General features: G+C 42.9%; 1 protein-coding gene across 1 annotated transcript; it reads right to left on the reverse strand.

Moving 5' to 3' along the window:
• Nucleotides 1–10,590: 10,590 nt before the first annotated feature.
• PI15 (peptidase inhibitor 15) lies at nucleotides 10,591–44,394 on the reverse strand. The gene is made up of 6 exons (XM_006270616.3): nucleotides 44,199–44,394; nucleotides 43,365–43,700; nucleotides 19,329–19,447; nucleotides 18,843–18,975; nucleotides 18,592–18,707; nucleotides 10,591–16,820 (listed from the first exon to the last, which is right to left on the reverse strand). Exons 2-6 carry the CDS (start codon nucleotides 43,635–43,637, stop codon nucleotides 16,685–16,687), a joined length of 777 nt encoding a protein of 258 aa, XP_006270678.1. The 5' UTR covers nucleotides 43,638–43,700; nucleotides 44,199–44,394; the 3' UTR covers nucleotides 10,591–16,684.
• Between the last annotated feature and the right edge of the window lie 27,695 nt (nucleotides 44,395–72,089).

Genomic DNA, 72,089 nt, shown 5'->3' on the forward strand with positions numbered 1-72,089 from the left:
GACTGCCATTTCAGTTATGTTTGGCACTTGAAGTGTTTCATTGGAAAATACAACAAATTTTTGATAGTATAGACCACACTGAGATTTGCATACATGATGTGTTGATCTGGGAAAATAAAACTAGAAGAGCATGACCAGAAGTTCCAATAAGCTTTGAAAAGAATCAGAGCTTTTGGCTAAAGATAAATGTAAATTCTATATTGGAAATAGCACACCTGGGAGGGATGATAATACAGTAAGATGTACAGGTAGATCACAGTGATGTTGACACCATCACCAACATGTCTGCCTTACTGACAGAGAGGAGATACAATGATTCCTTGTAATGACAGACTTTTCAGGAACATTTCTGGCTAATTTAGCTGCCTTCACTAGCAGCTTGAGAGCTGGTACAAAGGTGTGCAATCAACAGAGGATGCAAATGTAAATTCAAGCTTGAGAAGTAGTTGGGCTGCAATCCTGATGGACCATGAGAATAAGTACACATCTAAAAAAATCCATAGGCACCTTCAAAAGGGCATTACCTCAGTCCTCTCACAACAGTATGGCTACAACTGGAGACCGAAGGCTTATGCATCACAGGTGTTGATAAAAACTGCGGACTAGTATACTCAACTGGAGGAGAACTTGGATTTGGTCCACAGGTGCAAAAAATCCATGCCTTTATTTATGTAAGACCTATGTAAGTTGAAACTGATCATAAATCACTTATTGCCACAGACTAAAAGGGACTGGCAAACACCTCTCTTGCAAAAAGAGAGATTATTTTTTCAGCTACATTTGTATATTTTGTGAAATGAATACAATCCTGGGATTGCTTTGGTGGCTGTAAACATATTCTCCAGAGCTTTTGACAAAGCTACAGTGCTCTAAAACCCAGATCTAATTTGAATCTGATTAAACAAACAAGACACTTGTTCAATCACAGATTAAATAGGGACTGTGATTACCAGAACTACTGTTTAGGAGGATCACCTGGTGAAAGTAGCTAAGAACTTAGCATGGAATGTCTGGGACAGCATGGTATCAGTTTTATTATTGCCATAAGAGGAAGCTGTGAGGACCAGATGAGATTTTAGATTTTTATCTAAATAGACTAGCCAATTGCCCATCAAGAATGACAGGGCAGGAAGAGGGGGCAGGGATGGAGGGCTGCCACCTAACACCCCATGCTGCCACTGTTCTGCCTCTTGCAGGGAGTTCTGCCTCTTGCAGTCCCACCCCCTGTCCAGTCCTCAGCATGACTTGGGAATCATGGCAGCACTCCCCAGAACATTCTGATTGGCTGTTTCCATCAGCCAATCCAAGCACGAATAAAGCATTACAGAAAAACAGGCAGACAGACAGACTTTTATAATATTAGAATGATGGCTAAGGTATTCCAGATAATATATATTCCAAAGAATACAAGAATGTGAGAAACAGGTGCATCCTGCAGATCAATATCTGGCTACGCAAATGGTGTCACTGGCAGGGCTTTGGCTTCTTTGACCAATGGATGTTGTTCTAAGAAGGAGGAATGCTAGGAAGAGATGGATCCACATGGTGAAGAGAGGAAAGAGCATCTTCGTAGACAGGCTCCCTTACCTAGTGAGGAGGACTTTAAACTAGGTTTTCAGGGTGATAGAGTCCAAAGCCCTGAGGTAAATGGGGAAGCAGGAGACCTAGAGGAAGAGCAAGCAGGAGGGAGCAATAGGGAAGGTGTTCTCATACTTCCTGAGAAATCAGGGCAATCTACTAGTTACCTCAAGTGTCCGTACGTGAATGCACGGAGCCTGGGAAACAAGCAAGAAGAATTGGAAGTCCTTGCACAGTCACAGAACTATGACATGATTGGAATAACAGAGACTTGGCAGGACAGCTTGCTTGACTGGACCACAGTCATGGATGGGTACAAACTGTTCAGGATAGACAGGCAGGGGAGAAGAGGAGGAAGAGTTGCACTTTTACATAAAGAGCCATATGACTGCTTACAAATCCAGTATGAAACTGGAGATAGGCCTGTTGAAAGTTTCTGGGTTAAGATTAGAAGGGAAGGCAACAAGGGTGATGTTGTGATGGGGGTCTGCTATAGACCACCAGACCAGGAGGAAATGGTAGGTGAGGCTTTCTTCAAGCAGCTAGCAGAAGTTTTCTGGTCACAACCCCTGGTTCTCATGGGGGACTTCAGTCACCCTGACATCTGCCGAGAGGGCAATATAGTAGATTCATAGATTCATAGATGTTAGGGTCGGAAGGGACCTCAATAGATCATCGGGCCCGACCCCCTGCATAAGCAGGAAAGAGTCCTGGGTCTAGATGACCCCAGTTAGATGCTCATCTAACCTCCTCTTGAAGACCCCCAGGGTAGGGGAGAGCACCACCTCCCTTGGGAGCCCGTTCCAGACCTTGGCCACTCGAACTGTGAAGAAGTTCCTCCTAATGTCCAAACTAAATCTGCTCTCTTCTAGCTTGTGGCCATTATTTCTTGTAACCCCCGGGGGCGCCTTGGTGAATAAAAACTCACCAATTCCCTTCTGTGCCCCCCTGATGAACTTATAGGCAGCCACAAGGTCGCCTCTCAACCTTCTCTTGCGGAGGCTGAAAAGGTCCAATTTCTCTAGTCTCTCCTCATAGGGCTTGGTCTGCAGGCCCTTGACCATACGAGTGGCCCTTCTCTGGACCCTCTCCAGGTTATCCACATCCCTCTTGAATTGCGGTGCCCAGAATTGCACGCAGTACTCCAACTGCGGTCTAACCAGCGCCCAATAGAGGGGAAGTATCACCTCCTTGGACCTATTTGTCATGCATCTGCTGATGCACGATAAAGTGCCATTGGCTTTTTTGATGGCTTCGTCACACTGCCGACTCATGTTCATCTTGGAGTCCACTAGGACTCCAAGATCCCTTTCCACTTCCATGCCACCCAGCAGGTCATTTCCTAGGCTGTAGGTGTGCTGGACATTCTTCCTCCCTAGGTGCAGCACTTTGCATTTCTCCTTGTTGAACTGCATTCTGTTGGTTTCTGCCCACTTGTCCAACCTGTCCAGATCTGCTTGCAGCTGTTCCCTGCCCTCCAGCGTGTCCACATCTCCCCATAGCTTTGTGTCATCTGCAAACTTGGACAGAGTACATTTCACTCCCTTGTCCAAGTCACTGATGAAGACATTAAAGAGTATCGGTCCAAGGACCGAGCCCTGCGGGACCCCACTGCCCACATCCTTCCAGGTCGAAACCGATCCATCCACCACAACTGTCTGGGTGCGACCCTCCAGCCAATTCGCCACCCACCAGACTGTGTAGTCATCCAAGTCAAAGCCTCTTAACTTGTTCACCAGTATGGGGTGGGATACCGTATCGAAGGCCTTCCTGAAGTCTAAGTATACGACATCCACCCCTCCTCCTGTGTCCAGGCGTTTCGTAACCTGGTCATAAAAAGAAACTAGATTGGTCAGGCACAACCTGCCTGCCACAAACCCGTGCTGATTTCCCCTCAGCATAATTTGTCCTGCCGGGCTCTCACAAATGTGAGCCTTGATAATTTTTTCAAAGACTTTGCCAAGGATGGAGGTGAGACTGACAGGTCTATAGTTGCCCGGGTCCTCCTTCCTCCCCTTTTTGAAAATGGGGACCACGTTGGCCCTTTTCCAGTCCTCCGGGACTTGGCCCATGCGCCACGAGCGTTCAAATATTCCCGCCAGTGGCTCTGCAATGATGTCGGCCAGTGCCTTCAGCACCCTCAGATGGAGCTCATCCGGGCCTGCCGACTTAAAGGCATCCAGTTCTTCCAAGTGACTCTGCACCATTTCAGGGTCTACGCATGGAAGTCTGGCACCTTGCTGCTGCCTCTCTACAACCCCAGTGAGAGACTTGTCGTGCCCCTCGCTTAGGAACACTGATGCAAAGAACTCATTGAGGAGTTCAGCCTTGTCCCCCCTGTCCGTCACCAATTGTTTCTGCCCATTTAGCAGGGGTCCTATTCCTCCCTGGGCCTTCCTTTTACTCCCTATATATCTAAAAAACAATTTCTTGTTGTCTTTTACTTGGGTTGCCATCCTCAGCTCCATGGTAGCTTTGGCCCGTCTAACTGCCTCCCTACAAGCACGAGCAGAGGAGGTATATTCATCTTTGGTGATCTCTCCCTGTTTCCACTTTTTATGTGCTCCCCTTTTGTCCCTTAGGCTGCTCTGGATTTCTCTGGTCAGCCATGGAAGCCTCCTGGCCCCTTTCCCTCTTTTGCCTCACTCGGGGATCGTCTTGCTTTGTGCCCGAAGGATCGTTTCCTTAAGGCACAGCCACCCTTCTTGGGCTTCCATCTCTTCAAATCTCCTACTCTGCAGTGTGTCCTTGACTAATAGCCTGAGTTCATTGAAATCAGCTTTCCTAAAGTCTAGCACTTTCACCCTACTAGTTACCTTACCCACTCGCCGTCTTATGGTGAATTCTATTATTAGGTGATCACTGTCCCCCAGATGGCTACCGATCTGGAGGTCCGCTACCATGTCATCTCCCGTTGCCAATACCAGATCCAGTATGGCATTCCCCCTAGTGGGACCGTGTACCTCCTGAGTCAGGTGGAGGTCCTGTACACAGGTTAGAAACCTGCGTGAGCGATGGGACCTTGCTGTCTGTGACTCCCAGCAGATGTCCGGGTAGTTTAGGTCCCCCATGACTACCGCCTCTTTAGCTTTTATGGTCTCCAAGATTTGCCTCAGGAGCCCCGAATCTCTTTCTTCCCCTTGATGTGGGGTTCTGTAGCAGACCCCTACCACCAAATCCCTTTCTCCTTGCCCCCCATGTAGCCTAACCCACAATCCTTCTACTTCCTCACCCTTGGATTCCGTCTTGATGAGGGTTGATGTATATTGCTCACTGACATAGAGTGCAACCCCTCCCACTTTCTTCCCTACCCTGTCCTTAGTGCGCAGGTAATCTAGGAAGTTTTTGGAGAGTGTTAGGGACAACTTCCTGGTGCATGTGTTGCAGAGGCCAACTAGGGGCCATGTTCTTCTTGACCTGCTGCTTATGAACAGGGAAGAATTGGTGGGGAATGTAGTAGTGGGTGGCAACTTGGGCAGCGGTAACTATGAGATGATTGAGCTCAGGATACTGAGAAAAGGAAGGCTGGAAAGCAGCAGAGTAACAACCTTGGACTTTAGAAAAGCAGGCATCAACTTTCTTAGGGAACTCATGAGCACAATCCCCTGGGAAGCCGGTCTGAGGGGGAGAGCAGTCCAGGACAGCTGGCTATGCTTTAAAGAAGCCTTACTGAGAGTACAGGAACAAGCAATCCTAATGCACAGGAAAACTAGCAAGTATGGAAGAAGCCCAGCTTGGCTTAGCAGGGAACTCTTCAGTAAACCAAGTCACAAAAAGAAAGCTTATAAGTGGACTTTTGGACAAATAAATAGGGAGAAGTATAAGAGTATTCATTGGGCATGTGGGGATGAAGCCCAGAAGGCCAAAGCACAACTGGAATTACAGCTAGCAAGGGACATGAAGGGTTTCTACAAGTTTGTCAATAGCAAGAGAAGGATCAGGGAAAATGTAGGTCCCTTGCTGAATGGGGGAGGCAACCTAGTGACAGAGGATGCAGAAAAGGCTGAAGTGCTCAATGTCCTTTTTGCCTCAGTCTTCATCGGCAAGGTCAGCTCCCAGACTACTGCACCAGACAGCACAGGTTGCCGAGGAGGTGAGCAGCCAACAGTGGTGAAAAAACAGGTTAGGGACTATTTACAAAAGCTGGACAAGTCCATGGGGTCAGATGGGATGCACCTGAGGGTGCTGAGGGAGTTGGCTGATGAGATTACAGAGCCACAGGGCATCATCTTTGAAAACTCATGGCAATCAGGAGATGTCCCGGATGACTGGAAATGGGTGCCCATATTTAAAAAAGAGAAAAAGGAGGATTCAGGGAACTACAGACCAGTCAACCTCACCTCAGTCCCTGGAAAAATTATGGAGCAGATCCTCAAGAATCCATTTCTAAGCAGTTGGAGAAGAAGGTGATTAGGAACAGTCAGCATGGATTCACCAAGGGCAAGTCATGCCTGACCAACCTAATTGCCTTCTATGATGAGGTGACTGGCTCTGAGGATGTGGAGAGACCACTGGATGTGAAATACCTGGATTTAGCAAGGCTTTTGATACGGACTCCCACAACATTCTCACAGGCAAGATAAGGAAGTATGGGCTGGATGAAACAACTGTAAGAAAAGAACATGTATAGAAAACTGGCTGGAGCATTGGGGTCAGAGGATAGTAATCAATAGCTTGATGTCTGGTTGGCAGCCAGAAACAACTCGGGTGCCCCACAGGTTGGCCTGGGGCTGGTTTTGTTCAATGCCAACAACCTGGAAGATGGCATAGAGTGTGCCGTCATGACACCAAGCAGGGGGGAGTACTAGATATGCTGGAAGGTAGGACTAGGATTCAGAGTAACCTACAGAAATTGGAGGATTGGACCAAAAGAAATCTCATGAGGCTCAACAAGGACAAGTGCAAAGTCCTGTACTTAAGACAGAACAATCCCATGTATCAGTACAGGATGTAGCCTGACTGGCTGGGCAGCAGCTCTGCAGAAAAGGACCTAGGGGTTAAAGCTGACAATAAGCTGAATATGAGCCAACAGTGTGCCCTTGTTGCCAAGAAGGCTAACAGCATACTGGGGTGCATTGGTAGGAGATCAAGGGAAGTGATTATTTCCCTCTATTGGGAAGGCCACATCTGGAGTGCTATGTTTAGTTCCCCCCCCCCCCCCCTCCTACCCCACAGAAAGGATGCAGACAAATTGAAGAGACTCCAGTGGAAAGCAATGAAAGTGGTGAGGGGGCTAGGGCACATGACTTATGAGGAAAGACTTAGGGAACTGGGCTGATTTAGTCTATAAAAGAGGAGACTGAGAGGGGATTTAATGACAGCCTTCAACTATCAGCAGGGGGGGTTTGAAAGAGGATGGAGATAGACATTTCTCATTCGTGGCAGATGACAGAATAGGGAGCAATGGTTTCAAGCTTCAGCAAGGGAAATTAGGTTAGATATTAGGAAGATTTTTTTTTTTTACTAGGAGTGTAGTAAAACACCGGAACAGGTTACCCAGAGAGGTGGTGGAAGCTCCATCCTTGGAGGTTTTCAAGACCCGGCTAGACAAAGCTTTGGCTGGGATGACCTAATTGGGGATGGTCCTGCTTTGAGAAGGGGGTTGGACTAGATGCTCCTCAGGTCCCTTCCAACCCTAATTTTCTCTGATTCTATGAGGAATTGAAAAATCTAAGAGAAGAGGCAAAGGTGTTTTCTGCTGGTCTCATATGAGCAAATAAGGTAAACCTTAATATGATTTAACCCACAGGAACAGCATCATTCTATGAAAATGATGCTGTGCAATTCTATGAAGGGTTCAAATATCACTTAGCTGTCCTGGGTTTGTCACCCTGGTGGACATACTACAACAAAATAAGGGAAACCTCTACTTTCCAGAAGGAAGAAACAGAAAGGATCCTAATCACCTTGTTTTGCCTGAGACAGTTTCAGACAGGCTTTAGAGAATGGAGGCCCAAAAGTCTCAGAACAAATAGACTTGTTGCCTCCTAATAGCACTTGTGAACCTTCACAAATACAAGTGGCAGTATAGGGCACCATAAAGAAGAGACTAATTGAACTACTAGAGACTTTCAGGTGGAATTCTATTTCCATTTGTGCATATAAGTGACAATTTTCTAACCATCTACTTGGCTGTATTAGCCCCATCTGCCTAGCTGTATTAGACACATTTTCCCTGGGAACACACCCACACATGCACCTGTTGGGAGCAAATTTGCTCCCAATGGGAGAAGTTCAGGGCAGGGCTACTCCTGCCCTGCTCTGCCCCCTTATGGCAGGTAGAGAAACTCTAGGTTTCCCTGGATGCCAGCCCCAGGCTGGAAGGGGCTACCAGAATCAGGCCTGGACTCCAGAGAGTGGCGGGGAGCTTTCCCACTGCTTTCCCCACAGCCGTGTCTCAGGCAGCTGCCTGCTGCTTAACCCCTGCTCCAAGATCACAGCTGGGGCTAGGACAGTCTCCCCTGGCCTGGTAGCTCCCTGATCCTGGGGCTTGAGATTGGAACCAACCTTGGCTCCATCTCACAGTCAGGGCCAGCAGCTGCCTGCTGCTGGGGAAGGGGACAATGTCCCAGCCCCAGCTCCAATTTGCCTCAATCAGGGGCTGGGAAATAGGCAGCTTCCTGGGGTAGAGGACAGCTGTCCTTCCCTCTGCTGCCTGGGCTGACTGGGAGCAACTTGCTCCCAGTCAGCTATGTAATCGTGCACTACTATGCATTAGCTAATTTGTAGTATATCTACTACCTGTAAAAACAGGTGGTAGAACACCACACGTTAGCCTATTTTAATGTGCTGTTCATTGCTGTGCTCGGTTACATAGCGATGCTTTACTGTGCAGTAGACCAGTCTACTGAGCAGTTAAGCATCTCAGGTAGACACACTCACTTATACAAGAAGTTTGTTTTTGTCCATACATATAGCCCTCTCTTGGAAATCCAAGAGGCCAGCCTCAAAAGAACACCAGAGACAGCTCTGTGTAATGTCTCACTGCTAAGTGGTGGTTTGAGCACTGTGTTAGGAGTCAGACAGATGCAGGTTAAATCACACTCTGGATGAGAGAAGCCTAAAATCTGTCTCCAGTTTTCTTGGAAAGTATCTTAAACACTCAGCTATTACTGCTGAACCATAGGAAGGCCATCCTCCTCTTCTATCAAGCTGGCTAGTCATGCATTTTTAGCCACTTACATTTTCAGGCCTTAGATGACAGTATGCATCCACAAGGGGAGCACACAAGTAACTGCATATGTGCTTAGCCAACAAATAGACTACTAAGGATCCTCTGTCTACAGACACACACACACACATATGAATCTACACTACCAGAGAAACAGCATTTCTACCTAAGCTTAAGTGGCAGCCATGGCACTTACATAACCAAAACAGACACTATTTAGACACACAAAAGGAAACAGAATTCCACCCTTAGGCTGCAGACAGACAATAAGCCACTGTTCTAACTTATGGCACTTTACATAAAATGTCATGAGTTTGAACCCTAACCTTTATGCAACCAACATTTGCTTGTGGGTCAGGGAGGGGGCTGGAGCCATCCTGCACCAGCCCTGGCCAGCAAGTGGGGGCATTCCAGTAGCCTCCAAGGAAGCTGCCAAACCACCTCTCTCCCCAGCCCTGTCTCCCCCTCCCCCAGCTCTGAGCCTGCCAGCATGAGAGGGAGGGAGAAGAGGAGGGAGTCCCAGTTGCTGAATGGCCAGAGCTGAGGGAGAGATGGGGAGGGGGGGATGGAGACCCGCCCCCCCACCTCACAAGACCCCTCAGCTACCCCTGCTCAGGTATTGGGGGTAGCTGTGTTATGACATGGCTTTAGAGCCCTTTCAGGGACCAGATTGCACAAAAATTGTCACTTTTGTCTGAGCCCTTAGTTACTAAGTTGGTTTTAAGTATTTGTAGGTATGTGCTATGTTAAAGTTATGTTTGTTTAAATGTAATTCAGTTTGGCTCTAAACACACATTGCAGTACTGGGGACTATGTATTATGGCATACTCAAAAAAAGAAATCTGCTCTTTCTTTTGTTCCTCCCCTATCTCTCTGGCCTCTTGCCTGATGTTCAGTAACTCTTAATATCTCCTCAGAATTTTCTCTCTGGTAAAAAATATTTTGGAGAGTTTCCCTAAATTTGAAATACAAAATATTTGAATATGAAGGATTAATGACTTCTAAAAATTATGTTGTGTCATCTTTAAGTTGAAGAATAATATTGACATGGTTTGGGCTGTTTCTTTTTTGTGTGATAAGAACTGGAAATTAGGTTTGATTAAAATCTGAATTTTTATATGACAACTTACATTTTTATAAATATTTTGAAGCCTCTTTTTTCTGTTATTCTTTATGTTTGTTTTCCTACGCTATTCCTCCTTTCCCAAAACCCCATGTTTTTGCTCCTTTATTTCATCCTTGTTTCTCTCAAAGGCCAAATTCCCTTTCACCTCCAGTGAGCCCTTGTAAGTTCCCTTTTCTGACCCTAGCATAGTCTTTTCTGATTCTTAATATTTTTTCTTATCTTACTTCTGTTTTTCTCCAAATGGGTTGCAGCATGTCTGGTTAGAACTTAAAGGTTATATTAGGCAAATTATTAAGTAGGACAGGGCTCTCAAACTACAATAACAAGGACCACATAAAAACATAGGTAGACACGGTACTTTCAGATTTGCTCTGGATGGTTACTGTCCTCAAATTTTTAGGAGCTTCACTTCCCCTGGTCAGAGGCACACAAGAAAATGTTGTCACCTGCTGTTTTTAAGGCAGGCCATGAGCTCAGAACTATGAAAAATCGCAGCTCTCCCAGTAGAGAATGCTCAGTTTGTTGAAACCAAAAGATAACAGGAGGTATGTAAACACTTTTAAATCATATTAAAATTTGGGTTCAGTTATTTTTTACTAGTTCCCTTAAAACTTGCCTTTTAATTTTATTTTTGGCCCAAATAGATTTTTTAATATTTTAATTAGGCATGACAGGGGCAGGTGCAAAAGTAACAAAAATGCCTCAGAAGAACATCAACTGTAAATACTATTCATTTTATTTAAATGCATGAATATTACACATTAATTCAAAATAATCTACATTTCTTTTTATTTTCATAAGTTTGGGAGTTGAAACAGAAATACTGATTTATGTCTCAGTTATAGCATATATATAGATAGCATCATATCACAACATGGAAAATGTTATTCACTATTATTTTTGTGTCAAGCAATGAACATTCATGTCAGGGAAAAAAATAATTCATTAAGAATACAAAAGCCAAAAAAATTATGAAAATGAGTGAGAAATGGGTAATTTTACTATATAAATACTTTAAAAACTTTTCAGGTTTGATTTTAATCAGAATGATATATTCTGTTTTAGTTATGAATCTTAACGTTGTCTAATCCTCAAAACATTGTCATACTATGTTAAAAAAAAAGAAAAGCAAATGTACAAGCATTTAGCAACCATAAACTATCCAAAAGTTTAATTCTTAAATGAATCCCAGCATTTAAGCACCCTTTAATTAGATATGACCTTATATGAAACAGAGATTTACCTCTTCAGAGCAATACAATATTGCCACTAAATCCCAGTATTAGTACCCTAAACATTGTATCAAAAATAGTTCCTGCCTTGTGTGATGTTATTTCTGCAGTGCTTTTTCAAAGGAGAGCTCAGCACACAGATGCCATTACTGTTTTGGAAGCAGGCTGACAGTTACCTGGAGTTTAACCCATTCTGTAAACCATCTGGTTCAAAAAGTGAAATCCAGAATAACATGATCAGATGATAATTTGAAGAACTTCTTCTTTGCTAGTCAATAAACCATGTCTTGAGAAAAACTCAGCAACAAAAAAATAAGCAGCAAGATGGCCTTCAAATTATTATTACTATTGTTAGTAGTAGTAGTAAGCTAAAATGTCATAATTATAATTAGAAGAAACCAGACTGAGGAGGTCATGTTTCTAGTATGTGAATTCTGAGGGAAAACTCTATCCAAAAATAGGGATTTACAGCGTCTGTGGTTTTAGGACCAATTAATACAGCCAAAATGCAGGAATTTATATACTGCACAGTGTACAAAAACCTATTGTTAAAAAAGATAAGTAGTTCACAAGCTACCTTCAGATTTAATAAAGGAAAGCAATAGTTATGTCTTTAAAGTCTATCAGTAACTCAGGGAAAGTTTAGCCACAAGACATGGGCATTTGCAAAGATCTTCTTCCTCCCAATGATATAATTATTACTGTTGCATGTGTTTAAGGGCTTTCCAGTGGCTCCTTTTCCTCTTTTGAGTGTTACAGAAACTGAGTTCTACAGGAAATCAAGCCTAAATAGATTTGTTTTTTCAACCACAAGAGGGCATCCATGCACACAACCTCATGTACACACATTCTATGCTATATATTCTTTAATACAAGGATGTCAAACTTGCAGGTCCTGCAGGCCTGATGAATGGCGCAGGGTTGGTCTATGTGTTGGAAGAATGGTGCAGAGCCAGTCCATGTGCCAGACTGGGCCCAGAGACCAGACTTGTATGCTGGATCCAAAGCAGACGGCCAGTCTGGTACAGGCATCATATGCAGCATTTGCCCTGGACTGGCTGTGGCCAACACATGCAACACACACTCCAAATTGGCCATAGGCACTGCATGCAGCATGTGCCTTGGCCTAGCTGGAGACACTGCATGTAGCATATGCCCCAGGCCACCCCCACATGCCACATGCAGTTTGCACCTGTCCCAGCTCTTTCATGCAAAGCACATGCCTGTCCTAGCCCAACATGGGAAGCACTGTGGGCCAAATGATAGGGCTCCATTGGCAAAGTCTGGCCCATGAGTCATATCTTTAGCATCCCTGCTTCAGTATAAGACCCCAGCTATGGTATTTATCAATTCTGCTGTATACCTGTTCTCTTTTAGATTCCTGAGTCCCCAATGTTGCTGAAAGGACAAAAATCTAATTCTACCTTCTGTTACCTTTACAGGCATCAGTTTTTTTCCTTCATCCTCTCTTTCCAGAGGGTTTGGTCCTAGACCTTTTGAAATTAGTGGCAAATATCTCAATGGTATCAATGAGGGCTGATTCAACTCCCTTTGGATTCAATGAGAATTGAACTTGATCCCAAGAGAAGGGCATATATACAGTCTTACAGGCTGAATTAAACAAAATGCAATTTAAAGTTTTTGCATTAGTTCATTCCTGAGAAGGTCATTAAAGTGTGTTCAACAGCAATCTAAATTACTGAATGTCTTATTCTCTCTTTGATCTTGACACAGGAGTTTAATCACTAATAATAGGGTTCTTTAAGTGTATTAAGGGAGACTGACTTTTTGAGATTAGGAATAAGTTTTCCTGATGCATAAAAGACGTTTTAAAGCTGAAGTCATCTATGTACATGTCTTTAAAAGAAGAATTTGAACAAGTGCTGTATTGACTTCCTTGTGGATACTTTATTTACTTCGAAAAAGATCATAATCCTTAGATTATATTCAGTAATATCAGAAATAAACCTCATCCTCTGCAAAAATATGAATAGCACCAGAATTTATAGATTAGCACCAAAAAGACAGCCATTACTATCCATTTGATTAGACATCTGACTGGCAGTTATTATGGTATAAAAGGCTGCATTAGCTTGCATCAGGACATATTTTTACTTCTATAACTCTCATAGTATCTTTTATTTGAATCACAGCTATTCTTCATCTTATTTTAGCATTTGACCAATTCTACAAATATTTGTTTTAAATTTAAAATAGAACAAGATTTTGTGTTCAGAGGAATATATTTCCAACAGCCAATTTGTTGCTAAGCAGCACATACCTTTTCTGCTATGAAGGAAGAGTGGGTCTGGATTTTTAAGTCCAAAAAAGGAAGTTGTGGGGTTTTGCTCCTTCTCTTCCTCAGTTTGCAAACCCAAGGACTTATTATTATATTATAGTAGATACCTTGGGTCTCCCTGACATTTCTGGTACTTTAGCTCCTGCACTATTTTGTGTCAGATAATAAATCAAGCAGCACTGACACAGACCATCAAAGGAGAAGTTGTCTGGCATTGTTGTTATTCAACCCAAGAGAGAGTTGATGATTTTATTTATAGGGATTCAAATAAATAATATAGAAATATTTATAGTCCACAGCACTATTATAATAAATGGAATGGTAAATGGTATTTCGTTAATCAAATGTCTGATTAGGAGTAACCCCTATTGATGCTGGTATACTCAGAAGCTGCTCTTATGAAATAGCTTATACTCAGATTATTTCCTGCTGCTCTCCATTACAGTGTGATTATAATAGATACAATGATCCCTAGCACCATGACTGGGTGTTGTGAAAAATCTGTACATCTGTGTGATAGTTGCAAATTTTCCTGTATCCACAGAAAACAAAATATTCCACACAATCAACTTATTTCTACCAACTTAAAAAATGAACAGATACAATTAGATATATACCCGTTATAATAATTTCAGTTGAATTACAGATGTATAAATTAATTTATAATTTCTAGTCTGGTTTGGAAAGTGTCCTACACAATGTACAAGTTGCAAGTTACAAAGTGCATCATTATTATTAAATGTCAACCCTAATACTATAGGCTCTACAGCTTAATCTGAACATTTGTTAAATGTATACTCTGCCTAATTATATTTTCTTCAATTGCAAAATAAAGAAAATGTAAAGATGCAGTCCTTATCCTTCCCCCTTTCCTTCTCCAACGAGACCCATCATAGGATACAAATTGCCCTTTGCATCTGATCTTTTACTCTTTTGTTAAAAATGTTCTTTGGGTGACAGTGCATGGTCTACTTGACAGTTAAATCTCATCAAAATCTTTTAAATGTGTGTATAAGTGGTAGATAAAATTTGTGTTAACTCTCTGGATAGGGGAGAATTTCATACTATTTAAGTTTTCTGACAAGTAAGGATTGACTGACTCCAAGCCCTTTATTTAGTCAGGAAAATCCATACAATTATAATTGTTACTAGTATTAAAACAGGAGCATTAACCTAAGTGCAGAATTTAAGCTCAGAAATTTATCAATGGTTCAGGATTATATACCTCTCAAAGTACTGTCTTTTCAGACAAAGAAATGTTGCTTCCAGAAATGTTTGAAGAGCTACAGTACAATTAAGGACCTCATCGAAGTACATGTCAAATGATAGGTATCCAGAGAGCCAACATTTTTATGCTGTCCAGTACAGAACTCATGCTATCAATATTATTGACATGTTTGGCAAAAGGGTTGATTACATATATATATAATTCCCTTTTTTCAAGTTTAGAAAAAATTACTTGTTATCATCCCCTCTATTATGATGGCAGACTCCCTTGATCATTCTTGGGAAGATGGCCTTATTGCTTTAAAAATGCATGTATACAATACCAGTGAAGTTGTACCACTCTAATTGTAGTACTGACTCTAGCTACATCAAGTTCAAAAAGTTTAAAGCTTTGTGGTCAGCCATACTAGGCACAAATGGGAACATGGAAAATTGGAAAGAAGTAATTGTGCTCTCTGTCACGTGTGGATTAAATTCTACATTGTAGTATTCTGTACATCCCTTAGTCAGTTCAATTACGGTTGCACATGTTGGTATACTAACAAACAAGAGTTTGAAATCTAACTATATAATTCAGGAAAATCTATCTGTTCAGTGTCCTAGTTTAAGCTGTAGCCATTAATTCTCCATACCTTTCTACTAAACACCCATTCTGGAGGGGGGTGAGTACATTTTTTTTCAAGAAATAGCCCTGCTCCATTGTGTAAAGCACACTGTCAACTGCTATACAAATTATCAGTTTTTTCAAATGCTGTTAAAAGATTTTCTCTTTCCCATTTTTAAGTTCTATAATCAATTTGATCAATGACAACTCTTTTGGGAAATGTTTTGATTAAAACTTAGGCCAGATCTATCTTTGAAATATTTATCAATATAACTATTTCAGTTAGTGGAAGAGTTTTTTTAAAAATCAGAATAGTTACACTGATAAAAACATGGATGTCATTTACTTACATACAGGTGTCTTGTAACAATACAGTCATTTTCCTTCCCATATGGAAATTGATATGCTTGTATAAAACATCTTTATACTAATATAGTTATGTTCACCTGTGGGGAGGTGAACTGGTTACAGTGCTAAAATACTGGTAATTTTTTCTACTGTAGAAAAGGCTCTAATTAGATTGGTGAATACTTTCCGCCCCACGGTATATTGTAGTGGTGCAAAGGCCAACATAGCTCCCTATTCTTTACTTCTCTCTGTTCACACAGGCATTATTGATGATAGCAGCAGCCGTGCGCTGAACTCTTGAAAAATAATTTAAATTAATCACTGTTGTGCATGAGGTAGCTAAAATAGGGCTGAAACTTGCAGTTTCTCCTGCATGTGTGTATACTCCTTCTCAGACTATCATCAAATGTGTACATGTAAGCACAGGTACAAAATAGAGTACCGCTTCCAAGACAAGGACAATGCATGGTGTTGTACAACACACTACAGCAGTGATTTTCAAATCTTTTGCATTTGCATACCCCTAAAACATTTTGAATGAAGGTGAGGAACCCTTTGAACTATAAGTATGGCTGTTCACATACTTTTGATAATCATAGTCTTCTTTTGCGGACCTCTTAGACATAGTCTGTGGACCCTCAGAGGTCCACAGACCTTAGCCTGAAAACCACTGCACTACAGTCATGGCTGTTTTGCTTTTTAAAACATCGATTTAGATTCCAATGACACTATGCTGTCTATATCTATAATTTTAAAGGAAGTCAGGTTTTAGACTTAAGTTGACAGTGCCCTTTTAAATGTGCTTTTAATAGAAAATAGAATACATTCCTTAGGAAACTACCCTGTCCTAAGATGAACATAAGCTTATCCTTCTCTACATGGCAATCATCTGAACTGGAGAACATTTGGCTATAAATTCAAAGGGCTAAAATAAATGTATTCTGTACTTTGAAAAGTAATTTAACAAAAGCATACAAAAAGAAAACCAAGGTATTATTACAGTATCTTTATATATATATTTATAATATGTGCAAAAATCAATATACAAGCTTTTGTTATTCAGCCATATTATTTTAAAGTAATGTAAACTGATGCTAGCTTATTTAAACCAATATAAGTAATTTGATGTAACTCCCGGGAAACAAAGATTGTCAGTACAAGATCCTCCATAGCTAGGTGGGCAAGCAGAACATGGGACTCCTACTTTATATGGGGCTTCTCCAATCCAGTTGCCCCTGAAAATAAAAAGTAAGAACATTTTTTAGTAATCTGAGAAACAATTATATATCCAAAATAAGTGCAAAATAAATTTGGGGGTTATGTTTCCCATAGGGTACTTATAAAATATATCCATACTCAGTTTGGAATAACTTTTGCAGGCTTCCCCTCTAATCAAAGGAAAACAACCAAAACACTTTTTTCAGTAAGGAACTGGGGCACAAACATGGTTTCAAAGTTTTCTTAGACTGTTAAAATGCTTTAGTTCAATGGCTACATACATATTTTTTAAAGTTAGTAAGTTATATCTTACTGGAGAGTTCAGCCAGTTGGGAGTCATTAGGTTGAGGCTGAACCCAGGATGATTTGCTCAAGGGAAATGGAAAGATAAAAGATTATTCACAACAGCATTATAGAAAAAGTACTGGAAGTGGAAGATTACTTGAAAGTTGCATGAAAGAATGAAAGCAAGATTCTACTGGAGGAGGGCCCAGGCATCATTATTTGTAGGCCCCAGGTGTTCTGTGGCCATGGGCGACTGGTGCCTCCTGATACTGGGGGGGCACCAGCAGCCAATAGCCAACCAGGGGGGTGGATCACCCAGTGGCCCATCGCTGCTGCTGGTGGAAGTGCCGGCAGCAAAACAGGAAGTGCTGGCAGCAAGCCCAGAACTGCCACTGGTGCTTCTCTTGGTGCCCCCATAATCTCAGGGGTTGTACTGGCTATCACCCCCCACTCCCTGGCCTGTGAGGCCCAATCTCAGGGGGGGCACGTGCCCCCCCATGCCCTCCATATGCATTGTCTATGCCTGTGACCTTTCCCACTTTCCAAATGAGAGTATACCACAAACCATATTATTGACTAGACTGGATCCCCCTCAACTCCTTCTCTTGAAGCAGGCCTAGTGGGCAGTTAGAAATGTATGATTCATGGAGAGCAAGCAACAGGGAGCCTATAGCTCAATGAAATGGGCATACCTCTGAGAATTCAAAGTTATAGGTTTCAGTTCCTGCATCTAGGGTTATTTCTGGGTTTTATCCAATGACTGTCTACTGTAAAAATATATGAATGGTCTCAGTAGTAGGGACTGGAGCTAAGGTATATCCCCTCCCAGAAGAGCAACATAACAGGATCCTTGTTTCCCCAAAATAAAAGAGGTTTCTTCAATAAGTTTGTTTTTTTACCCAATTCACCTGTTAAAGTTTATACAATCTTTATGACCACAGATAAAAAATCCTTTTCTTTTTCATAAGGCAGCTGGGACAACAAAATTATTCAAACTCACTCACTCACATATTCTTCCCTACTTGTGGATCTGTGCCATTGAAAGTTTATGGAAAACATGCACAACTCATTATTATTTGTTTCTTACACAGCACCAGGGGTGCTGCCAAAAATTCCAGTCTTTCTCCTCCAGAGCTAAAGGTCTGGTCTACAATAAGACAGCTTGCATAAAGTGAAGACTGATATGAGCAGAGAGACTGCAGGATTGGATGCTAAATTAGATATAGCATAGCAAGGGGAGAAAAGGGCATGTGGAGTGGGGGGGAGTTATGAAAACGGTAAATAGTACAGTATGAAATATAATAATATGTTTTTGTTCCAAATAAATAGTAATGTTTCCATTTTTGTTTGCGTGCATTTATGATCAATAGTGCTAATTGAGGGAATAAACCCCGCAAAAACCCATGAATGAAGGTCAGCTTGAAAAGAAGTTAAAATCCCTACAACATGAACCTAATGTACAGAAAGTATGAAAGTAAACAGAATAAAAATAAAGGAACTTACTTTGGGGCATAGTTGCATACCAAGTAAACAGCTCGTTGCCAAACTGATCCCCAGACATTCATATTGTGGCATGTATGGATCGCGCAGCCTATACGATTGGAAGTGGCCCAAACCATCTGAATAAATAATCATTATTGGTAAAGTCCAAATTGAAAAGAAATATATATATATAAGAGAGAGAGCTATAAATGCAACATAGAAAAGTCCATCTTTGAACTGTTGATTGGTAAAGAGAATGGAATTCATATAACCTGTGTATAGTGTGTGCACATGGGTCCATAGCATCTCAGAGGGCACCTAGGGTTGCAGTCCTGAGGATATGGGAAAGCATAGTCCTTCACTTCATCATACCATGGCTTTACCAGCTGAAGAATGGACCGATACCTAGATTTATTTAAAGGCAGAAGAGGGGAAATACATTTTAGAACTTTATACACTAGAACATTCTGTCATACATCCATGGGATGTGTTATGGTCTATTTAAGAACAACTTTTCTTTTGAGACTTGAAATGCTGGGTTAGAGTTAATGATGACCAGTTATTCATTTGCATATTTCTAAGTAGAATTCGTTTTTTGAGTTTTTTTGGGGGGGAGGGGTTTAATTACAAGCTAGTCTAGTGGTTGTTATCATGCTAGCTGAAAGGTTCACATATGCGTGGATTCATTGTAATTTACACCAGCTGAGGTGTCCAACTTGTACACAGGTGCACAAAAATTCTACAAGACAGTTGCCTACCTTCCAGTTCTTACAGACAAGTTTTGACCCAAGAATCTCAATAAGTAGGAAGGTCCATGGTCCCAAATGCATGTAGCAGCCCAAGCCTCTGCCGATTTGGCAAGAGTTTCATCCCAAACCTGGCAAAATAAAAAGTCTTTAGCAAAAGCAATAAAAATTACAGTATGGTGCAAGAGAGTAAGAGGCAGGTACCATAAGATATGATCATGTAAATAAACCATATCAGATTCATAGCTCAGTATCTGAAGAGGACTTTTAAAATACATTAATCAAAACTTCAGTTCTCATGAACTAATCCTCTATTCTGTGCTTTATAAAAACCAAAATCCAGTCAGAGGCCTCCCTTACCTACAGGAACACAGATCTAGCACACACACACCTTATGAGATCTTTCATAGGACCAGATCAGATAAACAAGGTCTGCTAGTTTAGGTGATTCCATGTATGTAGACCTCCCAAGTCACAAATGGACCCTTTGGGTCCTGGCCCTCTATGGATTTGTATGGGGCTAAAGATAAGAAAGGATTGGCTAGGAGCTATGGTCAGCCTTGTATTTGTTGGAATGAAGGTTAAGGGGATACATATTCAGCTGGAGAACGTGCAAGGGAATGATATTGCAGCCATAGCCATAGCCAGTCATTTTAGTGCCCAGTGCAAGTTATGCAGATTACCCCCCTACATGCTACTATGTAATTACTTCCATTTCAAGTAATTACACCCTGACCCCATGTGATGGCACCCCCCATGCAATAGCACCCAGTGCCAGTTCACCACTGACACTGCCCTTGCTATGGTACTGAATTTAGCCTTGGATGATTTCACATCCTCTTTGAAAACTGCTACATCCAGCAAAGGGATTCCTGGATGCATCTCTGGCCCAGGGGAGCACATGCTTTTGAGACTATATTGTCAGCAAAGGGTATATAGCACAAGCAATGAGTCAGAGTGGAGGCACTGATCCTCTTCAAGCTCCACCAGCCAGGATCTATTTGAGTATAAGCTCCCATAAATCATTCTGCATGGGAGCCACCCCTCTGAAATAATAGGAAAACAAATTAATAAAGAGATCTTTCAGAGACTGCCTATCCCTAAGTCCCCTTTCAGGAGTTCTGTTATAGGTATACAAATTGCAGCATATCATTCTTTTTTACTAAAGACATTTGAACAATGGGGGAACATTTTTCCTTATGAGTTAACCAGTTATCTTAACTAAACCTGAACACAGGTTTAGTTACAACACAGTTGTAACCAAATACACTTATTTCCAGAACAAACACTTATGAAGTCATTAACAGAGGAATGTCTCAGCCAAATAAATAGAAGCAATGAACGATCTCTTACAAAAGAATACATGTTGATGCTAATGCTCCAGCCATGGACTATCTTCCTATTGACATGGAATATGCATGTTTAAACCTCTAAACCTCAACCTACAAAGCAAGCCTCTAAAACTTGCTGAGTTTACAATCTAGTGTGTCCAAAGCTGCAGAATGATAAGTAGTGGGAATCAGAAAATCAAAGGCTATTGTTCTAGCTCATATCCCTGACTCCATGGGACAGGTAAGACAAAGTTGCCTGTGTAAAACATGAAATCTGTTTGAGTTTATGAAACCACTATATCACTGAATGTCTTTCCATATATTGGATTACAAATATAAGGAAGCCTATGTCTGTATCCCCTCACAGAGATGAAGGAGGGAGATGTGACTGGGATAATTAAGCCTTTAACTTGAATAGTCTCTTTAACTGAAACTTCTGTAGAGCCAAGATGGCTGCAGCCGAATGTGAACAAACTTTCCCAAAGTAGCCTGCAGGAGGTGGGAATGGAGCAATGGAAAATCCACCAAAAAATGGAAGAAGCAAAGATAAAAGGTGTTAACAGTTGCTGTTAAAAAAAAACTCAGTGAGTCAGTGTTCCTCACTGAGCTGAGGAATCTTTTGACAGCTAGATCTGAACAAGCTAAGGAAAGCTGAGTAGAGAAATCAGGGATAAGTCCAATAAGGTACCCAAAGATTGGAAAAGGGCCAATGTGGTCCCCATTTACAAGAAGGGGAGAAAGGAGGACCCTGGCAATTATAGGCCAGTCAGTCTTACCTCAGTCCTTGGGAAGACCTTTGAGAAAATTATCAAGGAGCACATCTGCAAGGTCCCAGCAGAGGAGGTAACGCTCAGGGGCAATAAACATGGGTTCATTGAGGGCAGGTCCTGCCTGACTAACCTGGTTTCTTTTTATGATCAGGTCACTAAGTCCCTGGATGAGGGTGTCAGGGTGGATGTCATCTTCCTGGGCTTTAACAAGGCCTTTGACACTGTTTCCCACCACATTCTCTTAAAAAAAAACTTAGTGACTGCTGCACTGATGCCTACACAGTCAGATGGGTGGCAAATTGGCTAGATGGTCACACCCAGAGAGTGATGATGGATGGGTCGTTTTCAACCTGGAGGGATGTGGACAGTGGAGTCCCCCAGGGCTTGGTCCTGGGGCTTGTACGGTTCAACATCTTTATCAGTGATCTGGATACAGGTATGGAATGCACGCTGTCCAAATTTACTGATGACACCAAGTTGTGGGGCGAGGTGGGCACGCTGGAGGGGAGGGACAGAATCCAGCTAGATCTAGACAAATTACAGAGTTGGGTGGATGAGAATAGAATGGAATTCAATGCAGACAAGTGCAAAGTACTGCATCTAGGGAGACGAAACCAGCAACATACCTATAGGCTGGGGAACACTCTTCTTGTCATCATAGTGGCAGAAAGGGATCTTGGAGTCATTGTTGACTCCAGGATAAACATGAGCCGCCAACGCGAGAAAGTGGTCAGTCAGGCTAACCGCACCTTGTCGTGCATCTACAGATGCATCACAAGCAGGTCCAGGAAGGTGATCCTTCCCCTCTATGTGTCATTGGTCAGGTCACAGTTGGAGTACTGCATCCAGTTCTGGGCGCCGCACTTCAAGAGGGATGTGGCTAGCATTGAGAGGGTCCAGAGGAGGGCCACTCACATGGTCAAGGGGCAGCAGGGCAGGCCCTATGAAGAGAGGCTAAAGGGCCTGAGCCTATTCAGCCTCCACAAGAGAAGGCTGAGAGGGGATCTGGTGGCCATTTAAAAACTCACCAGAAGAGACCAGTTAGAATTGGGGGAGGCTCTGTTCCCTGGGGCTTCACCCAGGGTTATTAGGAATAATGGCCAAAAATTGTTAGAGAGAAAGTTCAAGCTGGACATCAGGAGACATTACTTTACAGTTAGGGATGCCAGGCTCTGGAATGGGCTCCCAAGTGAGGTGGTACTCTCTCCTACCTTGGGGGTCTTCAAGAGGAGGCTGGACAGATATTTGGATGGGGTGATATGATCCCAGCACCTGTTCCTGTCCGAGGCAGTGGGTCGGACCTGATGATCTGTTTAGGTCCCTTCCGACCCTAAGCACTACAATACTATGAAGTCCATGACCAGGAAGACAAGACCCAGCCAGCAGAGTGGGGTCCAGAAGAAGGGAGCTGCAACACCTCAAGGCACTGACCACAACTCAAAGATCACTCAAGAACATGAGAACTGAGGAGGAGGAAACTGTATACATAGATTCCTATTTTGTCATGATATACATATCTCTTGTGATTGGATTCCACCTCATATTACTGATTTAATAATTCTACTGCAAAACCTGTGGTTAAAGGGTTAAATTGTAACTTGCTACCACCAGAGTTGGAACTTGGGAGATTCTCCTTAAGATATTATAGAGACTTATGGTCAGCAATTCCCTAGAAGTGTACATGAGAGGCCAGAGCCAGGAACTGTGCCTGGAGCCTGCTCAGACCCAGGGGACCTTAGAAGCATGTGGTCCAAATACAGCTGCCTGGTGATTATCCATTAGGACTAGCTCAGCCAGAATTGTGACACCCCATAAACACTCTTCCTTGCTGAGATTAATCATGCCTCTGGCATGAATACTCTCTGCCAGAAGGTTGTGTGCCCACTTGAAGCAAGCCTGGCAAGGGGCCCACAATAATCTCCATGTGCAACATATTTGCACAAATAGCACTGAGCTTCTCATTTTGACCCAACATGATTTTAATAATAAAATTACCTTGCCTATACAAAACACATAATATTTAAAACAGTGTAGTCTATACTATTAAAAGGGCTGCACATAGTGTCACTTTTTGTTTTACTAATAGTGGTTGTTTAAACTTTTGCACTTGAACAGTGAAAGCAAGCCTAAACCATTTCTTGTTTCTGTTCCCTTTCACTTTCTTATTCTCAAGTATCAGAACAATGCTGCTATGTTGGGGCTGTGAAAGCAGTAGGGAAATATTGAAATCCAAATTATTGGATGCACAGGCATGGCTTTAATACATAATGGCTAGGGACACAAGTTACACATAAACTGATTTAAGTGATGAGAAACTGGTTTAAACCTGTAACAGAACAGAAGTTCAGTGCACATAAACCAGTTTCAAAACAGCTGAAACTGGGTTAACATAAACCTGGCTGAATGTAGTATCAGACTTAACTAATTTAGGTCAAACTTGTTTATGAAACTTCTGTTTCAAACCCCTTCCTGGTTCAGGTTAAATCAGAGTCTCCCAGCATCCCAGGATGCTTTACAACCCTGGGCTGGGCTGTGCTGCCTGCTCCAGGGAGCAGGGCTGGCCCCGCCCCTCTGCTCTCTAGCCAAAGCAGTGAGGGCTGGTTCACTGGCCAGCTCACCACCACCCACCCCAAGCAGACCCCCGCAGAGGTCTGAGGCTAGTAAGGGTAGCTCAGTGTGCTGGCCTTGTCTCCTTCTCTTCATTCTGCTGGCTGTGAATGTGGACTACAAATCCCGGAGGTACCTGGAAGCAGGAAGAAGAAGTGATGAGAAACCATGCAAAGTCCTGGTACTGTGATTCTGTCCTGCAAATTCCAGAGACCTCAGCAGCAGCAGAAGAGGAAGCAAACACACAGCCAAGCTTCAGAGAAAGGACTATTCTTGTTCAAGCTTTTATGATTTTAATGCCACTACCTTTTTCCCCCCCACCACCTCCGCAGCCTGGCAGCCCCTCCTCCTTCCACCCAGGCAGATCACAGACTGGGGCCAGGCCATGCTCCCTCTGCTCCAGCAGGGAGGGGGGGAAAGTCTTGGAGGGCTTCTCTCCTTCCTTCCCTTTGGCAGTGGCTGACAGGCATGTTCTAGCACCCCTAGCTTCTGGCTTGAGCCACTGCAGGCATATTGCTGCATTTCCTGAATCGAAAGTGAATGTCTGTTCATGTGTTTCTCAGTTTCTCCCCCAAAAACCCAAATGATGTAATAATAGAGATCAAGGATTAAATTAGGGTGAATATAGTTCCTCATGCTCCTCAAACATTGGGAGACTGCTGCCTCCAGAATGCTCTCCCTCCACATAAGCTGGTGCTTGAAGACCCATCAGGCAAATGAACTGAAATTGGAAGCATCAGGAGACACTGGCTTCCGGTTGCCGAGTTATTGGAGATCACAGACTCTGTGTTTCCCCCACCCCCCATCCCCCCCGCTGACTAGGTAGAGCAGCAGCCCTTGATGGGAGTAGCAGTTTCCCACCAAGAAGCCTTCTCACTAATGGAAGATTTGTCTCCTTTCCAGTTCGCAGGCCCACTAAGAGCTTAAGACCAGCTCTTGATCTTTTCCAGAAACAGGAAAGATAAGTAATATTCACTAAAATAGACAGACACATTGATGAATTCTCTTATAAAGACCTAACATCTTCCAAAACATAGGAGGTTATATCAGTAGTTTATATGTCTCTGAGGAAGAATGATCCCGAAACTGTATTTTTATTTGTTTATCACTCTCTCTCTCAGTACAGAGTCTCCATTCTGGTCACATCCAAGTTCTGATGCTATAAGAATGGGGAGGAAGGGGAAAAATATTCAGGTTGAGTAAATAAAATGACTAAAGGCATGGAGGTACAGTTTCCTTATTAGGAGAGGTGAAAAGAACAGGATTAATTAGCAAGACAAGTAAGAGTAAGGGATCGTGCAAAATAATGAACAGTGTGATAACGAATTTCGCTTTATTATTAAACATGCAAAGGGAATTCAATAATACTAAAAGAATAGATTGAAATAGTGGTCTGGATAATACCTGATCTATGGCATAGTACTTATGACACTGTGAGGGGAAGTCAGTGAGGGCAGCCACAAAAAGACAAATAATCAGACAAAGGAACAATAGGTGGAACACTTAGTAAAATGGTCTTGGTGATGAATGACTATGTCATGAAAATACACTTTCAAATAAATACTATGCGCCCAGATCTTCAGATCAATTTACAATGGTTGATAATCTTGCCCTAGATGTTTGTACCTTACCATTAATGGTTAGCCAGCCTCTAGTAGGCATCACAGTGGAATCAAGGGCTGGAAGAGATGTCAAGATGTCATCTGCTCAGTGGTTTTCAAACTTCCTAAAGTTACAGATCCCTTTCATAGTACTATTTCTGGCACTGAACCTCTACCCCTATCCTGTGAACTGCTGTGGATCCAGGTAACTTGGCCCGGCAATGGTGGCACTCTTACCCCAATCTCTTTGCAGAGCCCTTGATGACCAATCACAGAACCCCAAAATCCACATTCTTATCTAAACCATCCCATAAGAACGAAAGTTATTCTTTAGAAAGGATTTGCATAATGAGCGGATAATAGCCTTGTGAGACAGCTTAGGGAAGTTTCAATGTGTTACAAGAAGTACATACTAACTGAGCTTCAGGAGTGAAATTCTAACCTTTCATAGGTCAATGAAAGTACTCAAAAGCTTGCCTATGTTTGTCCCTACCATTCACTTGGTCCAATAAAAGATATCACTCAAGATAATTCTTTCTTCCCACATTTGCTGAACCATCACAGGAACAGTGTCACCTCAACACTAAAAAAGGATATTTTGCCTTTGATATCAGTAATGCCATGATTTTTCCTCTATGGTTAGCAAGAAAACATTAACCCCTATAATTTCCATGAAGTACAACATCAGAGAAAAGAGTATAAAATATTTGTCAATTATAATTTGTAAGTGAACTGAGTCAGCGTCTGTAGATGACTTGGCTGCAGCTACACTGTCAATGTGTTTTCACTATTGTTGATCAAACTGTTTCTTTGTTTTCTCAGGTTCTGCTATCTCTTTGTATCTGTCTGCTGTTCACTGCCTTATACTTACATTGTAAACTCTCTGGGGCCAAAGCTTGCCTTTTTGTTCTCTGGGTGTGTCTGATGTCTATAGTGCTTAGAACAGTAGGGTCCTGGGCCATGGGCAATCTTTCTTATTACAAGAATATTATATTTATATTTATGGAACATTTAAATATGGTGGCCTCGCATACCTAATTTATCTGTGTGCAGGTGAGTCTTCTGTAGGACAATAATCTACACCTGGAAACAACTAAATATTAAGGATTGTAACTCACCTGTTTATATGTATATGGAAATACATTAAAGAAATATATCTGAAACAATATTTACCAATTTAATTAGAGCTCTCTGTAATCTGAGATTACCCATAATCACTGCTTTTATAAAATCTCATGCAAGTTTGCTAAAGGACTCCTAAATTTTACTATACCACAATTTCAAGATCTATTTATTTTCTAGTAATTTCCCAAGAGAAAATGGAAGCCTTTTAAAAGGAACAAAATTACTTCTGTTTTATTTATGAAGTAAAATACCTAATATTCTTAAATGGGCTATTGCCCTTGGCAACAGCTACATATAACAGGTTGAACATGCAAGCTTTTGCTAAGGACATCTGTAAATGATGAATGTGCCATGGTATGGTTAAATTTTACTGACTAAAACAAAACAGGTATTAAAATCAACATTGTTACTACTTTGAGCATACTGTTGGGATAGATGAAACATTAAGGACTCAAATTTTATTGGCAGGCAGAGACAATATACTATTTGCACTCTGTACATCCATTAAAGCAGTTTTCTTTTGCATTCATTGCATGCCTACTGTATGAGTATTCACCTGTAATAGAATGAATGTCATTTTTCTTCAGATTTTCTCTTTTAGAGGAATACCTCTTGATTTACCTGCATATCATGCTACAGCCTCATGTGAACCCAGTTTGAAATGACACACATTGTACAACTACCAGTGGACTAAGCATTTAAGCATTCTTCTAGCGCAGGATATGACATAAACATGGGAATAGCAATGCTCTCATTGACTGCAATACAGAGTAGGATTTTTCTCAGAATGTTATATCACCATGGTAAAATGGGGCCAAGCAGAGTTAACAAGGCTTTCCTTACAACTGGAAGGGCTAGAGACATACATGTATTACACCTATTGGTTAGACACTCCATATCTGCCAGAATGAAGAGCCCATGTGTAAGCCTTGTGCTAGTCCTTCTGTCAAGAGCCTGCGGGGGCTGAAGTTAATTAGCAGTTAACACTTTCAGTGCCTGGGCAAAAATGGAGGCAGGATGGGGCTCTTTAACACTGTAAACTGACAGCCAGCTTGGAATGATGATGATGAATTCTTCAGGGTACTGCATTGATCAAATATGCAAGTCAAAAAAGAAAAATAGAGGATGTTCCTGAATATCAAATAGGTGCTTCGAGGACATGACTCTCCACAGGCAGAAAATATGGCAATTCTACCCTGACATGTGTAAATATGTTTAATCCTTTAATTGCTTTTATTCTGGAATGTATTTCTTTGACTTGCCTTCCACTGCCACAAGCTATTATTTCCTCCCCATTATGAAAAATGAGCAAAATTCAAATACTGGTTAAGCTTGTATCAGAGAAAAATCCATAGACACTCAGTAAACAAATCATAGGGGAGGTCATTTTCAACTACAGCTTATTAACACCTTGTCACAGAAATAAAAAGAAAGAGAGATGAATAATTATCACCTCCCATGTTGCTGATACCCGCATCAAGATTTATGATCTGGCTTAAATTTTACACAACACATTTCTGAAATTATATTTTTTTCTGGAAAGAAATTGCTGGACTATTCCAAACATACCAAAGAGTTCTGTCAACACTTTACTGCATTTTATTAAGCTTAGGAGTGGTATTGCAATCTTTTTTCTAGTGACTTATGATTTCAAAGATGCAATACAGTAAATGTAGTCACAAAGTTTTCTTTTACCTGCCTTACAGATAGGTAAAATACCCATTTCAAGCAGTACACTCAATTTTAAGTGTAACATATAACCCCTTACACCAGTAATGCATATACACATATAAATACATATTCGACATTTATTTTTATTGTGCTTATTATGTAAGGGGCCACATTTAAGGTTTACACATTTTGGTGACTGCATGCCACCAAAGTTCCAGTTCATGTGAAATTACCAAATTCCAGGATTCAGAAATTGAGTTTACCTTTTTTCTTTGGCATGGGTGATATGAAAGGAGATAGGTTTGTTTTTTGGAGCTGTTCAGAAAATGGGAGTTACTTATTATGATTTTAAACAGGCCTAAATAAAAATATTGTTATGTCTCTATCCATCCCTTGTGGTTTGGGAAAAGAATGATACTAAGAAAGAATATTTGACTGCATCCAGACAAGCGCAGCCATGCAGTATGCTGCCTCCTTGCAGTGCAGGAGTTCAGAGGGGTATTTGACCCCAGGAAATTCTGGGGTCAAAAAAACCTGCACAGAAAAAAGAGGGGTAGTACATGCAGCGACTGCCTGTGTCACCCACAACTGGAGCCTGGCCATCTGGAGCTATGCTCCAGGTGTCGGCAGACTCCCAGCTGCAGGAGCACCATGTTTGCAGTTTTCCTGACCCACAAGGCCCCAGGTAAAGCTTCTGGGGCCAGCACAGTTGCTGGCCCCAGTGCCCCTGCCCCGACTTGGGGTAACCTGCTGCACACCAGGGCGCACATGGCACATGCATTCCCTGGGAACAAGTAGCAGTGGCACAAGGTATGCCACTGCTTCTTGTCACCGGGGAACTAAACATTTATATTCATGTGGACATGGCCTTTTTGTCTCCTACCCTAGACAGTGGCATCATAAGGCACTAAAAAGATAAGGTAAGTAGTGTTGACATGGACAAATTGAACCAGTACTGAATGATACACATTACTGGCATTTTTCTCATCCTCCTACCTATTTTGGCATGCATTGGAAACAATTAAATTTCTAGCCCTTATTGTCATGAAGAAATCTTTAATATAGTATTGGTTATAGAGTCAGCCAAGAGACAGACACTGAATCTGTAAGAGACTTGCTAACTGGGCTGTGCATATTAATAGGATGTTAATAAGGAAGGTTAATGATGACATTATAGATACTAATATTAATCATTTTAGGAGAAATAATCAACTACTCTGGAATACTGGGCACAGAGGTAGTTAATCATATTAGTCTGAAGTGTAGAAGGTAGAGCAGAGTGGCACCTAAGCACCTTTTCACACCTTACACTGGGAGCCACCCAAATGCTGATTGATGGTAGTGCTAGCCCAAGGTTGGAGCACTCATACTCCAGGGCAGCAGGGGCCAAGAAAACTGAAAAGTAAGAATCCCCCCTCCCATTCTGGGCTGCCCCTCTGCCTCCCAGAGCTCCCCTGGTTCCCTGCATGCCAAGGGCTTCCCCCTCTGCCCCACGGGGTTCTCACCTGCCTCCCCTCCCCCGCAACCTGTCTTTTTGTGGCTGCCCATACTGCCTGCCCCTGGGCCACTGGGGAAGTAGGCAGGGAAGGATTAACCTGCCACTGCCACTACTGCTAGGCTGCTGCTTCTCTCCAGGCTGTAGACCACCCAGAGAGCTGCAGCAGGGGTGGCAGCAGGTAATCAGGCAAGTTAACCCTTCCCTGCCTGCTCCCTGTGACAGACAGCACTGGCAGCCATAAGTAAGGAGGGGTAGGGCAGTGAGCAGGGTGCTGGGGGGCTGTGGGCACAGTCTGGGGGATGGGGAGAGGTAGGTGGGGTGTTTAAACTCAGGTGTAGCCTAGAGGGGCTATACCTTAGTGTAACATGAGTTGGGTAACACAGATCATAAATAATCCTGCCCTGAAGTGGTGTAACTTTGAGCTATATAATGAGTGCTTAAAACTAGTTTCAGGTGTTAATGTTCACACGGTCCAGGTGTTAAGATCTCCAGGAGCCACACAAAATTACTATGTAACAAGGCCCTTAGACACGAACTGGCTCAGAAAGGCCTGAGCTTCTATAAGCAGTCTACTTTCTCTTTCTCAGTAGTAAAGTAAATTAATCTACATGAAAGACAAGAAAAGATGCATAACATGACATTAATCTTGCCCAAAGAAACAGAGATAATTTAATATGAATAATTTAAACATATCTCTGCAATGTAAATTTCACAAGCAGGAAATCTTTTGTGTATAGTTCTATTCATACCTTAAATCCTAATTAAAGGTCAAAGTTTCTTCCCAAGCCTAGGCAACACAATGGACCAGTATGGCTAAGCTAGCTAGTTCCTATAGCTAATGGCATGCAAAGAAGAAATGAATCTATCTTCACCTCTTGCCACCACTGGCTCCCCAAACCAAATTACCAGGTACCCATTTAAAAGATGCCTTATCCTCCCCAACATTGTACCCCTTAAAACCATAGTTTCCAGGGTTTCATCCCATTTGATCACACTTTATACATAGCTCAGTTAGCTATATCCTTTCGCACCTAGATAATATCCTTTCCCAGATAATATTGAAAACATTATGAAAGATGAAAAATTCCCCTGCACTGCTTCTTTACAGATCAGCAGGGATCCTGGCTTTCTCTATTTAAAAATCCCAAATTCTCTGATTAAAAAAATTCCAAAAAGTTCTGATTAAAAACCCCAAAATCTGTGTTCCACAATTAAAATGAAACACCACTACCTTTATAGGAATAAGTTGAACACAATATTTTATTGATATACAGTAAAATCTCCGGTAAGCGACACCTTACAAGCCAGCATGCTCTGTTAACTGGCATTCCAGCTTGTAAGGAAAAGTGAAACCGGAAGTGCCCACCGTGGCACTTCCGGTTTCTCTGAGCCCACACGGCCTGGGGCAAAGGAGTCTGTGCTGCTGAGCCCCCATGGCTCGGGGGCATAACAGGCTGCATGGGGCATGCCTCCCTGTCCCGCAGGGCCCACAGGAGAGTTGGCGATGCTGTGGGAGGGGCAGCAACGCCCCGGACATGGCGGGAGAAGTGGTGGCCTGAACAAGCAAGGATGCCTGTTCAGGCCACTCAGTTAACCGGCATATTTTGTTATCAGGCATCCCACATTCCCAGGGGATGCTGGATAACAGAGCTTTTACTGTAGTTACAATTTTAAAGCAATTTGGAAACCTACCAGTGCCTCAATCATTATAATAAAATACAGTCTAACTACCTCCATATTTTGGAGCTTGATTTTGGTTTTATTAATCATAGAAAATCAGCTGCTTTCTGGCTCTGAGCAGCCCTGATATGCTGGTGCTCCTCACTCCCAAGCCACATCCCCTACCACCTACCCCCAGCGCTGCTGGTGCCCCTCCCTCCTGACCCCCAGTCCCCTGTCCCCACCAGTGCCCCTCACTCCTGGTCCACAGGCCTCGCTATCCTTGCTGGTGCCCCTCACTCTTGAGCCACTGTTCCACAGCCCTCCAGTGCATGCTTGACCATAGGGGGGAGTGCCTGACTATAGGCAATGCCATACGCAAAGTGTCAGGGGTTAATGAGGGGCACATGCCCCCTGATATTTGTGCACCTATACTGGGGCACAGAGCTGCAGCCTGGGCTGACCAGCACCAGGCCACCTCCACAGCCCAGAGGGCAGGACCAGAAGTGGGATGGCAGAGCAAGGCAGAGACTTGTTGCTACTGCCAGCTCCTCCACCACCAGCACCAGGACTCCTGCACAAGCCATGCTGCCATGTAGTAACACTGAGCTGCCAGCAGTGTGAAGAATGACAGATGGGGGAGTGGCTGCGCTGCCCTCAACCCCTCCTGCCACAGCTCTAACCTCCTGCCATGGCCAGGCCACAACTGTCACTTCCCACCCCACCTCCCTGCCAGGACAGAGGTGTGGCTGAGTACCCAAGTGGCTGGGGGTGGGAGGAGGTGAGTCCAGAGCAGGTCCCCCCCAGCCTGTTTGTCCTTGAGCTGCACGCAGCATGGTGTTACTCCATGGTGGTGTGTCTGGTGTAGGGATCCTGGAAGTAGCAGCAAGTCTCACCTCCCCACCTCACTCAGTCCTCCCATGATGGGTCCCACCCACTGGGCCATGGGGGCAGCCTGGTGCTGGTCCAACCAAAGTGCAGTCACATGCCCCATTGTGGGCACACAAATCTGGGGTGACACATCCCCGACACGTCCCCCAAACATGTTGTCTATAGTGCCTGACCCCTCCCGGGAGTGAACACTGCAACAGGGAGCCAGCCTCCCCACCCCAACAACCCCCCCAGACAAGCCACCAGTGGCTTTGTCCTGCTCTTGCAAAGCCCTGCAGCCACACACTGCCCTGGTTGACCAGTGACCGCAGCCCCAGCTGCCAACCCTGACCCACTCCTTCCCTCACCTCGGCACAAACCACCACCACAACCTCAATCTGCCCTCCCTGCCTACCCACGTATCACCTTATGTCCCTCCCCGCCCCCTCCCCACAAGACCTACCTGCAGGCAACTGGGGGAGCTGCTGTCCACCATGCTGCCTGGGGCCATTTTGTTGGCAGCACAAATTTAGTAAAACAATCACCATTCCTTTTGCCTGCAAGCATTTTTAGCAAAGTTTGAAAATGCCTTCTCTCTTCTTGGTCATTTTTTCAATATATACTGTGTGACGAAAACATATGAGCTCATTGGAATTTATAGACAGATTTGGCAAACTTTATATATTTATTTGGGCTGTGAGATCATTTGGATTCAAGGCTGGCTCTCTCTCTAAGAATAGGAATACTTTCTTCTGAATTAACACCTGTTAGAAATCTTACTGTGCATCTATTATAAATCTTACTGTCTGGGTCCAAAACCTGCTATAATACATGCAGCAGTAATTAGAGAAACTTAGATAGAAAAACTCAAAGTAGACTTTCTAAAGTAAAACATGCTATAGGAGATACTTTTGCAAGACCGTACAAGCAAACTGGTTCAAATTCATTAAGACTTAGCACAGCAATATTACCAAATACAAAATTGTACTGATTCAAATATATTTACTACATTTTTTAAAAAACACACAACATGCCTCTGGATTTATGGTAAGTATAAGTATGCAAATGACAGAAAAGAAAATTCCCAGAATAACTAGAATCAGATGGCCTAAAAATCACAAACAAACACACAAATACACACCTCTGACTTGTCAGCAGATTTCAAGTAATTTTGCATATTCATGAAGCTTAGGTATGTTTTACAAAAGAATTCACATTTTTGGGTGTGTATTTGGTCCAGACCCAAAGATTTGAGGTTTGCTCATTGCCAATTAAAAAACTCTTTTCTTTCAAGGATCTATTCCTTTTTTCTCTCTCTCTCTCATCTGTAGAACCAGGTTTCAAAGACTAAAAATAAATAAAAATGTAGACTGTCAAATCTGATAGTATGAGTTCCTCACAAATTTGATAGTATGCTATGCCTGTATCTTTTGGAAAAGTCAAAAGGTATTCAGTAAGAGCTAAATACCTCAAAGTATCCAGTGTTTTGCTAACCTACCACAGAACACATGTTATTTGGCAAGATCTTACCCCAAAAGAGGTGTCAAAGGACGCATCTACACATTGCCCTATGGCAACATTGTTACTGGACTATGCTTTAGTACTTCCAAAGTACAAAGTACTAAAGCACAGTGCACTAACTTTCCATACTATGCCATACGCACAGCTGAGTTATTTTTAGCAGCTACTTTGTGGTAGTGGCATGCTATAACAGGGGAGTGTGCCACTACAGTGAAGTAGCTCCTGGTCACATGTAGACACCCATGGATGTTATGTCACCATAGTGTCTTGCTATGGCAATGTAGCATCATGTGTAGACAAGTCCAAAGCACCCTAACTTTGTCCAGTACCATATCACACTGACAACTTGTCATGATCCTGAGGGTAGAATTGGCTTATTTGAAATATTTTCAATGAAAGTTAATGGAATTAATGGAAATGTGTTTCTTCTGGAGTTTTTCCATCTTCTTATGGAAAAAGAAGTCTAATTTTTTATTTCAGGATTTTTTTTATTTTTTCAATAAAAACAACAAACCTGAGAAAAATCTGATTATGGAAAATACTTATCATGTATCAAACAGCTATACCACAAAAACAAATATCTAACTGATACAGAATGGATGATATTGGAACATCTTCCTTCTTCAAAACAAATGTAAGCCATGGGTTAGAAGCCTCACTAGATGATGATCTAGTCTGATAAAAGTTGATAAGCAAGACTGCAGATGAAGATACAGAGACCATTATTCTCACTCAAATTTAAATTGACTTTTACGCACATTTAAGGGATCCTGGGAGGGCATGTACCTATGGAGGGTGCCTAAGGTGAGAACTGCATGGCAACATCCAGTTGGAGAAAATGGTATGGTTTCCATCTCCTGCCCTGTTTGATATGTATATTTATACAGTCCCGGAGAATACATTCTCCTTAGTTTTGTCTCAGATACAGAAACAGGACAAAAAATGTGGAGAGATTTAGAGGTTACTACTTTCTCCATTCATGTATGAAACTAAGTACTGTGTACTTTGGAACAAGATTCTTGTGAAAAATGCCCTGTCTCTGTTTTTAGCCAAAAAGTTCAAGAGGTGCTACATTTAATAATAAAAGAATGTCTAATTCTGAAAGCCCGAGGGGGATGCCTTTCTATCAAGGCCCTGACTGGGTTTGTTTTTTGCTGGCTTAAATTCCTAGAAGGCTTTTTGCTGATACTAAATTTACATGCTGTAAATATTAATCTATACAGACCACATTAGGCTGGACACAGTAAAAGAATTATACAAGTGAAGGAGCTCTCACACCAGGTCAAATGTAAGCAGGCCATTCCTGACCATTTCATTGTTTAGGGAGTTCTTGAGATTGTGCACAAAAGGATAATTTCCAGGAAAAGTCCTTTTTGCCTTTCTTTCAAACTGCCCTCTTTTAATCACTATGGGTATATTTCCTGACCTTTGCCTCTGACATACACAGTATGGCTCAATATACATGTACAGTATACAATACACAGTATAGCTTAGTATTGGCTCAGTTCTGGCCTCACTATATGCCAGTCCAGTAAGAGCAATATAAAAGCTATTGTAACTGATTGATTTTTGCTAGTAATACAACATGAGCAGGCCTTTCAGAACACAGGAAAGCAACATCTAAAGACTGTTACACTGTCCCCTGAAGGTGGCCACCAGTTCCCAGAAACCTTGGACCTGGGTATGCCAGATGTGGAGCTACTTTGTGCTTCTGCAGTGATGAAAAGCAGCCCCAACTCAAGAGAGCTTCTGGTCCCATAACTTGTCTGCCTATTACTTCATTTCAAGCCTTACTATTTATATGGGGTTTTGTGGGTCTATGTAAGTGCAATATTATTCAACAGAAAACTGATTTCCTACAACTTCTAGAACAAAGTAACAAACCACATTGTATTATTCCTGAGTAGGTACCACTGAGCTTGCTAAAAGATGCATCAATTAACATTATTGTGTCTAGTTTTCCCTCAAATTGCCTTACACATTTCCAATGAAATTACACTGAAGTGAATGTAACTATATCTGAATATCAATAATAAAACATTGGTGTGCCTAAACTGTACAAATAGATTCAAGAAATATGATATACCAGTATATCATACAAGTTGGATAAAAGCTACAAAGAAGAAAACTATCTGCAAACATTAAATAGGTAATGATGTGAAATGGAATTGGGAAGAGTAATAAACTGAACTTCAAAAGGAAATATTTAGGTTAAATATCTGAAAATTACTTCTAAGGCTAAGGTCAATTTTTGCCGAGAGATATGACTGAGACAGCATCATTATATGCATTAAAAAGATGCTGAATAAAAAAAATATGCATTTAAAGTAGAAAAATATTCTACACAGGGTAGTCGACTGACTACATGAATTAAGTCTTATTCAAACTATTCTATGTCGCTTTTACAAGAGCTAATCCTTTAATCCTTATTCACAAGCATAGATGGTTTCTATATTGGCCTATATTCATGAGCAAAGACAAACAGTTTAAGGAATTAAATGTCTATAAATTTGAAAGTTCAAAAGAAACTAGTATATTGACACAAACAGCAGTAGTAGTTGAATAAGCTGAGTGCCAAGAAGCACATAACACACGCATTGTATTATCAGTGCCAGAACGATGGAGGACAAACTCACTTTGTCACATCATGATGAAAAAAGTTCAGATACCAGCTAAAACTGTTTAATGAACTCAAAACGGCAAGTAAATATTGCTTTGATCTATCTGACCTACCAATCAATCACCCAACTTAAAAAGCACCTTCTGGAGTAACTGGAATGGCTAGGAATTTTTATGTATTTTTCTCTAGGTCTCTAGTTTTAATCCAGCTATAGTATTTGCGGCCATTAAATGGATATTTTGTGACCTCTGTAAAATGACTTTGTGAACCCAGTACAGGGTTGGTGATAGACAAAGATCTATATCTCCAAAATCAGCCTTCTTCATCCTTCTTCTTCACCCTTCTATGGCACCCCTCTTGACAATCTCAACAAAGGGGTTTGGAAATAAATGGGCATTAAAGAATGAAGACTAATAGTGATAGCTCCTGTGATTTTTTTTTTCAGCTCATGTTCATGTGACTAATAATATTAATTTGGAATACAAGATGAATATTATTTTATTGTTTATGGCAACTCAATTTCTCTATGAATTTCCTTGTCCATCTGATCACTGGCCTCTCTGCTGAGACTAGCAAAAGGAAGGTCAAATAATGCAAACTGTGATGGCAGATTTGGTGATATGGACACTTTTTTATTGGAAACTGATCTAAGACAACTATCTCATATCACACAGGCCACTAAGAGGCCTCTGGTAGTAGTTTCTCCAGGCTTTGATTTAGGAATGGTATCTATAAATCTATACTGCCAGTCCCCATATTGGTTACCAGTTTTACCAGCAGGGAGCTCAAATTCATGACCTCAATGTTCTCCACTGAATTTAAAAAGTATTTGCAATATTGTTTTACAATACTACAGAGAGTAGAGTCATGTACAGTAAACCATTTTTCAGGATAAACATTTTTAAGAGATTAATTTAAAATTATTTCAGATACAGTGGTTTGTCCCTCCACTTATAGAAGGCCAGATTTTCAGAAGCGAAGAGGGACATTTCATAGACTCATAGCTGCATAGGTCTGTAGGCCATTCCTCTGCCTTGAGACACAATCTTGTATTTAGAACAGGCCTGGCAACTATCTATTTAATTTGGTCTTTGAAAGTTTCCAGTAATATGTATTCAAAACCCTTCTAACATAGTCTTCTCCAATATTTAACTATCCATATAGTTGTAAAGTTTTTCCTAATAACTAACTGAACTCTCACTTGTTGCAAAGTAAGCCTAATATTTTAGGTTCTGTCCTCAGGAGACATGAGAATATGAGGATGACCACACCCCACTCTCTATAGTGAACTTTTACATACTGGAAAATGGTTATCTTGTCAACTTTCAGTCTTCTCTTTTCCAGACTAAGCAAACTCAGTTCTTTCAACCTTTCTCATAGGTCATGGTTTCTAAATCTCCCATTGTTGCTGTGCTCCTGCTGTGCTAAACTCTCTTTAGTTTGTCTACCTCTCCCTTTATTTGTGCTGTCCAAAACTGGAAACAGTGCTTCAGCTGAGACCAAGAATTACCTCCCTTGTCATATATATGGAATCCCTGTTAATATACTCCCAAATGGATTTTTATTTGCAGCATCCTCTGCATCTTTTTTTTTATAAATGTCTACTCTATTCCACTGCCTATGTTACTGATAAAAATAATGAACAATACTAGACCAAGAACAGACTGCTGTGACACCCCCCTTGATATGTCCTCCCACTTGGATAGCAAATCACTGTCAATTACTCTCTGAATGCTATTTTATGCTAAGTTCTGTGCTCACCTACAATAATTTCATTTTGATCTTATTTCCTTAGTTAGCTTTACAGCATGAACTATATTACACACTTTTGGTGCTATGTACATGAGAAACTAATCTGCACACATAATTACCTCTATGTAAACTCAAAAGGAAACTTGCATTAACATAGGATCACAGGAAACTTGGGCTGGAATGGTTCTCAAGTGGTCATCTAGTCCAGTCTCCTGCTCAAAGCAGGATCATCCCTGACTAAACCATCCCAGCCAAGTACTTGTCCACCTTGCTCTTGAAAACTTCCAAGGATGGATAGTCCATCTCTACTGGAACAAGCCTGTTCCAATGGTTGACCATCCTCTTAGTCAGGAAGTTCCTCCTAATCTTCAACCTAAATTTCCTGTGCTGCAGCCCTGGGGCCCATCACTGTCCCCATTACTGTCCCCTAGAAGTATAGAGAAAAGCCCATCTCCAACCTTTCTATAATCACCCTTCAAATATTTGAAAACTTAACAAATCTCTCAGTCCTCTCTTCTCCAGACTAAATATACCTACCTCTTTCAGCCTTGCTTCATAAATCTTCCTTTCGAGGCCCCTCTTGTTGTTCTGCATTTAACAATTTAGTCTGACCGAATCTTTCTTGAAGTCTGAGGTCCAAAGCTGGATACAGTACTGCATGCAAGGCCTCACCAGTGCCAAACTGATTGGAAGACATACAAAAAACTAGAACTCTTGGTTCCAAAATTATACCTTTTATTAGACCAACTGAAAAATCACAAGAAAACTGTCCTTTTCTGGAAGCTTTTGGGATCAAAGTCCCTTCATCAGAGCTGAAGATGGAAGGCTGTCCCTCTGGGTCCATGAGAGTGTCTTTGTGAGATTTTAGACTTTCAGTTTTAAACATCATTGCAGAACAACAAGAAAGGTTTGTTACCTCCCTGCCTGCCATCTGACACCTCCAGGGAAGGAATTCTACCTGATCTACATATCAAAGAGCTACTCAGCACAGCTCTCAAAAACACTTTCAGGGACCCAGAGGGGCAGCCTTCCATCTTCAGCTTCCTCTGTGCAAAAATGAAGTTTATTTCCTACCTATGGGGACTTTTTACCATCTTGTACCATCTATATTTTCCGCAGACCCTGATGAAGGAAATTGGATCCTGAAAGCTTGCAGAAAAGGACAATTTTCTTGCGATTTTCCAGTTGGTCTAATAAAAGGTATCATTTTCGAAGCAAGAGTTCTGGTTTTTTGTATGTCTTCTTGTCTCAAATCAACATGACTACCAAGTAAACCCCTGAAACTAATTAGAAGAATCATGTTCCTTGATTTGCAAGTGGCATTTCTGTTAATACAATCCATCATGCCAGCTGTCATTTTTTTACAACAAGAGCGTGCAGTTGGCACATATTCAGTTTATGGTCTACTGTAACCCCCAGATCCTTCTCTACAGTAAGTACTGCAGCCTTAGACAATCATTCCCCCATGCATATTTGTGCATGCAATTAATCCATCCCAAACACAGGACTTTGCACTTGTCCTTGTTGAACCTGAGAGGCTGAGAGGGGACCTAGTGGCCATCTATAAACTTACTAGGGGGGACCAGCGGGGAACAGGAGAGACCTTGTTCCCCCAAGCGCCTCCCAGAGTAACAAGGAATAACAGCCATAAATTGTTAGGGAGTAAGTTCAGACTAGACATTAGAAGGCACTACTTCAGTCAGGGCGGCTAGGGTCTGGAATCAACTTCCAAAGCAAGTAGTGCTGGCTCCTCCCTTGGGGGTCTTTAAGAGGAGGCTTGATGATTACTTAGCTGGGGTCATTTGAGCCCAGTTTTCTCTCCTTCCTAGGGCAGGGGGTCAGACTAGAAGATCTGTAAGGTCCCTTCCAACCCTATATCTATGAATCTCATCTAATTGAATCTAAATAACTGTTGTAGGTTTAATTCCTCTCTGAATGAAGGAGATTGAGAATCCAAGTCACCTACTCCTTGGATAAGTTTTGTAACTCCCAGGGTTTGGGGCTAAAAGGTGGGAGGTTCATCCTCCTCTGTCTAATAACTGCTAGTCATTCCCCCCCCCCCCCCCCGCTTCCCTTCTCTACCTTTTGTTTTCCTAATTGTCATCTATTTACATTCTCACTGACATCCTGTCACACTTTTAGCTTCTTTCATTCTTTGGAGTCTCAGATCAGCAGAGACTCCCATGCCTGAAGAAAGGTGGTTGTACCAGAAAGCTTGTAAAGAACTTTTTTCCAACTACTCAGTTGGCCTAATACAAGATAACACATCAACCAAAAGAACCTTGCCTGCCTATCTGCTAGTCATGGATTTTTGCCTTGCTATAATTTTAGGATTCACCATGCCTTATATTAGTACTCTGCAGTGTAGAGCACCTGACCACAGCCCCTCTGCACATGCTAAACTGAAAGTTGTAAGTAAGTGCCAAAAAATGCAGTTAAACAGCCAAATAACTGCCATTTGGATGCAACTAGTGGAATAGGATTCTGCCCTATGTATCAGGAGAAGTTATAAGATGCTTGGAGGTGAAAAATAAGCACGTGAGAGTGAGACAGAGAAGTATAGGTGGATGGTCAGAACTGTAATGTTAAACCGTAAGTTTTATCACTGGAAGTGAGTGACATACAGTAAAAAGGAACAGAGTTGAGAATTAGGTATGGGTGCTGATGAGAAGAAAAAAATGACATCAGGGAAAGATAGCAAAAGGTAATTTCACTGGGGACAAAGACAGGAAGAGAAAATGTGTTTTTCTCATTTTCTCCAAACTAGTTTTAAATGTATTACATGAAACAAAATGTTTCCTCAGTGTAATGAAACAGTCTTTCAGCTACTTCAGAGTTCTCTTGAACGTGACAGGTCTTTCCCTCTCCATTAGGTGAATAAGAAAATTAGTTGGAAAAAACCACGTTCATCACTATCTGTGCCATTTTTCAAAGGCCTTGGCATAGCATTATACATTCTGTAAAGCTCTTTCAGCAAAATACACTTTGTTAGCAGTGATAATATAGAGATCCCGTTCTGTATGTGAGTGTGCATGTCAAACACCATAACCTCTCCTAATTATAACAGCAGCAACCCAATATGACCTATAAAACTAAAGGAGATTATGTCTTGAAATACAATCTGAACATCAAAGTTTGAATTGTAATCATTGGTTCTGTTGCCTAAATATGCTCTGAAAAGTACATTAGGAAGTACATCGCCCATGGAGCACACCATTACCACTGTGATCTCTGCTTGCCAATAGACCTGCTCAATACTGAAAGGGATATGGCTGCATCCCCTAGAGTGCGAATACATTCTATTGTAAGCAGGGCAGCAAACGTTGTCAAAAACAGTTTCTCAAGACCAAGATCATCACTCTACCACTCCAAAACTAAGCCACTGCAGAAGTCTAGCAATGTTTAGTTGATGCCCTAGAAGATACACGAAGTGTGATTTTTTCCCAATTAAAAATAAATAAATACATTTGATGAATGGAATCATCCTCCTCCTCATTCCTTTTTTAAATGTCTTTACTTTCATATAAAACCCTTGGGTATATGAAAATACTTTGGCAATGTCTTTAGAAATGAGTTTCTACTGGTTGCATTGTAGGAAATTACATGGCACATTTCCAAAAGACATCAGCCCAACAATGGTGACATGAGACTGACCTTCTTCCAAACATCATAGCTAAGTTTATTTATTCGGAGTCAAAAGAACCCATCAACCATGGAATTCTTTAATGAAAGTGATGATTGAGCTTGACTTTTGACCTTTTTATTTTTTCTGCCTCTGACCTTTCCACTAAACTAAACGTCAAGGCTAGTATGCATCACCGCTACAGGTCTTGACCTGAAAGCTTCTGAGCACCCTCAGCTGTCTGGGTTGCTCATGGGACATACTCAGCCGACTGCATGATCAAGTGCAGATTTATGTAACATCTGTGACAGAGAGATGTCCAAATTGTTTGTCATCAGCTACTAAAGAGGAGGATGAGTTGCTACTACATCATCCCTCCTTTACTTATCATGTGCGTTGTATCAGGTTTCTTCAACTTGTTAACCATCTGTTGTCATGCTTTATGCCCTTGTGACTTTAAATGAATATTATGTTGCAAATACAGAATGTGATGACCCTTTAAAAACAATGTGAAAGCATTGTCTAGTAGAAAAAAGTATTTTTCTTTAGCCAGCCTATTTTTAACATTAGAGCATTTAAGTATGCATGCACAGACTATTGAAACATATTGCAAATACATTGCCTTAGCTGTTATCTCTGTGACAACATACTAAATCCAAATGAATGAAAAACTAGTGAGTTAGATATATACACTGAAGGGACAGATACTTCAGGGACAGAATTTGCCTATAAAGAGAAAAACATACCTACCACAAGAACAACGTCATGCACACTAATTTCTATGTAACTTCAACATATGTAGAGAAACATTTTAAACAGGTACTGAACCTGATTAAGAGCAAACCTGTTAGTTAGATATTAAATATGTACATAGAATGAATAGACAATGATGTGACAAATCACTCCATTGCTTAAATTTGCTTTGCAAGCATGCAGAAAAGATTAGCAGCCTCAACAGGATATGTATTATTAAGCATTGGGCTTTCAGTGTTCAGTAATTCTGTAATGCAACTATTAATAATCAGGATCCTAGATGCATGGTTTATTATTCTAATTACTAAACAGCAATTGTTTCTCTCTCTCACACCCATAAACAGTTAACTCACACAAATACCCTCATTAACTTCAGTTGCATTGATGCCATTGGGACTGCTCTTGAAAGTAAATGCTCAGCAGGGTAAGGGGTTCATAATTTAACCCTTAGGTCTTATTTATTATTTATTGTAATGTTCACCTTAAAAAAAAGAAAGTCATGCATAGATTAACAATCATCAGCCTATCACACTACAAAATGTTGGCTTGCCTTAAGAAGATAAAATCATGGATTTATAGCTTCTTATGTATTCCAGCACATCTAAAGAAAAGATATTTCACCCTTAGAAGTAAACAAAGTCAACTTACCATATACTCCATGTTTGAAGCAGGTGGGAAGACTTTACCTCGGACTTGATTGTGATAATCAAGAATGGCAATCATGTCATTCTGTGAAATGTATCGCTTCCTCCTGGCTTTGGGGATTTTTCCAGAGTCCAAATGAGCTGCCAACCCTGCTTCAGTGTCAGTGAAATTATTGTTTGACAAGAATAGGTCAGTGGAATTGGGTAATACTATTGCACTTGTTTGACAGAGAATGGAAAATAAAAAAATGTAACTGATTGCAGAGATTACTGTCATTTTGGGGTCAGGGAAGGAAGACAGGCCAGAGTTGTTCTGCTTTAAATCAGGAGAGCAGCAGATCTGCAGAAGTAAAAATGTCAGAAGATGTGATTCTCTACATCTTTGTAGCAAAATGATTTTTTTTCTTGATGCTAAATTATCATTATGATCATAATCTGTCAGCTCACTCGGACAAACAGTCTAGGGCTATTCCTTTAGAACATAATATGATCTTACTAACATTGTGGCTATGCTCAAATGAAGTTCCACCTTATCATGAATGCCATTATCACACGTATCCTCTTTACACACTGACTGTACACACAGAAGCAGTTTGTGCTGGGAAGACTACAAGGAATCTCACAGACTGTTATGTACTGGAAATGAAAATCACATTCCAGAGTATACCTTTTACTATTTGCATTAATATCTCCTAGGCAAACTGGTAGTCAAAGTATATTAAATGCAGTAAAGCAGGGCATCTTAGTAATGACATTCAAATTCCTCCTTACTCCAGTAAAATGTGATGAACATTGGAAAAAATGCATGCACACAAACTTATTGAGATGAATTGCTTACCTCTGTATAATAGCAAAAATGAATACAGTATATTGTTCTCGCACTCTGTACAGCTTGTTCCTATGTAGTGTTGTGAACCCTTGTAAGAAGGAGTGTCTCTTATTACAAACCCTCAAAGAACAAAACTCTGCTAGTTTTGAAGCTGCTGACTACTAAAGCTGCTAACAGCTTTTATATGTTATAGACTGTGTGATCCAAAACAGGCAGTCTTTCAAAGGCTATCAGCCTAGCCAAAATGAGAGGGGAGGAGATTTTCAAAGGACATACACAGTGATTGGGTGGCATCTTTTTAATGTAGGTGGTTAGAATAGCCTGCCACACCCACAGCTTCTATACTACAAAGACGCGAAGGCAAGCCTCTTTTTCTCAATACTTCCTACCTTATTTCTGACAGTTTTCTCCCACTGCCATTTGATAAACTTTATCTTGGTTTCTTAATGTTGTTTTACTGTGAACATGATATCCATCTATTTATTGTTTAAAAACTAAGTCACAACCAATGCAATTTAGTTTGGCAATTTTTAAGCTTAAAATAATGAAGCTGGTAACTCAGACAACATACAACGTAGCTTGCCAAGTCAGTGCTCAGTATAGTCCAAAGGTACGCATTTAAAGAGTGAACTAAACACTGAACTAAGTGAACTGAGCTATATCAGTGGGATTATAGGGCATGCAAGCAACATATCACAACAGAGTTTAGTCCATTCATTGTTGAGTACAACAGATGTTCAGAGCACCGCACACACACTATTGCTCATGCTTGCTCTTGCTCACTCTCCCCATTCCTCATACTTACACGTGTGCACACTCACATGTGTTTATGCACACACGACCCTTATTGATCCTTGCTTTGGAATGTAACTAGCAAATGTGTCAGTTACCTGAACTTCTGCCTGTGAGAAACTACAGAAGCAGCATGACAGAGAGGGAAAAAGAGCCAGGAAAACATCTGTTTCAGATTTACTTGCATATATTTGGAATTATTTAAGCACAGAATGGTTCAGCCACTCATACAGTAAAGCTGAAGGCATAACACTGAGGTTATAAAGAATGTAACAGCAGCAGCAGCAGCGGCAGCTAGTGGCCAGCATCCAGCAGTTGTATATACAGGGACTAAGGATTGGAGCCTATACAATGTTGGGTTGATCAAATGCCAGGAACAGGAGACCTGGTACAATTTGTAAAATGAGGCCCCTCAAAAATGCAATAAAATTATTTTGTGAGTCATAAAAAAGATGGGGAATGGGAACGGTCACAAAAGGGAACCTTTTCATTTGTTTACACACCAAACATTAGATTTTGTTCAATTTGCTAGTGCACTGGTTTTCAGAACTGTGGCTGGAGAAGCACTGCAGGAATTTACACCCTTAAGGGAAGGTGGTTCAGTGGTTAGAACAGGGAAAAAAGAAGCCAAGACTTATGCTCTCCTCTTGGCTCTGCCACTAGCTCCCTGTGTGGCCTAAACCAACTCATTCAATCTTTCTGTGCAATCTGTACTATACTATAATAGTCTTTTACAGACATGGTGTAAGGATTAAATAATTAAGACTTGGCAATATGCTTTGAGTTGCAAGGTGTATATAAGTTGAAGATATTATTATGATATTATTATACATGCCAATGTTGTCCAATACTGGTGCCTACATTGTATCCACAAATATTTATATAAATGACAAAACAAACAAGTCTGAACACAGGAATGAGCAGCTATAGATACTGAGTAATTTGTTCCCCACCCTGCCCCATGTACATAGAGGGCATATTTGCTTATATTAACATAAAGAAAATATTACTTCATTCTCTGAATATAATGTGAGAAATTTAGTGCTGGTTTGGATGTATTTATTTCTTAGATTTAATTGTGACCCTTCCCACAAAGTCTCAGCAAAGCTTACAATAAAAGTGGAAAAGACTTTGAATCATAGAGAAGCAGGGCTAGAAGGGACCTCCAAAGGTCATCTAGTTCAACCCCCTGCCTGAGGAAGGATCATCCCTATCCATAGTTTCATAGTTTCATACTAGCTAGGGTCAGGAGGGACCTGAACAGATCATCTAGCCTGACCCCCTGCCACAGTCAGGAATGAATGCTGGGTTCACAAGACCCCAGACAGGTGATCGTCCAACCTCCTCTTGAATATGCCCAAGGTAGGGGCGAGGACCACTTCCCTGGGAAGTTGGTTCCAGATTTTGGCCACCCTAACTGTAAAATATTGCCTTGTGATCTCTAACCTAAACCTATTCTCCATCAGCTTATTACCATTGTTCCTTGTCACCCCAGGTGGTGCTGGGGAGAAAAGAGCTCTGCCTATTTGCTGTTGATCCCCCTTGATAAGCTTGTAGGCAGCCACCAGGTCCCCCCTCAGCCTCCTCTTGCTGAGGCTGAACAGGTTCAGGTCCTTCAGTCTCTCCTCATAGGGCCTGTCCTGCTGCCCTCTCACCAAGCAGGTGGCCCTCCTCTGAACCCTCTCCAGGCTGGCCACATCCCTTTTGAAGTGCGGTGCCCAGTACTGGACGCAGTACTCCAACTGCGGCCTGACCAGAGTCACATAGAGGGGGAGTATCACCTCTCTGGACCGGCTTGAGATGCATCTTAGGATGCATGACAAGGTCTGGCTGGCCTTGCTGGCTGCAGTCTGGCATTGGCGGCTCATGTTCATCTTGGAGTCAATAATGACTGCGAGATCCCCTTCCACCTCTGTGCTTTCAAGAAGGGAACTCCCCAGCCTGTATGTATGCTGTGGATTCCTTCTCCCAAGGTGCAGCACCCTGCATTTGTCTATGTTGAACCCCATCCTCTTCTCGTCTGCCCACTTTTGTAGTCTGTCTAAATCTAGTTGCAGCCTCTCTCTCCCTTCAAGTGTGTCCACCTCGCCCCACATCTTAGTGTCATCAACAAACTTGGACAGTGTGTTTTCCACCCCCTCGTCCAAGTCGCTGATGAAGATGTTAAACTGTGTGGGCCCGAGGACCGAGCCCTGGGGTACCCCACTGCTCACATCTCTCCAGGTTGAGTACAACCCATCCACCACTACTCTCTGGGTGCGCCCCATCAGCCAATTTTTTACACATCCAGCTGTGCAGGCATCAATAGTGCAGTCACTTAATTTATTGATGAGGATGGGGTGAGAGACAGTGTCAAAGGCCTTCTTAAATTCTAGAAAGACTATGTCCACAGCAACCCCATCATCCGAGGATTTAGTTACTTGGTCATAAAAGGCAATCAGGTTGGTCTGGCAGGACCTGCCTTTGGTGAAGCCATGCTGATTGCCCCTGAGCATGATCTCCCCTGCAGGCCCCCCACAGATATGCTCCTTGATGATCCTCTCCAAGAGCTTCCTGAGCACCAAGGTGAGGCTTACAGGCCTATAGTTGCTTGGGTCCTCCTTCCTCCCCTTCTTAAAAATAGGGACCACATTAGCCAGTTTCCAATCCCCCAGCACCTGGCCAGATGCCCACGAATGCTCATACAGCTGGGCCAAAGGCTCCACGATGACCCCTGCCAGGTCCCTCAACACCCTTGGGTGGAAGGCATCTGGACCTGCAGATTTAAAAATGTCTAGCCCTTCCAGAAGATCCCTAACTACATCTGCACTGACTAAAGGCTTGATAGAGCTATCTTCAAGATTGTCCCTACCTCTGGTAGGTGAGATATCCCAGTCCCTGTTCAGGAAAACAGAGGCAAAGAAACTGTTAAAAATATCACCTATCCAAATAATCCAAATCATCCCTTTATCTAACTAATTAGCAAAACTACACAGTCAACCATGACACAATCACAAGACATAATACCCTAACCTGCTACAGGTAAAGCAGGGAGACCATGAGAGCCAGTATCCTGTTGCTGTAAAGATTGCTAAAATATGCTTAAAAGATCCATGGAAAAGGGCTGCATGTCCTGCTACAAAAGAAGGCAAAACCCTCCCACTATCCACTCCAATTGGGCCATGGAGTAAAATTCCTTTTTGACCACAAATATGATGATCAGCCTGAACCTGAGCAGAGGGGCAAGACCCTCTAGCCAGGAACCTCCTGGGTTAAGTACCAGAAGGATCACTGGCACACCCCATTTAAAATCCCAAGGCTTGGCTGCAAAAAACACCCAATGCTTCTGAGGTGTACTTGGTAGCCACGTTGGTCTGAGACAAAAAGAAATGTAATACTCTAAAACTCTTGGTTCAGAGGTATCCTCTCTGAACCAAGAGTTTTAGAGTTTTGCATTTCCAATGCTTCTGAGGAAGACTTACAAAACCCTCTGATATGTAGCCACAGAAGGGGGAAAATTTTCCTCCCAGCCCCATATGGCAACCAGAAAATCCCAGAAGCCTGGGTAGTACCCATATGGAATATAACCGTAGCTTCTCCTAGATCATCCCTGACCAATGCCTGTCCAACGCGTTCTTGAATAATGTGTCCAACAATAGAGAGTCCACAGTTTTCCTAGACAGGCTATTCCATTCCCACACTATTCTAACAATGAAAACGTTTTTCCTGATATCTAGTCTAAACCTACTTTGCTGCAACTTCAAGCCATTGGTCCATATCCTACTCTTTACAGCAAGAAAGCAACATTTGGGGGGGGGGGTTCAATCATCTTTATGGCAGGTCTGAAGACTGCTATCATGTCCTCTCTTAAGCACCTTTTCTGCAAGTTAAATATACCCATTTCTTTCAACCTCTCCTTGTACGACTTGCCTTCTAAGCCCTTTATCATTTTCCAGCCCTGCTCTGGACCTCTCTCACTTCTTTGTGTCCTTTTTAAAATGTGGAGCCCAACACTGCACACAATACTCTAGACCAGATCAGACCCAACCAGTGCTAAGTAGACAGGCATTATCACCTCCCATGTTTTGTTCCTAATGCTTCTAATGATGTATCTCAAAACCTCTTTTTGTTCAGCTGTGTCACACTGCAGACTCATATTGAGTCTGTGATCTATCAAGTGTCCCAGATGCTCCTCCATATTGTTACCAGCCAGGTAACAATATAGTAATACATTTTGTATTTGTATTTTTGATTATTTCTCCCAAGGTGTAACACCTAGTATTTGTCAGCACTGAGCTCCATCCTGTTAGCTTCAGCCTGACTTTCCAATCCATCAAGATCCTTCTGAACTGCATTCCTGCCCTCTGTGTTCATAATCCTTATAGAAACAAACCAAAATATCAATATAAAAATAAACTCCCCCCACCCAGAAAAAAAAAGTCCAATTCAGTAGCAATGCACCCAACCCTGCTCACCCGTGCTTCCCTGTCTCTGAACAAGCAGAGCTTTTCCCTGCCTCACTCAACCTCAAGTACCAACCCACAGTCAATAAAAATAAAAATATCTCCCATCCATATTCCCAACATTTTACCCATTCTTGTTCCCTTCCCTTATACACAGAGAAGTCCTCCCACTGCCTCACTGTCCCTCCAACTTCCCCTCAAAAGGAAGGTAGAGGGTTGTGACAGTCTCCAAAACTCATTCCTTTTCCCCTTCCCTACAAAAAACATGTAGTTCAATTAAAGCAACAAACAGAAACAAACTTGAAAACTATATCCCTGCACCCCATCTCAGTCTCCACCAAAAGGCAATGCCAAAGAATACACTTGAGCACTGCCCTTTAGTGGAAGCCTCCCAGGATGCCTGTCCCAGCAGAGCCTGCACTCACTTTTAAAGCTGCAGGCTGGCTGGGGCCTTTCCTTTTCATCTTGGCTGACCACATGGTTTGCAAGCCCAACCTCCCAGCCCCTCTCCTGCTCCAAATTCACCCCGCAATAACAGGGGGGAAGGGCAGTGTTAGTAGGCCCTGAATCCGTAAGGCTACTCCAAGCCAAGGGGAGATTGGAAGCAGTTTCAATAGTCCTCTTCACCCCTGCTCCCTCTCCCCCCCCCCCACCCCTTTTGTCATAGCTCCTTTGACTTCATAGGTAAAGATTTGGCTCAACATCTCTAAAAGATGACAAGCAGCCTGTTGCACTGGGCAAATATTGTAAAACAATCACATTTTAGATAGCTATCATTATTATTTACACTAGTAATAATGGCGACAGGGATGAAATAATCTATTGATCAAAGCACCATACAAACATTATATAAACTTTATAAACTGTGTAAGAATGGGACTGTACATTTCTTAAGAATGGGTCTTCTCATAAGATTTCCTTTATTTCCATCCCTTCTGCTTATTGCTCAACTCATTGTTCTCATATCTAATGGATAGCCTCAGTAACTGCTGATGCAAGTATAGAAACACAGCTAGGTGCAATCTTAAGAACCTTAGCATCAAACCACAGGAAGCAAACATAAGAGTTTTGGGGGCCAGGAGAGTACCTTGACACAAACATACACTAAAAATACTCAAATAACAAGCAATATCAAATATCAAAGAATTGGTCATCACTATCAAGAAAGATAAGGAGCCAAGGTAATTATATGCATAAAGTTTACATCAGTTTTTTGTTCTAAAGGAAAGGTATGACATTGCCTATGGTCAGAACAGGGACTTAAAACAGGATCACCTATGTCCTAGAACAGGGGTGGTCAACCCACAGCACACATGTCAAAAGTGGCACATATACCCACTTTGTTTGGCGCTAGGGGGAATGCCTTACTGGACCTGGTATTGGCAACGGGGGATGACATGGTAGGAGACCTACAGATCGGTGGTCACCTGGGGGACAGTGATCACCAAATAATAGAATTCACCATAAGACATCGAGTGGGTAAGGTAACTAGTAGGGTGAAAGTGCTAGACTTTAGGAAAGCTGATTTAAATTAACTCAGGCGTTAGTCAAGGATGCACTGCAGATTAAGAGTTTTGAAGAGTTGGGAGCCCAGGAAGGGTGGCTGTGCCTTAAGGAAATGATCCTTCGGGCACAGAGGGAGACGATCCCGATGCAGGGAAAAAGGGGGAAAGGAGCCAAGAGGCTTCTTTGGCTGACCAGAGAAATCCAGAGCAGTCTACGGGCTAAAAGGGGGGCATATAAAAAGTGGAAACAGGGAGATATCACTAAAGAGGAGTATACCTCCTCTGCTCGCGCTTGTAGGGAGGCAGTTAGACGGGCCAAAGCTACCATGGAGCTGAGGATGTCATCCCAAGTTAAGGATAACAAAAAATTGTTCTTTAGATATATAGGGAGTAAAAGGAAGGCCCAGGGTGGAATAGGACCTCTACTAAATGGGCAGAAGCAATTGGTGACGGACAGTGGGGAGAAGGCTGAACTCCTCAATGAGTTCTTTGCATCAGTGTTCCTAAGCGAGGGGCAAAACAAGGCTCTTACTGGGATTGTAGAGAGGCAGCAGCAGGATGCCAGACTACCAAGCATAGACCCTGAGATGGTGCAGAGGCACTTGGAGGAACTGGATGCGTTTAAGTCGGCAGGCCCAGATGAGCTCCATCCGAGGGTACTGAAGGCACTGGCTGACGTCATTGCAAAGCCACTGGCAAGAATATTTGAACACTTGTGGTGCACAGGCCAGGTCCCAGAGGACTGGAAAAGGGCCAGTGTGGTCCCCATTTTCAAGAAGGGAAGGAAGGAGGACCCAGGCAACTATAGGCCAGTCAGTCTCACCTCCATCCTAGGCAAAGTCTTCGAAAAAATTATCAAGGCTCACATTTGCGAGAGCTTGGCAAGAAAAATTATGCTGAGGGGAAACCAGCATGGGTTCGTAGCAGGTAGATCATGCCTGACTAATCTAGTCTCTTTTTATGACCAGGTTACAAAACACCTGGATGCAGGAATAGGGGTTGATGTCGTATACTTAGACTTCAGGAAGGCCTTCGATATGGTATCCCACCCCATACTGGTGAACAAGTTAAGAGGCTGTGACTTGGATGACTACACAGTCTGGTGGGTGGCAAATTGGCTAGAGGGTCGTACCCAGAGAGTCGTAGTGGATGGGTCGGTATTGACCAGGAAGGGTGTGGGCAGTGGGGTCCCGCAGGACTCGGTCCTTCGACCGATACTCTTCAATGTCTTCATCAGAGACTTGGACGAGGGAGTGAAGTGTACTCTGTCCAAGTCTGTGGATGATACAAAACTGTGGGGAGAAGTGGACACGCCGGAGGGCAGGGAACAACTACAAGCAGACCTGGACAGGTTGGACATATGGGCAGAAAACAACAGAATGCAATTCAACAAGGAGAAATGCAAAGTGCTGCACCTAGGGAGGAAAAATGTCCAGCATACCTACTGCCTAGGAAATGACCTGCTTGGAGGCACGGAAGCGGAAAGGGATCTTGGAGTCCTAGTGGACTCCAAGATAAACATGAGTCATCAGTGTGACGAAGTCATCAGAAAAGCTAATGGCACTTTATCGTGCATCAGCAGATGCATGACGAACAGAACCAAGGAGGTGATACTTTCCCTCTATCGGGCACTGGTCAGACCACAGTTGGAATACTGCTTGCAGTTTTGGGTGCCGCACTTCAAGAGGGATGTGGATAACCTGGAGAGGGTCCAGAAAAGGGCCACACATATGGTTAAGGGCTTGCAGGCCAAGCCCTATGAGGAGAGACTAGGGCACCTGGACCTCTTCAGCCTCCTCAAGAGAAGGTTGAGAGGCGACCTTGTGGCTGCCTATAAGTTCATCACAGGAGCACAGAAGGGAATTGGTGAGGCTTTACTCACCAAGGCGCCCCGGGAGTTACAAGAAATAATGGCCACAAGCTAGCAGAGAGTAGATTTAGACTGGACATTAGGAAGAACTTCTTCACAGTTACAGTGGCCAAAGTCTGGAATGGGCTCCCAAGGGAGGTGGTGCTCTTCCCTACCCTGGGGGTCTTCAAGAGGAGGTTAGATAGGCATCTAGCTGGGGTCATCTAAACCCAGCACTCTTTCCTGCCTATGCAGGGGGTCGGACTCGATGATCTATTGAGGTCCCTTCCGACCCTAGCATCTATGAATCTATAGCAAATCCAACAGGGAAAACAGCAGCACATAGAGCAAGGAGGAGAGAACAGAGCAGAACAATGGATAAGGCAGGGAGAAAAGTAGCAGATAGGGCAGAACAATGGTTGAACTTCCTAAGGGATTTTCTATCTAGATGTAAACCAAGCATCTGCAGTGGGTCTTGGCAGAAGGTTTGGATGGCACTAATACCAGCCAAAAAATTAGATTAATTTATTCAGACTGGTCATCTTAATGCCAGAAATACATCAACAAGCTAGAAAGAATTCACAGAAAAAGCAAGAACAGGTACTGAAGGAACTGAAGGAAATGTTAACTACTCCTATTAAGAAATCTGTCTAAAAAAAAACAAAAAATAAAACCTGGTGCTAAGCAAAGCAGATGCAGGTATGAGTGTCATAGATTTGATTCAGTTAGCACACTCTTATGCACTGATAAAAGCAATGATCATTTTATTAAAATGCTTGCTGTGACAATGAAAAAGGAACGATAGGGTTAAATATTACTAAACAGAGTGTACTTGTCATATTAAAAGTACATTTGCCAGATGTTTCATGATGGTTGTGTCACATGTTGCTCTGTGCAATGCAATGATGTACTTTCAGAAGTCTTATCATAACTAGCAAAACAAAAACAGATCATTGAATTAGTATTAAACTACTTTGAGTGGACAAATTTTCCCAGGGTATTAGTTTCCTGTCTGCAATATTCATCACTTTGACTCAATGTAGCAAAGTCAAACATTGTTTTCCATGCTCCCTAGTAAGATTTCCATTTTCTATGGTCCTGTAACAAGACCAGTGGTCCAGGAGCAGCCGTGACACCCCCTAGTGGTCACATGGCTGCTGCCCTGCTCTGGCTCTAGGGTACCCCCCTCTTCTCCCCACCTGTCATGCCTTGATGTTCTCAGTTAGTTCTTGGAAGAGTCAGAATGAACAGTCCTAGAGTGAGCCCTAGTCCAGCTTCCACCAGCAGATCCCTCTTGGACTCTGCTGATCCCAACCTAGCCCTCATGTTAGGTAGTCCCTCCTGGCCCTTACGTGCCTCTAGGGAACCAGTTACCTTATGGGCTATTCACGGCTCCAACTTCCCCTATAGCCATAGCCACACCTCAGAGTCATGTACTAACTTGTACAGGCTTGAGCCCTGTTAGCTTTATCCTGGTTGTCATTCTTTGCTGATCACTACCAGCCTAGGCCCACTTCCTCTGACCCAGGTTTGGAGTCTCACCCTTGTTTGGCCCTTGGCCCAACTCACTTGGCTTGTGCCTTTGGCCCTTGGCCCATCTCACTCAGCTTTCTTAGTGCAAGCTTTAATCATCTAGGCTCCAACCTAGAAACACTAGAACGTAAGAGAAAGAAGGCCTGTCTCTGGAGCCTGTCCCCTGGCAGGGCCCCAAACACTGGTGTGCCCCAGCACCTCACTGGGATTACCTACAATACATCTCTTAAACACCTCACTCTAGATTAACCACAATACACCTCTCAGGCTACTCGCTGTGGGTTACCCACAATGCACCTCAGGCCCCCTTGCTGTGCCCTTCACATATTCCCCTTACAGCCACTCCCAAACTACCAGTTAAAACTCAAATGAAGCCATAACCCAGCAGCTAAAACAAAACTCTCAGTCTGCTGGCTGTATACCAACTCTTACTTGTCTGGGTCCTAGTCCACTGCCAGCCCTTAGTCCCTCACCTGCAGTTCCCAGGCATAGCAAAATCTCAGACATTCACCAAGTATAACTCTGTCCCCCTGAGGCCTCCAGGGCCCAACTGGCTGTCCTGACTCAACCCCCGGGTTTATATGCCTCTTAGGCCAACCCCTTTCTGATCAGGTCCAGCTACCCACAGATATTTTCTAATTAGGATTGCTCCTTGGCTTCCAAAACAGCCTACTGATGCTGGTCTAGCTAGTGCAACAAGTCCCTTGCTTCCCAAAGCAGGGCTCTGCCCTGCTGAACTATTGCAAATTAACCAGCTCTGCAATAGGCATCCCTAACCTCTGTCCTTCCCCCTGGCTGACCATTTTCCTTGTAGTTAGCTCACCTGCTACATTTTCCTCCTCAGGTAACAAGAGCCTTCTGGCTCTCTCCTACAGGTCCTTTGGAGATTGTTAAGCATCTTCATAACTAAAGAGGCCCCTGAAAAAAAGTCAGTGTATAGCAAGACTAAAAAAGGTAACATTTCTCATACTGAGCACAAAGATTTATATATTTCATTGCTGCTGGACAGAGCAGAATTTCAGTGCTGCAAAGTATATAGAAGGAAAAGACTATTTGGATAGATGTTCTACTGTCTGTCAAAAGACAAACATAAATCCAAGATGCCATAATCTGGTCTGAGTGCTACCAGTATTTCTTCACTCAACACTACTAATATTTCTTTTCATATGAAAAGGTGGACAGAGGCCTGGCTTCAGCTTTGTAGAAGCGTTGTGTAACAAAGCCCATGTACTCTTGGCTGCACAGAGACCTAGCTTTAATAGGAGAGGTTATGAGTTCCCCACTTCTACTGTTTTACAGCCTGGTGGTTAGGACGCTATCCTACGAGGCGGGAACTCTGTCCCATTCCTTGACCCCCGCCCCACGTACCCCGATACTTACCACAGGGATCCAAATGAGCGGCAGCTGGGAAGAAGCGCAGACACAAGCTCCATGATTCTGGATCTGTGGATTAGCAAGGGACAGGGGTGGAGCCTCAAAGAGACATGGGCTGCTCAAATAGCAGCTGGAAGAACAGCTGAGCAGCCAACGGAGGGAGAACAGGACACCGTCCAGTAGACGGCTGCTGTAGGTAGGAGGATCAGCAGGCTGAAGAGTGGAGAAGAGGAGCAAAGCAGCGACCAGAGGGCTCTGGCAGAGCACAGAGGAAACCTGAGCCTGAAGGGCCAAGGGTCGTCCAGGAAGTATGCTGCAGCCCCACCAAGGAGCTCAGGTATGGTGGCAGGAAGCGGCAGCAGGGAGCTGCTAGTCCACACAAGCAGCTCAGCGGAGAGGCAAGAGCAGCCCAGCGGGGGAACCGCATGCCCACCAGCCTGGGAGCAGCGACTGGAGAGTGACCCCAGGTCAGCCGGGATTCCGAGGTGGTTGAACTGGGGAGATGGATCAGGGTGCGGTGTGGGATGGCTGCCCGCCCCCACAATGACTAGAAGCAAAGGGACGAGTGAGTCCCCTTCCTTTCCTTTTGTTTCCTTTATTGGAGCAACCAGGGGGCATTGGGAGATGGGATTCCAGGAGTCTGCCAGTGGAGGCCGGATGTTTGTTTCTGTTGGGGTCATTGGAAACTCTTGTTAGCCCTAAAACAGGCTGAATTTATGTGTCCCATCTGGCCTGAACCCAAGGAACCGGCTGTGGGGAAGGTTGAGCTGGCCTGGAAGGCCCGATCTATTCTGAGGTGGGTGACCTCGGCAAGAGGAGAGATCGTCCAGGAGAAGACCTGCAAAGTGCAACATTCGTCCAGGCCATGGATGTGGTAAGGGTGGGGTAAAGGGAAGGCTTGCAGCCCCATGAAGAAAGGACTGGGATCGAGACCTCTTCACTTGTGGGGGCCACCTGAAGGGGACTGCCTCCCCAACAAAGAGCATCGAAGACATGGCAGATGAGTAGGAGCAACACCCATACCATCCAGGTGGCACCCGAGCCTAAGTCTCATCCTGACATCACTTGGGGTCAAGGCGCCTATCAAGAAGGGGCCGAAGCCCTACAACACCTACAGGCAACAGGCTGGCAGAGCCACTCAGAGTGAAACCTGGTGGTGGGAGGCAAGGAGAGCCAGAGCTGCACTTCAAGCAACTCCACCAGCCCCACAGAGCGAAACCTACCCTCCCAGCACTGCTGGACTCTTCCCAGGTGTGCAGGCCAGCAGATCTGCATATGGGATGACAGGAGGCTGTCCCAATGCGTCTTCCTGGTGCTGGGCATGGGCTGCACCCAGCACCAGCCCCAGAAGGCAAAGGCAGCCTCCTGTCATACCACATACAGATCTAGGGGCCCGCACGCCTGGAAGGAGATCAGCACAGCCCCACAGCCTTCCTGGGGGCACAGGCCCCCATATCTGCCTGCAGGATGACAGCTGCTGGCAAGTGACATGAGTTTTGCTTCCAGCAATTTGAGATGCAGTTCCCCAGAAACCCCTGCACCTATCTTCTTGAAACCAGCCCTGCAATTTTCATCCAAATCAGGCAAGAAATGACAAAGTTATAGGCATTTTCATGGAGCCTATGGACAAAATGTCAAAACGTGTTGAAACAGTGAAACAGTTCTGAAGAAATGAAATGGAACAGTGCTTTAAAATGAAATGAAATGATCAAAGGAAACTATCCCTTTGAAACAGTGAAACATAAGTTGAAACAAAACAGTGTTGTTTCGCACAGTCCTGCCAGCCAGTTGTTACCAATTTTGTTTTTTGCTTTTTAATAATTCTTCCCAAGGTGCAGTGCCTTGCATTTGTCAACATTGAACTTCATCCTTTAGGCTCAATCCCAGCTTTCCAATCTATGAATATCCTTCTTGTGATATCCCAGGAGTCTAGGGACAGGGGAGGGCTCCCATGGAGTTCATAGATTCATACATTCTTAGATTGCAAGACCAGAAGGGACCATGGAAGATCATCGAGTCCAGCCCCCTGCACCAAGCAGGGAAGATAACTAGGGGGTGGGTGACCCCAGCAAGGTGACTGTCTAGTCTCCTCTTGAAGACTTCCAGGGTAGGTGATTGCACCACCTCTGGAGGGAGCTTCTTCCACAGTCTGGACACCCCGACTGTGAAGAAGTTTTTCCTAATGTTGAGCCTGAATCTGTCTTCCAGGAGTTTGTGGCCATTACTCCTAGTTTTCCCCTTGGGTGCCCTGGTAAACAGTTGCTCACTGAGCCCTTGATGTACTCCCCTAGTGTAGTGGTAAGCTGCTACCAGGTCCCCTCTCAGCCTTGTTTTTTTCAGGCTGAAGAGTCCCAGATCCCTCAGCCTTTCCTCGTATGGCTTGCCTTTTAAGACTCTGATCATAAGGGTGGCTCTTCTTCGGACTCTCTCAAGTTTGTTCACGTCCTTGTTAAAGTGCAGTGCCCAGAACTGGATGCAGTACTCCAGCTTCAGTCTCACCAGTGCTGAGCAGAGTGGAAGAATCACCTCCTTTGTTTTGCTGGAGATGCATCAATTGATGCATGCCAGAGTATTATTTGCCCTACTGGCTACAGCATCACATTGCCAGCTCATATTCATACTGTGGTCTATTATTACCCCCAGGTCCCTTTCATTCATTGTGCTAGTCAGTTTGGTGCTACCAAGCTTGTAGGTGTGGTGGCGATTGCTCTTCCCAAAATGATGTACTTTACATTTCTCGATGTTGAACATCGTCAGATTCCGATCTGCCCAATTTGCTAGCCTTTCTAGGCCTGCCTATAACTAGCCTATCTTCAAGTGTGACCACGCTTCCTCATAACTTGGTGTCATCTGTGAACTTAGCCAGTAAGCTCTTCACCCCCACATCCAAATGATTAATAAAGATTTTGAAAAGTACTGGACTGAGCACTGACCCTTGCGGGACACTGCTTCCCACTTCTTTGATAGGATGACACACATCCATTTACTATGACTCTCTGGGTTCTATCCTACAGCCAGTTTCTCACTCACCTGACTGTCTTGGAGTTAAGCTTACAATCCTCCAATTTTCTTGTGAGGACATCATGGGATACTAGATCAAAGGCCTTTTGGAAGTCTAGGTATACAATGTCAACCTGTTTTCTCATGTCCAGGTGGGGAGTTACCTGGTCATAGAAGGAGATGAGGTTGATAAGGCAAGAGCTGCCCACAATGAAGCCATGCTGGCTATCATTCAGAATCTTACCTTCTGCAAGCTTATCACAGATAGACATTTTGATGAACTTTTCTAGGATTTTCCCTAGGATGGAAGTTAGGCTGATTGGCCTATAGTTATCCAGGTCCTCCCCTCCTGCCTTTCTTGTGGATGGGCACAACATTGGCCCTCTTCTAGTCCTCAGGGACTTCTCCTCAGTGTCACATGTTGTGGAAGAGTTTTGCCAGGGGTTCCACAATGACTTTGGCCAGCTCCTTCAGCACTCTCAGACGAAGATCATCCGCTCCCTCTGACTTGTATATGTCTATTTTCTAAATTGATCAAACACCAATTCTATGGCAATAGTAGGAAGGTGGTTATTCCTACTGTGCTCATCCTCTACTCTGCCTGGCATGGTTTTCCCCTTGGTCCAGTGTACACCAAGATGAAGTAGTCATTCAGGAGTTCAGCTTTCTGTTGGGTGCCGGTAACCATCTCTCCTGAGTTGTTGAGCAATGGCCCCACACTCCCATTTGTTTTTCTCCTTTTCCCTATGTACCTAAAGAAGGAATTATTGTTGTCTTTGATTCCCAGGGTCCTAAGCTTGTCCCTCCACTGTCCACAAACTGCTCTCAACATGATAGCCCATGTGGAAACTGAAGACCTCTACAATAGCTGAGACTTTTCCTGAAGTCTTTCCTTGTGCCGGTCATGCTGAATAGGTAGAATCCTAGAAGAGGAAGGAATGGGAGGCATCCCCAATTCCTATCCAAGCCATTTAATATATATATATATATATTGTCCCAGGGGAACGTAGCCAGGGGGATGGGAGACCCCTCCTGCAGCAAGACCTGGGGCAGAGACTGCCCATCCCTGCAAGGAAAGCCCTAAAGGCAGGGCAGAATTACCTTTTCCAGGAGGAGAAGGGACAGATGAGCAATGCTGGGATGAAGCACCTGCACAATTTTCTCAGACACAATTTTCAGCTGAAGACGGCACAGGTGGATGACGTCATGGAAATGCACTTCCCAGCAAGGCTAAAAGCCGGCAGTGAAGAAACAGCTGGGGAGGCACTGTAGGGAGCAAGCTGCAGGAGAGCCTCCCATGCTGGGCAAGGATGGCACCAAGAATGAGCAAAAGGCCTGAGGGTGGGCCCTCTGAAGGGGCCCTCAGGCAATTAAAGTGACAAAGATGGCATCAAGGCACTAAGAAGCTGCAGACACCGGGGCCATGAGTGGGAAAAGGGTGGAGACCCCACTCCCCTTTTTATTTTCCTTTGCACTAACTTGTTTTCTGAGGGGTTGCCCTGAAGTGCCTTAAGATAGGGACTAGGCCCAAGGGCAGCACTCCAAAGTTGAAGCAACCAAAGCAGCACTGCAAGTTGCAGTGTAGCCAGGAAGAGCCGTCATAGCGGTGGAGACAGTCTGATATCCTGAAGAAAGCCAAGACAGGGCGGGATCACAAGAAGCCCTGCAGACAAGAAGGGTCCAAGAGGCAGCACCGGAGGGTGGGCTGAGCAATCATCAAGTGCCATCTCAAAGGCTAGCACATGGGTGGGGTGTACGGGAGGTGGAGCCCCAAGGATACCCACGAGGGAATGCAACTGACTGGCGAGGGGTCACAAGAGGGAGTCTCACCACTGAAAGTAAGTCTGAAGTCATGGCAGGTGAGTTTTGGGGCTTCCCTCAGGGAGAACATGAGCCCTCGCCATGACGGCAGGAACAAATGCTGCAGCCAAACCCAAGCACATGCTCCAAGGTGGCAAGGGAGTACCTACAGTAGACCAGGTGGGCACATATATATATATATATATACATATATATATATATATATATATATATCCATTCCTACTGAGTTGTTACCAAAACCATTGCCATCTGTTTGACTAAGTAAGGGTCAGTGATACTGACATTGATTTCATCTCAACTCTGTGATATTTGAGACTAGAGCTTGGGAAAAGGAACCTCCCATCTTCAATGGGCTCCTTACCATTTAAGGAAGAATGTGAATTTAGTTCTTTTGATGGCTTCTAAGATGGCTTTAGACTGATCCATAGAAACTATGTCAAATCATGGTTTAGACCAGGTAAAGCTCTTGCTTTATAATACAGTTCAGTTCTATCCACCCATATATTAACCAAGCTGTACTAGAAACCATTCTAAGTGGACCTGAATTTAAAACAGCTGTAGTCACTCAACTAACTACAGTGTATAAGTACAGATCTTTCTACTCAACATCAGTCATATTACATAATGTCAGTGTGCAGAGGATTTCAAAACTTAGTGGGTAAAGAGATTCCATTGGCTTCTGTGGACTTCAATTAATTTAATTTAGCCAACTGTGTATGCACCATAGGCACTGAAATTCCCTGTTGCAAATGGCCTTTGGCTGTAATAGGACCATTGTCAGTTATAACAATTTCCACATTTTGCTTGGTAAAGCCACTAATTATATATCCTGATGTCATTGTGATTTTTCCTCATTAATAAGGCAGGACTGACTCATTTGAAGGGAAAGGGTTTTTGCCTTGAAGGAAGAACACTCAGTATTTTAAAATATTTTCTTTTCTTTCAGAAGGATACAACTCTTTATGAGATGGCACTTTATCTTGCTCAAGACTGGATTCATTCATCCTCCTGCTGGGATTTTTGGCCCCTAAATCTGAAGTCATAAAATTACAGGCAGGAATATCCCTCTTTAAAGTTGGATTATGTCTTTAAAGTTTAGAGCTACAGCTTGCAGAAAGAAAGTGTCCATAATGCCAGAGGCAGAATTCATTCACACAGATCTTATAGACAGACCATTGCTGCTTCACTCAAACCCACTCCACTGGACTCAATCCACAATGGAAACAGAAGTCTTACTAGAGTATAAAAGAAAACAATGCAACAAGATCTCCTTCCATGTCAGAAAAACCACAGGTCTAGCCTTTTCGTCTTCCTGCCCATGGTTACAGCTGGTCTTCTCTTTAAGTAGTGGAAATGTGATAGTAGTTATAGAAAGAAAAGTTCAGGTTTAACCATAGGAATAGAAGAAAAAGGGCAGCTACAATAGGGTTTTGTGAGGTTTCTGCCTACTACTGAATGCTTGCTTTACATGATTTTACCTCACATGCTGACATTTTAAACTTTTCCTTCCCCCAATGCCTTTACTGGCTTGTGATAAAGGAAATTGCTGGATTTGGCCAGGGCAGGCACACAAGGTAGTGTCTCAAATTTTCCATGCAAATTGAAAGGTATAGCCCACCTGCTAAAAATGGCTCACAGTGTTTTTTCTTTTACATTATTTGGCACACAGAAACTCTTAGTTTTAACACAGGGTTGCAAACCATACAGTCTATGTATGGGCATTCAAAAAGCCTAAGGTGGAATCAATCTAAGTTACATGGTTTTCTGTAAACAGTGTAGTTTAGATCAATAGCCAACAGAAGACATATTTGCTAGGGCTGTGCAAAGCTTTGGTAGCCAATTCAATTCAGAGAAGATTTGGCCCAATTCAGCAGCCAGATCTCCAAATCCTAATCAATTTCAGAGACTCATTAAAAGGTCCAAATTGAATCAGAAGCCTCTGAATTGATTTGGAGAGATTCGGCGATTCGGAAGGCTTGCAGCAAACAGAAACTGAGATGAGGGAGGGGGATGGGGTGATCTTCCATATATGGAAAAGGCTGAGAGAGCAGGAAAGACTGTTCTGATTTGACATCTGTAGCTGGCCAGTGATTGTGATCTTCTCTGAGTTCCCTACCATCAACACGGACCACCCTTGCTGTTTTCATCCTGCTCTGCCTTAACAAAAACAAGTGATATGAGTTTTGCTTTCAACAGTTTGAGGTGCACTTTCACAGAAACTTCTGCACCTATCTCCTTGATACTTGGCAGACTTCATGCCCTTAGAAGGTGCTACCATCTCTTCTGTTTTCATCTGAATCTGCAAAAAAATGACAAAGTTATAGGTATTTTAGTGATTCCCCATTATAGTCTATGGTGAAATCTCTGAATCAGTGCTGAATCTCCAAATCCAAATCAGCCAAATCTAATCAGGACAGTGATTCGAACCACTGAATTGAATCATTGTCCCTCTGAATTGGTCAAATCCAAACCCAAAGTGAATACTTACTGCTTTGCACAGGCCTAATATTTGCCCTGCAGGAGGGGGGAAACTTAGACTGGGCTCCTCCATGTTTAAACCAGTCTGTGTTTACCAAACTTCTGTTCTGTTACATGTATATACTGTTTTCCAATAGGCCTGTGCAAAGTGGCTAGTATTCGTTTCAGATCCAGCTGATTTGGGGGACTGTGATTCAATTTGGTGATTCCAATTACTGTCCTGATTTAATTCAGCTGAATCCGATTCAGAGATTCAGCAGCAACCGAATCTCCAAATCTCCAAATCAGCCAGGCCAGGCCTATCTCCCACACCTCTCCCAGCCCAGCAATGGCTGCCCCAGCTCCCAGCACTTGTACAAAAAAATGCCCCACCTCACCAGGTGCTGCCAGGCAGGGGGCAATCCCTGCTGCCCCCACTTCCCCATGCTGCATGAGGGGCTCTGCATGAGCCCCCCCATGGGAGCCTCATGCAGGCCAGCTCCAGCCCTTTAAAAAACAAAAACAAAAAAACTCCAGGACTAACTGCTCCTGTGAGCAGAGGGTGATCCCTTCTGTCCTCACTGCCCCACACCATATGGGGGGCTCTGCACAAGCCCCAAAAGCCCTGAGGCCACTGCAGGAGTGGTGAGTCCTGGGGCTTTTCTTGGGTTTTTTTTCTTAAAGGATCGGAGCTGGGAGGGGCTGGGGGAGCAAGGGGGAGAGGTTGGGGGGCTCATGGCAGAGCACCCTATACAGCATGGGGCAGTGAGGGGCAGCAGGGATTGCCCCCCCAACCCGGCAGCACCCGGTGAGCACTGGGGCTGTTCTTAAAGTACTGAGCTGGTGTGGGATGGGGCAGCCATTGCGGCGCTGGGGGAGGGGGCGAGGGTCAGGGGGACTGGGGGAATGGGGGAGTCAGGGGGCTGGCAGGAGTCCCTCCATGGTCCCGTCCCCGCTCCCCCAGCCCCCACTCCCCTGCCCCTAGCACTTACCTGCTTGGAGTCAGCTGCAGCTACCGGCTGCAGCCACCAGGAACTGCCTGAATCATCAAAGCTTTCCGAATCTTTTCCGAAGATTCAGAGAGCTTTGAATCAATTCAGACCTTTAAATTGGCCCCAATTCAATTCAGATTCGGAGATTTGGCCACCAAATTGGGCCGAATCTCCTCCAAATCGAATCACTACCCGAAGCTTCACACCCTATCACTTATACCAGGCCACAGACAGTATGCATTTTAGAATTGTAATACTGCACTTCAGCCAGCAAACCAAGATGGCCAAGCAGGTCACATATCTTAGGCTAAGATAAAGCATCAGTAGACCTGGGATTTTCATACCTACAGTCCATTCTTATGGGCCATCATTTAAAAGATGAAGGCTGAGATTTTCAAATCTGCACCCGCATTTTACCTGTGAATCTTTTATTAAAATGAGTAGCTGAGCCTCCATGCAAAATGGCAACCTTAAGAATATCTTTAATCAACTCCATTTTAGGCGAAGTATGTGAGATTTTTGATGTGAACATTCCTTGAGGCACAGGATGTAAATGACATTTTTTAAATATCTGTGAACCATTGACTGGAAAAACTCTAGGGAGCTGTCCATTATGTGAGAGACAGGATAGATTAAAGAGCCATTATCCTAATGAGATTAAAATGGTGAGAATAGCTTGATTCAAATCTATTGCTGCAATCATCATGAACTTTGAGATGTATTTTTATTTTTCATTAGTTATATGTAATTTTGTAGTACTTATTCCTGGGAGGCTAAGAGATTTAAAAAGAGATTAATTTCAACTATTTATATCACCTGAATCAAAAATATTATCACTGGAAGTGTAGTGCCTTTTGTGATTCATTTTGATATCTCTCGTGTCATCAATAACTTTCCCGTAAACACATCTGCATTCAATTTGGGGGAAACTGGCAAAGCTTAAAGGACACACCTTCAACTTAAGTCAATCTTCTATGTCTTGTTAAATTATTTACACTTTTATGAACAGAGCAATACAACTGCCTCTTTGACCTTAAGCAAAGATTTCAAACAAAGATCTCTGGTAACACAACTAGACAAAATATTTTCAAAAATGGGAATGGTGGTATTGAGTTTGTTTTTACAGTGGGAATGCCAAGTGATGCAAATGCAAATTGGAATTCTACATTCTGTATTAACAAGAGACTGAGTAGGATATTATTCTTTGATGTACCTCAAAATGTTTTTTTTCCAGTTGCATATAACAACTGTTTTTAGTCCGAAAAGACTTCATTTCTCAACTAAATTTCAAGAAGTTAAACCTAATCAAATCAGATATTGAAATCCTTTTAGTTTTTTAAACAAAATCAAATGTATTGATATTGTAGTAGCTAAAATGATTTCACTGAATTATTTTAAGCATGTGCATAAACTATAAAAATGGTCTGTGGATATAATGCATATGAAATCAATTAAAAAATGCTGATTATACCTTAGTTTAATTTGGCACAAGTGTTTACATAATGCCTCTATGGCAGGCTTACATGATTACTGTGTGCATCCTTTTAATTAATGTATTATTAATATCTTATATTACATAACAAGCCTAATCAGGAAGATCATGAAATGTTTTCCTAACTATAGACAGAAATAACTTCACTGAGATATTGCCGATCAGGTTTGGTCATCTTCACGTTGGGTTTTTTTGCTCCTGAAGATGAAGCCAAACAAAACTGGTTCAGTGAAATCCCAGATTTGTAATGGCCAACTTAAAATGTACAAAAGTGCACAGTAATCTAAAAAGACATGGGCTATCACTACTAAGATACTCAAGCATGGGTGAAAATATACAAACCTTACTAAGGCAGCACAGCTATCATATAATAATAGGGTTATCTGTTGACAAGAAGGTTTGATTGCAGCATTTATAACTTTATGGCAATCTACTCCGCATTTACTTGTTGAGCAAGAAGAAAGTGTTCTATAAATGGAAAAAGTGTGAAAGTTAGAGCTGCTCATACCAGATAAAAGGAAAAGCATTAGTTGTTAAATCAATAATCATGCTGTTGATTGTAGAGTAAGTGGAGAGGCCTAATATGTCCAGAATGTACAACTCAACCTAGTCATCTGAGGGCCCACAGGTCAGATCCAGTTCATGAAGGTTCAATTAGGCACACAGAATTGGTGGCAGAGAGTTCCACCTTGCCATCCAGCTCCCCCACAGCTATTTGCTCTGCTGCACAGCCTGCTACACCTCCAGATCTGCACTTCCATTACTGCACAGAGGTCAGAAATCTGCAGTGATAGTGAGTGCAGGCAGCTGGCTGCTCCAGGGGGCAGAGATTTCCAATCCACAGCCATAGCTGGCTCAAAAACTCAAGCACTGAGCTGCTGAGAGGCACTGCCCTGCCCTTCTGCTTTGATACCACACACCCAGACTTGCAAAGGAGGCTTTGAAGTGGCTTTGAAGCTTGCCTGGGGATGTCCCCACCACACTCTCAAGCATGTGAGAGATAGAAAGCTCAAGAGTGACGGTGAGAGTGCTCACTATCTCCATTTTGAGTTGGCATATGTGGAGCAGGTGGATGGGGCTGTGCTTCTAGGTTAACTCATTCAAGAGTTGCTGTGGAAGTGTGTAAGCATATTGATGAACCCAAGGACTGCAGTCTGTAAGCACTCCAACAGCCATGTCAGGACTAGGTCAGAGAACTTCGCCTTGAAAATCACCATAGCTATTAAAGGTCTGTATATGAGTTAAATCAGTACTTCTGCAAATTCTTCAAACTGTAGAAAGTTGCCTGGTCACTGAATGCCAACCTATGCCAATACAAGGCCAAAGACTCTGAAAGCAGGTATCAATACAAAAAAAACCCACCCAAAAAACCCAGACCACCATACCAGAACATGTTGCTTCTGAACATGAAGCAAACTAGAAGCATGGGAAACACCTATATGTGTGTCGCATGTGGTGTGCAGCACCGCAGACGGGTCTGCAGTACCACATACTGAACATTTGTACTCATCTGGCCACACCCATATATTCATATTCAGACCCTTTAATGAAGATTTGCCTAATTATAGCTCCCAATGAACCAAACACCTCTAAAAATTTAAAAAAAAAACCCAAAACCCAAAAGCTTGCTTAAAAAATTATTTTCCAACTACTTAAGTTGATCTAATAAAAGATATCAGATTCACCCAAAGAACCTTGTCTGTCTAAAAATCAAGGCATCTATAATGGGTGTGTAAACATGATTGTGTAATCATCTTTACATACTAAGTTTGAACATTTTATCACAAAGACTTAATTCTCCAAACTAGACTCACATTTTGCAGTCATTATTAATTGGTATTCTAAAGTTCACAAGTCACTTAGGAGACTAAGTTTAATTGAAACCCAGCGAGACTAAAGCTTACAAGTCAATTGCAGTATAAATAATGCATTTAAATCTGTAGGTACCATAAGACAGTTAGCAAGTTATTTATGAGTAACTATTTGCAGATCAAGCTGCAGACACAAAATGGGAGGTAAGTTTAAAAGAACAAAGTATTTGCCTCAGATCTGTAACTGGTAAAAGAACACAACCCCACTAACTTGTACAGATTTTCAGCTGCTTGTACCAGTGGTAACTGTGGCCCTGATAGCACAAAATATTTTTTAAAGAATACAACAAAGGAAGTGAAAGATGAAAAAGGGAAGTATTTCCAGTCAATCATCAGGAGAGATGCATACAAGCGAATTGTAAGTATACAAATTAGAATCTGGCCAAAACATTCAGAATAATACCCCTAGTTTTCTGCAGAGTTCAATGTAATCTCAACTGCCTGCATTTAGCTAAGTCATCAATTTTATTTTTCATGGGAAAGACTAAACCTTCAATCTGATGCTGGGTCAGTGGTTCAGTACTGACTAATAGGAAGGAGTGCTATCAACTACATCCAGCAACTTTATTTCAAAAGTTAAGGTAGCTGTGTATGCAAGGGAGTGATACGGCTAGCATCATGTCTAGCCAACTTGGAAACCCTGGCATTAATGACCAATATAATTATGGACATTATGAACATATTAGGCTTCTCAAACCATTGATGTGTAGGGTGACAGCTTTTGGCACAGTTCTAGAGTGAGGCTCGAATTCATGCTCCCAGAAATGTAATATCTTAACTATTCTGCCACTATGACCCTAAGAAGGCTTGGGGATGGTAGGAAATTGGTTTCAGTGTCAATGATTAAATTCTTTATGATGAGTCCTGTAATACCCGGTGTAACAGTACTGTGCTTGAAAGGCACTTGTACATGTGAGGGGTGTTTAGTTCCCCTAAATTGAAATAATGGGGTTTTAATTGGTGGGCTTTAAATTGTGACCCACCATTTCAATTTAGGGGTTTCCATCACTGTTATGGAACAGTGCCAGGCCATCGGCAGCTCACCCCCCCCCCCCCCCCCGGCTACAGGCAGGCTCTGCCAGGGAAAAAAAAACAGCAAGGGGCCCAATCCTTTTTTTTTTTTGCAGAGCCTGCCTGCCTCTCCTGCAGCCCAGGGGGGTGAGCTGCTGGTGGGTCCTAAGCTGCGGGGGGCCTGGGCTTTCCCTCTGCAGTGATGGCACCCCTCAGGCAGCATCCACCCACTAGCAGCCTGCTCTGGCAGCCCCAGGGGGCACCGCCACTGCAGAGCAAAGGTCCAGGCCCCCTGCAGCTCAGGGCCTGCCAGCAGCTCACTCCCCTGGCCATGGGAGAGGCAGGCAGCCTCCACAAGGAAAAAAATAAAAGGATTGGACCACTTTTTTTTTCTTGGTGGAGCCTGCCCGTGCAAGCCGCCATTGGGTTGCACAGCCCCTGGACTGTGGGAGGACCTGGTGCTTCCCTCCATGGCATCATTGCCCCCTGGGGCTGCCTGGGCAGGCTGCTAGCTGGGCAGGTTCTGCCCCAGCTAATAGGCAGTGCCCAGCTCGATCCAACAGTGCACAGAGTGCTGAAAGCCCAGGCATTGGGAAGCTTGGGCTTGGTGGGCTTCCAGTGCCCCATGCACTGTCTCCACCACTTGGGACCACCGAGGAATGGGCTGGCTTGCCCCTGGAGTGGTGTGGAAAGGTGGCAGGAGGGCAGCTGGGTATGCTGGCAGCTGGAAAAGGTGGCTGCACGAGGTGCTGAAAGCCCACCAAACCTGAACTTCCCTGAGCACACCTGGGATTCCAGTGCCCTGTGCACCATCTCTGCCACCTTCTTCAGCTACTAGCACACCCAGGCGACATGTACACATGCAAGGTTTTTTTATCCACAACAGGAGAATTTGCCTCAATCAAACTAAAATACATCAGAGGTGGTCTAAGTTGCCAGCTCAAATACATTTTTACACAAAAAAAATTGTGGATGTGTACATGGTGACATCATTACATTAGACAAATTACAATTTCTCGTCACATTTTGTCACATGTACATGGCCCCACCATCACATGTACAAGTGCTCAAAGGTGCCTGATCAGCCGCCACTCTCCTTCACTTTAGATCACCTCCCTTAAATCCTCACCTGCCACACTTTGATGTTAAGAAAGAAGGAAAAATAAGGAGAGGAAAGGTGGTTGCTTACTTCAGTGAGTAGAGTGGCTTGTGATCTTTATTCACAGGGCTCTGCCTTCCCTACACCCTGCCCTTATCACACCTCTGCAGGCATTACCATGTGACCCTCCTCGGGGTCTCGTCTTTCCATGGATAGAGGGTTGAAGCCTAGTCCCAACCTGTTGTCTTCTTAATGATGACCTGCTTTATTCTTACTTCAGCTGATCAAGGGTTACACTTCCCTTTGGCAGCCTCCATCACATCATTAATTCTCACCTGAGCTATATCAATTAACAAATGTCTCATCCTCCAATTATATCAAATTTCCCTCATATCACTTTAAGTTTGTTAATCCATTTTGTATTGTAACCATCCCCTGGATGCTTGGCTCTAATGTCTGTCATCATCCCATTAATCAATTTTCTATCTATCTGATCAATGAACCAGCTTACTGGCCACACTTAATTAGGTTCATTGAGTCATCAAGTCCTGTGAGAGCCAGTTTCTTATTTAAGTCGAATGGGCCCAATGTCCATTACTCACCAGCCCTTATCTGCCAGCCAAGTCCCCCTATCCCAGGGCATAAACCCCTTTAATTTTTCACCTGACCAGTCTGGGTGGCCTTTCCTTTCCCTGTGGCTTTAAGAGCCTCCTCATCAGCAGGTGATTACAGATCTTCAGTGCCCTGCTCCACTTCGTGTCATCTCCAGTTTTTCAGTCCGGTTCCTATAGTCATTTCCAAGCCTTCATGCAGTTCACACCAGTTATGTCCTGCTTGTGCTTCCCCTCCCCAGGGATCCTACTTTCAGCTGGCCCTGCTTTAATTTCTGGCTGGTCCTCTTCTGGCCAACAGAAGCCAGCTCCAGAGTCCCATGTCCCCACTTTACCCTATGCTGAGCAGGTGGACCATCACATTCATCCCAGACACCATCTGCACAGCCCTCTACCAATCTATATGTCTTGTGATCTCCTGTAAGTTTTTCTGTGTGTCCAGATGCAGTGGGACTCTCTGGACTGTAACAGGGCCCTTGGGCAGAGCCCCGTTACACCCTACAAATTGAAATGTTAACATTCTTTTTAATTTTTACTTGTCTAAGTCATTGGTGGAAACAATAAGATATTTTATCTTGAAGATGTTCCTATAAGAAGCCATATAAGCAATCTCTTGAATAGAACATTTTATATAGCTAAGAATAAGACTAGTAATAGAGTGACACTTTCAGAGATCTGTAGTAGCAAATCTGATTTATCATCTCCACATTTTGCAATGTTCTTCATTAAGCAAACAATATTTACAGGCAAAACACACCCTACTACAGTATATGTTGTAATAATGTGAATTCCCAAAAAGTGCATTTGACTAAGCTCCAACTTTAGCAGCAAATTCTTCAGCCAACTTGAAGAAAAAAACAAAATAGAACATGTAGTATTCAAAAGCCATGGAATAACTGGGGCATTTTCTTATTGCAGGTTTTAATCCTTATAGGCGAGCATTTGTCACCTTCACACACACTGAATTATACCCTCAATATGTGTAAATTGTCATTCTTCCAATGAATTTATCCCACAGAGTAATGTTTTGCTGTTTAAGTAGTTGCAATGAAAGTTAAGGTGATTGCTTGACATAAACTTTCGCAGCAGATCCTGGCCCTAGAATAAAGTCATCTATGTAGTGGATATTGATTATTAAATCTTGGGCATGCTGAAGTCATTTGAGTTGTCATTGTTTTAATGTGGTCATAATTTCATGCTAGGTATTCAGCAACATGGCAGGGGACAGAAAAAAGAGATGTTAAGCTTTCCACAGTTCTTTCCCAGAGTATTATAACTACTACTGATCAAAATTTCAACGTTTTCAGTTTAAAGATATTAATTCCAGAAATCATCCTTTAAAGGTGGAGGGCAATAAACATTGCCAACCCTGGCCTCCTTCAGCTAAAGGTTAGCTGGCTAAATTGCTCAAGAGAATATATTTTGGGGATTGTTTGATATGGTAAATGGTAGTGCATAGAATAGTGTACTTGTTCAGAAAGTGAATGCACATAAATGTCCAGAAAACCTTCCTAGCTTTACATTGTGCCAAGAGAGATGCACTTCAACAGATCATCATTTATACTGGCAGCTGGACAAATGAAAGCACTATGACGCATGAACTAGCTTAAGAAAATCACTAATCTTTTACTGACTTTGACTGGAAATGCTGCCCGTCACTGCATCTTGAAATGTTATTTAACAGGTCATTTAAAATAATAAATGCCTTCGCAAGCTGAAGAAGAGACACATCTGATGAAGTAAGCCCTCTCTGTAAGAAAGTTTACGGTATGATTTAGTTAGTAAAGGTGCAAATCTACCCTGCCTTCTCCCTGACTTCAGACTAACACAGTTAACTACCTCCCTCTGTCAATGTCTTTTATCTTATACTGAATTCCAGTAGAGAAAATGCTTTCTTTGGTTTTTCTATTTTCTTATCTTCTCCTTACAGAGAGTAGGACCTGATTCTCTTCATAGTCACATAATTTTCCTCCATTATTTCTCCACTAACTTTTGTGGAGTTACTCTCAATTTAAACTGGTGTAAGCAAGAGAAAATCAGGCATTTATTGT

Source organism: Alligator mississippiensis, chromosome 3 (assembly GCF_030867095.1).
Source record: "Alligator mississippiensis isolate rAllMis1 chromosome 3, rAllMis1, whole genome shotgun sequence".
NCBI classification, from domain to species: Eukaryota; Metazoa; Chordata; order Crocodylia; family Alligatoridae; genus Alligator; species Alligator mississippiensis.

Excerpts from the sequence above, each read along its gene's own strand:
- PI15 (XM_006270616.3), bottom strand. The coding sequence starts at position 43,637 with ATGACAGTAATCTCTGCAATCAGTTACATTTTTTTATTTTCCATTCTC. Across the intron at positions 19,448-43,364 it reads CTTCAAACATGGAGTATATG|GTTTGGGATGAAACTCTTGC; the intron begins GTAAGTTGACTT and ends TTATTTTGCCAG. Across the intron at positions 18,708-18,842 it reads TGTGCACACACTATACACAG|ATGGTTTGGGCCACTTCCAA; the intron begins GTTATATGAATT and ends TTATTTATTCAG.